General features: G+C 39.1%; 3 protein-coding genes, 2 long non-coding RNA genes and 1 other non-coding gene across 6 annotated transcripts in view; 3 read left to right on the top strand and 3 right to left on the bottom strand.

Moving 5' to 3' along the window:
• The window catches only part of LOC110864701, a 5,679-nt gene extending 3,321 nt beyond the window's left edge, over positions 1–2,358 (bottom strand). Inside the window, exon 1 of the long non-coding RNA XR_004860054.1 lies at positions 2,093–2,358. This is a non-coding gene — a long non-coding RNA (uncharacterized LOC110864701). The remainder of the gene's footprint in view (positions 1–2,092) is intronic.
• A 1,907-nt stretch (positions 2,359–4,265) lies between these two features.
• Positions 4,266–8,144, bottom strand: LOC110864699 (vesicle-associated protein 1-2-like). Its single transcript, XM_022113822.2, has 8 exons — positions 7,919–8,144; positions 7,733–7,803; positions 7,426–7,507; positions 5,828–5,943; positions 5,574–5,738; positions 5,456–5,497; positions 5,294–5,371; positions 4,266–4,683 (listed from the first exon to the last, which is right to left on the bottom strand). Exons 1-8 carry the CDS (start codon positions 7,968–7,970, stop codon positions 4,579–4,581), a joined length of 711 nt encoding a protein of 236 aa, XP_021969514.1. The 5' UTR covers positions 7,971–8,144; the 3' UTR covers positions 4,266–4,578.
• A 17,833-nt stretch (positions 8,145–25,977) lies between these two features.
• LOC110863753 lies at positions 25,978–26,293 on the top strand. The gene is made up of 3 exons (XR_004860053.1): positions 25,978–26,031; positions 26,146–26,169; positions 26,251–26,293. It is a non-coding gene; the product is annotated as an uncharacterized LOC110863753 (transcript).
• A 3,328-nt stretch (positions 26,294–29,621) lies between these two features.
• LOC110863751 lies at positions 29,622–30,316 on the top strand. The gene is made up of 2 exons (XM_022113073.1): positions 29,622–29,653; positions 29,743–30,316. The coding sequence occupies exon 2, from the start codon at positions 29,782–29,784 to the stop codon at positions 30,304–30,306; it is 525 nt and encodes a 174-aa protein (XP_021968765.1). The 5' UTR covers positions 29,622–29,653; positions 29,743–29,781; the 3' UTR covers positions 30,307–30,316.
• Positions 30,317–32,023: 1,707 nt separating this feature from the next.
• On the top strand, positions 32,024–35,468 carry LOC118479686. Its single transcript, XR_004860052.1, has 3 exons — positions 32,024–32,377; positions 33,400–33,483; positions 35,358–35,468. It is a non-coding gene; the product is annotated as an uncharacterized LOC118479686 (long non-coding RNA).
• Positions 35,469–56,368: 20,900 nt separating this feature from the next.
• Positions 56,369–61,937, bottom strand: LOC110864698 (methyl-CpG-binding domain protein 2). The gene is made up of 2 exons (XM_022113821.2): positions 61,201–61,937; positions 56,369–57,733 (listed from the first exon to the last, which is right to left on the bottom strand). Exons 1-2 carry the CDS (start codon positions 61,759–61,761, stop codon positions 56,561–56,563), a joined length of 1,734 nt encoding a protein of 577 aa, XP_021969513.1. The 5' UTR covers positions 61,762–61,937; the 3' UTR covers positions 56,369–56,560.
• Positions 61,938–72,089: the final 10,152 nt, after the last annotated feature.

Genomic DNA, 72,089 nt, shown 5'->3' with positions numbered 1-72,089 from the left:
CCCGGTCGACTAACTAGGGAGCGCCTAGCGACTTTTGCAACCATGCTTGAGACAGAAAAACGCTTGCTTATTACTTTCACATAATCTCTAGATTGCTGAGTCAAATATGAAGTGTAGGTATATAGTTGCTGAGTTCACTATTTTTATCAACTAATTTCCAGTGGACCAGAAAAATAAACCAACCATTTCATCCCATGAGATGTTCAAAAGAAGTCGATCAAGAAGGGCCTACAAAAGTTAAATCTCAATCCAGCTAATCCCACAAGTTTTCTTCTTTCTCACATCATCTAAATCATCCCTCAAGTTTTCCACAACATCCCACCTCCCATTTCCAGCATGGAAATTAGAAACCATAATCTTATACTTGCTTCCGTCTCGTTCTTTATCAAACACTCGACTTGCTACAATTTCCGCAAGCTTCGAATCATTATGTACATCACAACAAGAAAGAAGCGCACCCCATATCCCCGAATCCACGTCATTTCCCAAAGAACAAATAAGATCATAAGCCTCTTCCAACTCTCCCACCATCCCAAGCAGTTTCACAAAGTGAACATAATGCTCAGTTTTCGCTTCGACGCCAAATTCAACATCCATTCGTTTGAAAATATCACGGCCTTCGTTAACAAGACCACCATGGGAGCAAGCGGATAACAGAGCACAAAAAGTAGACTCATCAGGTTTTAAACCTTGTTCAACAGCCTCGCGAAACACGTTATACGCCTCGGATGCAAGACCGTACAAACCAAGACTTGCTATTACTGAATTGTAAGAAACCATGTTTCTCTTCGGCATATGATCCAACACCTTGAGTCCCATTTCCAAGAAACCGCACTTAGAATACATGTCTATCAAAGCGGAAGACACCATGGTATCCGAATCTAGGTTATCGCGGATCGCGTAACCGTGTATCTCAATCCCCGGTGCTAGAACCGCCATTTGTGCGGTAGCAGCAAGTAACGTAGCAACTAATACTGTATCAGATTTTCTACCTTCATAATTCATTTTCTTGTAAAATATCAAGGCTTTATTATACTCTCCGGATTGCGAAAAACCAGATATTAAAGCAGACCATGTTACTAAATCGGGATGTGACAAACTATTAAATACTTTGTAGGCCGAATTCATACATCCACACCTTGAATACATACTTACGAGCACACTATTTATATGCGCATTAGAATCAAACCCGTTTCTTAAACAGTAACCATGAATTCCCTGACCGATTTCCAGCAAGTTAGACCGCGTAAAACCTGATAACAACCCCACCACCGTATACCCATCAGGCCGGTTTCCCATTCTCCTCATCACAACAAACAAACGCAACCCTGTGTCCCAATCTCCACAACTTCCATAACCCGCGATCATCGCATTATACAAAACCAAATCATGTCTATCTAACCCATCAAACACCATTCTAGCATCATCAACAAGACCCAGTTTCGAGTAACCCGACACAAGCGCACTACCAGAAACAGAATCCAGTCCCAGACCAAAAACAACCACTTGTCCATGCACAAACTTAACACCTTTCACATCATGGTTTTCAGCACAAGCGCGTAAAACGCAAGCGAATGTGAAACTATCAGGCTGTGTTTCTGAGGTGAGCATGTCTTTGAACAGCGTAAATGCATCGCGAAAACGATGGGTTTGCGCATAGGCTCTTATTATGGAGTTCCAGAGATAAACGGTTCGGTTAGGCATTTCGTCGAACAGGTTGCGTGCAGAGTAAAGATCGTCATTGGTTGCGTATAATTTGATGGTTTTTGTTGCGTAAAATGGGTCATGGTATAGACAGGTCTTGATCAGTAAAGCGTGGAGTGATTTTGTTCTTGTTAGGGGTTGAGTAAGTTTGGAGAGTTCGAAGATAAGTGACTTGAAATGAACGAACATTAAGTTAATTCAACGCAAACAATGCTGCATCTGGGTTCGAATGAAATTGGGGAAATTGATCCTTTTTCGGTGGTTTGAGAGGTGGCGTGGCAGAGGGGAGGCGGCGGTTGTTTTTGTCGGGTAAAGGTAACAGATCCAAAATCAGAACAGAAAACATGAAGTAAAGTAATATAAGCAGTAGTTTAATCGGAATTCTTACAAGCAAACTGAAGCTCCTGTGGCTCGATGCTGAGAAGGTCTCCGGTACTCATGTCGGTTGTGTTTAATCGTACGAGATCGCTAACTGAAACGTCGCTGGATACCTAGAGTTGAAAGATGATTGTGACCGGAAGGTTGCCGGAAAAGGTATATTCCGGTAGAGAATCTAGATAGAGAGTAGAGAGAGAGAGAGAGAGAGATCTGGTTTTTGAAACGGAAGAAAGTACGCGAGAGAATGACGATGTGTTGCTGTGTCATGTGATTAAGCAATTATTCTGTTTTTTTTAGAGTAAACCGCAACCTTTTGAATCTGGGTCCCCGTGGTTTTAATTTGTTGTTATTTTCATCCAAAGATAAAGTCTGGTCAGATTTTTCAGTTAACATCCAGTTTTTTTTTTGTTTTTTTCCTCCCTTTTAATGAAACGTCTAAAGACCATTTTGCCATTCATTAAAGGGAGATAAAAGACAAAAAAAAAACAAGATGTTAACTGAAAAACCTGACAAGATTTTGATTTTGAATGAAAATGACAACAAAATTGAAAACACAGAGGCGCAAATTCAAAATGTTTGAGTTTTGGAATAAAGTGTTAAAAGTGACCAAACCTTAGGGACCATTTTGGCGGTTTACTTTTTTTTTAATTTAATTCAAATCTTACATTTTTTTACCCTTTTTATCTTTTATTTGTTAATCTTGAATCGTGTCAAGCATGATGTAACTAAACAATATCAACAGAAAGAAGCTAAGAAAATAAGGAAGTGCGGTTGATATTATGGTTCTACTATGCATCTCCTGTTCAAGATGAAACTCCACCTTCAAATTTGAGAAAGGAAACAATAGTCTCACAATCGAGCGTTTCATTCTTTTTAATTCGATCCAAACGACAGATTATCTCTTAGTCAAACTATCCCAATAAACCCTATGATGCAAGGAGTAACTTAATAACAATTGATAAGACACGAACTAGCAAGGATACTAGGAAATCTAGGGAAACTGCCTCTAAGAGGCTTTACACCTAAACACCTAATAAAAAAAAAGACTACCCGAGTGTTTATCACCTCTTAGCTATCTAGATAAGTAGAATACTTAGCTCTAACAAATCACCAATCAATGTTCTTATGGATTACTACGTCTAGAAAAACCATAAAATAATCACAAACAAACAGTAAGCGACCTAAATATCTAACTAGAACCGAAAGACATTTAACAAGAAGCATATAGAACAAAGATTAATCATAAATCAAAACTAAATATGCATATACATCAGATCAATTGTAAAATGGTTCTTTGCATTAACGTTAATCCATCAATAATAACTAAAATTCAACAGTTATTCATCCAAAACCTAGGTAGCTACAAAAGTGTAGCCAAATATCATGTTTAACATCAGATAACAAGTCTTATGAATAAGAAACATGAGGTCTAGAAATATGGAAAAACAAAGAAGTTCAAAAAAACATAAACCAAATTAAGGTAACCGGACTGATTTATTGGTATAACATGTTTCACGTTGTAATTGACCAGCATATTCTTTTAATGAATTATCGAATTTATGGATTTTAAACATATTAACTTAGTTTTTTTCAATCACAATACAAAGCTTTGGACTACCTTCGATTGTAAAGTTTTAAAACAAGTCATTATCAACTTATACTCCACCTCAAAACAAAACTAGCTTATTTGCCTTGTAAGACTATATGGTGTGGAATAAAACCCCTATGGGTCTTTATCACACCACGTAAGCGACACATAAGCATGATACTTTATTGTTAAATTACACGGTATAGAATAAAACTCTTTTAAGCCCCCATTAATTATATATAAAAAAAGGAAAAGAAAAAAAGAAGAAATCTGGTTGGTTGATTCCTACTCTCTCCTCTCTCACACCCACCAGGACATTGGCGGAGGAATGCCATAGCGCCTCCTCCTTTGGCTATGGCGGGATGGTGTTGAAAGGTGAGTTCGCGCTCTTCATATTTAACTGAGTTCACACTCTACTCATATTTAACAAAAGTGAGGTTGTGACACGAGAAATGAAATTAGCTTCTTCATCCAGATCTCACTCAAATAACAAGTAACAAAAATCTCAAATCATACAAGTTTCAACAAGTATACAAGCCAAATCAACTCATCTCAAATTATAAACGACCGCGAGTTAGTCAAACAACCCTTTATATAAACAAACTACCAGCAATAAAATTAATTTTAACCATAGATCAATAAGACTGATGCTTATGATGTAATATTTTACAGGTCAATACTACATATAAAAGAACAATTAGAAAAAAACAGAAGGCTAAAAGCACCATGAAAACCATCTACCAATTCACCAACCCAATCAAACATAAAAAGAAAAGCTACTTAAATAACACAAACTGAAGAACCCCACCATTTGAGCATGTCTTCACACCATTTTGAGCTCTATCATGAAACTAGATTCGACACAAGAAGGGTTAAAACACAAAACTGACGAAGAAGAGAGTTGATCACTATTTGAACATATATCCCAAGAGCAGCCCGACCAAACCAATCAGAAGAACATATATCAACGGGATGCCACCACTGCTTTTGTTTCCTTGACGCCTCAAAAGTTCCTGTGTTACATCAGATTGGGAGATATGATAAGACAATGTATTTGAATTCATTTCTTTATTAAAAGCTGTAATTTCAACGCATTCACTTATGAATGGGTCGATTCGGATTACGTTTTACCTAACGGGTCAAACATGTAAGCTTTTAATAAATGGTGGGTCAAACAGGTAGAAAGTCACCAAAGTGTATTTTTATTTTTATAGTTTTATTGCATTACACCTCCTAAAGAAAGTCATTTTGTTTAAGAAAGCTATTATCACGGGAAAAGTTAGACGAAAAGTGTTTTGGATCGACACTTCCAAAATGCCGGCTTGACCTGTTACGCAACCCGCCCCTTTTTCCACCTTCACCTTATATGGCTATTGACCATGCTTTTGTAATACGCCTAGAAAGCAACTTGCTTTATAAGTTACAAAGCAAGTTGCTTGGTCAAGCAACTTACATGTTCTCAAAAGGTAGAAGCGCACAACGATCTAAAACCTTTTGAGAATGTGTAAGTTGACTAACCAAACAAAAATCAACTTGTAACACTCCTAGACTAATGAAAATGAAGATTTCCTAGCAGTAGTAAGTTAAAAAAAAACACCAGTAAGCAAAAATAAAGATATGTACCAGTTCTTGATGGAGCCTTTTACTTTGCTGAATGGCAGAATTTTTCTCTTCAGTCAGCTTAGAAATAAGGGTCATCGCCTGAATACGAAATGATATAGTTATAAAGATGCATTGATATTTTAAGATGAAAGCAAAACGACAGTGTCTTATTCAGAAAATAACCTCGGACGATATATCTTGAGATTCAGCAAATGATCTTGGAGCCTGCAAAGATTAAAATGCATGCCACATTGTTAAGAATGCTCGTCACACGATACAATAAACCATTAAAAAAACTTACAGTATTAGAATCGATCAAATTTACTGCCCCGTTGTCAGATATTGAACCCCTTGGAGATGAACCCTCTTCTGACCCTTCTCGAACTGGTGACGGTGGTCGTTTTGGAGGGACATAGTTAACTTTTAATTTGCATTCCTCCACTTTATTACCTGACTCCTTGTTAAACTATTACAATTTAAAAGTATAAATTTCAATCAAAGAAGGTAGTTAACAGTTTTAGAGTTTAAACACAATCTAATGAGCTAATTAACTACCAGCTCGGGAGTGATATCTTTTGCGGAAGTTCCAGCAGGTGCAACTGCACTTTGAAGCAAAAACTTATCCTTGCATTGCATGTCGGGAGGAGCCTCCTTTTGAGCTTGCATTGTAACTATACGATAAATGCATCAGTTTTAGCCAGCAATTATGCAACATATGGCTCATACAAGATCACATTTAACGCTGATCAACATGCAACATATGGCCCATACAAAATGATCAAACAAAACGAAAAAGTAGATAACATAAATACGCATGTTGTCATGCAACAAGTTAAAAGACAGACAAGGTACAGGTAAGTAAAAGTTCTTTAAGATCTTCTGTCCTATTTCTTGTGTCCCGTACTCTGTCAACTTTTACAAAATTTAGTTTAAGAGAGTACATAATAACGCTGTGTTGTGAATGCGTGACATTAAGGTGTGAAAAGCGTAGCATTCAAATTGGGACCCAAGAGTTCTACATGTGTTAACACTTTATATGTTACATTCTCTGCTTTACGCTCCCCCATCCAAAACATAAAATCAATTTTACTTCTAACTTTTTTAACTCGCGCAACAACAAACCACAACTTGTTAATTAACTAACTTTAAGTGACTGATTGGTGAATTATATCAAGTATACAAACCCTAAAGCTCAGAAGGGGGAAATCTTATAAGCATGCATGTATGTGGAAATAAGTTATGAGGGATCCTGTAGGAGATAATGGGTATCGAGCACTGTGTTCATGAGTAAAAGCTTCAATATCAAATTCCACAAATTCCATGTATTACAATGTGCAATGGTTTAGAACCGGACCGAACCGAACGGTAACACATAGTATTATAGATACACCCTCCTCCAACCGCACCTTCCAGTACGCCTACCTTGTTACGACTTCACTCCAGTCACTAGCCCTGCCTTAATGTTTAAGAAGTGTGTTATCTTCCACGTGTCAGCCATCCATTTGCTACTTTTTTTTCTTTTCGCCGAACGTTGATATTGTTTATATGGAATTTGTGTTGGTGAACCCGCGAAGAAGCTCGGGTTAAGATACATTGGGTATGAGATTCTTCCTCGAGAGAGCTCGTTGTACGAAGAATATGAAAGTAACGACCCTGTTCTAAGAGACCTGGATAGCGTAAACGACAGAGAGAGGGAATTTACAAAAAAAAAAAAAAAAGAGGGGCATTTCCTCTACCCCTTCTTACCCTGAAAAAGCAGGTGTTCCTAAGTAAAGGAATTTGTCCATTTTCGGAGTCTCAAAGAAGCGTGGAATCAAATTTTGATCAGCAGGTTTTTAGAATGCAAGACACTGTGAAAAACTCTAAGGCAGCATACCAAATGGCCAGTTGCATAAGCATCACACTCTGCACACATATAAAACTCCTAAAACTCAACAAATTATTTCAGAAGCTCAAAAGAACAACTCATCCTTTTATCTCCACACATTCTCGAGGCATCCAAATGTAAAATCTAACAAAATAATGTCCCACAATCTACATGCATCACTAAAATCGTCAAACACAAACCAAAAACCAAAAACCAAAAACCAGCTACTCAGAAGCACAAGCAACAGGCAACAAACACACAAAAAGTAAAAGCATAAGAACCAAACCTATAATATCGCAAGTAGAGCGAGGAAACACAATCCCAGAGTTAGGCCTAACACAATACTTCTTCGGATTCGTAGTTTTCACCTGAAATTCCACAAAAATTTTAAAAACTCACACCACGAATTCGCATAGTTCATTACTACTTTATAACTAAGACTTAATTCTGTTAATCTGTTGCAACTTTTCTTAACATTATGATTAATAATCAACCAACAACATCACATGACTATAAGTCTATAATTCCTTATACTAGTGGCACTACAAAGCATAGAAACAGATAAATTCGAGTTCGAAATCGAATAAAAGTACCTTAAAAGCCACATGATCATCCGTTTTATTCTGTAACTGCATGGAACATGAGATCTGCTTCTTCAATTCAACTATACAACACACAATCGAACCACAAAATCATATGCGAAAAGGTAACTGATCCGAAATCAGAACAGAAAACATGAAGTAAAGTAATATAAGCAGTAGTTTAATCGTGATTCTTACAAGCAAACTGAAGCTCTTGTGGCTCGATGCTGAGAAGGTCTCCGGTACTCATGTCGGTTGTGTTTAATCGTACGAGATCGCTAACTGAAACGTCGCCGGATACCTAGAGTTGAAAGGTGATTGCGACCGGAAAAGGTATATTCCGGTAGAGAGTAGAGAAAGATAGAGATCTGATTTTTGAAACGGAAGAAAGTACGCGAGAGAATGACGATGTGGTGTTGTGTCATGTGATTAAGCAATTATTCGGTTTTTTTTATTTATTTAATTCCAATCTTACTTATTTTACCCTTTTTATCTTTTATTTTTTAATCTTGCTTAAATGTGTATCAATTGTGTCGAGCATGATGTTTTTTTTAACCGCAACGAATGATGTTCAATCATCGTGACATTGGATGATGTGGTCAAGGTTGACTACTCGATCGTCGTCAGCCTATTAGCTCTCTCAGATACACGGAAACTCAACCTTCACCAGCGCCACCCGTATTCGCCCTTCACCTGAATGCCGCAAAAAATAATGGGGAGAGTGGGAGTCGAACCTGGGTCACAAAAAACAACAAGTCTATCCCCAACCACTCCATCACTACCTCATTAGCATGTTGAGTATGATGTAGCTAAACAATATCAACAGAAAGAAACTAAGAAGATAAGAAGTGCGGTTGATATTATGGTTGTACTGTGCATCTAGTGTTCAAGATGAAACTCGAACATCAAATTTGAGAAACAAAACAATAGAGTCTTGTAACCGAGTTTTTTATTCTCTTTAATTCGAGCAGTCTAATGCTATAGTTTTTTTAAAAAATTATAGGATTTTGAATACCCATTAGTCCATTACGTGATTTTGAATACGCGACATATGACTACGTGATTTTGAATACCCATTATGTGATATACCTATTACGGGTGTAACCTAAAAGAAAACCTTAAGGGGCTTGTGAAACTCACCGGTTGGTCGGATTACCTCACATTCTCTCCAACAACACTAATGTACCCAAAAGACAGATTACCTCTCAGTCTCACTATCTCAATACACCCTAACACTGGCGGAGCGTCTTTGGGGTCGGGGGTGCTCCGGCCCCCGCCGGTTTTTCGTCCGTAATGTTAAATTTACCGAAAATTTTCGAAAAAATATTGTTTGTAGTGTAAAATAATGGATTTTTAAGAGCCCACCCCCACCGATTTAGATTTTAAGAATCCGGCCCCCGCCGAGTTTTCGTTCAAGCTCCGGCACTACACCTTAAGATGCAAGGAGTCACCTACTGTAACGCCCTGCTTTTTCATACTTTCCATAATTAGAAAGCTCGCCTTGTAATGCTATTTTTGGAAATCTTGTATTATTGTAGTCGTCTTTCCGTTGTAAAATCCGAGACTTGGATCATAAATAAAATTCGTATTTCTTTAAATTCACCATCTACATATTCATACATGTTCATACGTTCGAATTCATTGTACATCGAATCCTTATTTGTAATTCATACTTATACGATACTTATTCACGATGCATGTCCATGCTTGTCCTTAAATTGTTGATACCTAAAAACCCCTAATAATATGCTTATTCATACAACGGTTAATCATCTAACATGTGACATATACTTGTCACTTACAAACATGTTACATACTTGTACATTACACTTTTTACCTAGTTAAATCATGTTTTATTTCATATTTTACCTTGTTACAAGTTAGGGGAAACATTGTTGTATATTATTACACAACTTAATTAACAAAATTACTCATTATAATGTTTTAAAAAAATAAAAAAATAAAGAAATATGGCAGCCCCAATTCAACAAAATTCAGCCCCATATAGTTGGGTTTTGTGGGCTAGTTTCAAGGTTTAACCCCTTCTAAACACTTCCAAAACCCAACCCATTGAAACCCTAATCCTTCCCCCTATAAATACCACTTATAATCAGCCTCCCTACCACTTTTGCAACACTAAAAACTCTCAAAAGTTCCTCCAAACCGTAGCTGAAAGCAAGGGTTCGAGCAGATTGACACCCCTTCACGAAAATGAGCATAACTCACTCAATTCTTATCCGATTCACTCGATTCTTTTTCCTACTACTTTGTATTGACCTTATCTACGTTTCCATGGGTTTTTCACAGTAAATAAGTCCCTGGAACTCCGGCAAAAAGGCTCCAAAGTCCACTGATTGTTTTTGTTTTCATGAAATCCTTGTTATTTCTTACCAAACTTGAGTCTATCTCATCTCAAACCTATGTCCTAATGCTTACAACACTTTAGTGGTTGGTTAGGCTTAAAAACAAGGTTGAGACACTTAAAAATCAGAGGATTTAACCTCATAAACTTGGTGTTTTGTTTAGGGTTTTTAACCCACAAGTCATGTCAAACTTTGTCTTTGATACATGAGTGATTATGGAACAACTTGGGTTGTCCAAACATACAATCCTCACATGATTTGATGATTTCTCTTAGTTAGTGTGTATATTTCTTATTCTTTATTGTATGTTCATGACCCTCCTTGGTTGTTTTTTTTACATCAAGTGTAGTGGTGAACACATAGAGGTGCCTAAATGGAAGACTTGATCTTCCTACCTCCTACATGATTTCTATGACATTTAGAGGTACCAAAATGAAGATTTTAATCTTCTACCTCATGCTTGAACTATTGGACATATATTATATAACCTAAATATATTATTCGAATAATCGAATCTTTGATGATGAACTAGTGTTCATATGTCGGGGTACTAGATTACATCATCATAGACTATGATAACTTGTCACGATTCTAATGGAACCTTGTTCCATGAAAACATCTAAACTCCTTCGAGTTTCCTAGTGTCAAGAACAAGCATCATATGTACTAATTGATTATTTTCCATGTTATTCTCATACCTTATTTTTATGTTGTTTTAAACACCGAATCTCGACTCTAAACATACTTGAACTTTAACCCTTATACATTCGGACTCTAAATCTCTACTCGTCAACAATTGGATAATCGGAAAGCATATGCAAGCCTTGTGAGTATAATCGTATTTCCCCCTTTTTACTTTTACCACTTTTGGGGTGTAACATGTTTACTTATCAAAAACTTACACATGAACATTTTGCTTAAACACATGAACATTCCTATGACATGCTTGTATACGTGATGGCTTGATACTTTAAACTTGGGTGATTCTTATGTGTTGAACTTATCATTAACTTCGTACGAGCCTAACCGTGACATATGTAGCACTATAGGATTGATGACCCGCCCGTAGACTTGAGGTTATGTCATGAGCATGTTGCGTCTCTTTTGGTTTGATATGTTAGACACATGCCATATTTAAATGTTTATCTTGAATCACATGCTTGTTATGAGGAATTGTTTAAAACTTATCTTTTGTTATGTACGTACCAAACTTGTATACTCGCCTTTGCTTTTGCATTGACTTTATTTTAACATGTTACAGGTGGATGTTGACAATGCATGGAATATAGTAGGATGCTTAGATACACACTTAAAAAGAATTGTATTCATATTGTGTTATTTTATTAATCATGTTGTTGTATTTTGTTTCAAAACCTTGTAATTGATTCTTTAGAAATGGAATGAAATGATTATTTAAATACTTGTCACAATTATTAGCGTTATGATGTCTCGAGCAATCTTCACATTTCGTCTCATCCCGATGTTTCCGCCATTGGTTGGGGTATGACACCTAGTAACAACTGTTAAGAGTTAAGACACGAACTAAAAAGGATACTAGGAAATCTAGGAAAACCTTCTCTGAGAGGCTTTACACCTAAACACCTAGTAACATCCACCCGCGGAGTACCACCGCTTGGGAGCGTGACTGACCATGGATCAAGCCATCAATCATATCAAACATAGCATTTAATAATAAAAGTAATTAATGTAAGTCATCATAACATGATCGACGTTTCAAAACCAAACATCGTTTAAGTAGCGGAAGCATAGTATGTAATCTCAAGATAGTTATAAGTTCAGATAAAGTTCATGATCCGTATCCCACAACGACCTGCTCCTCCCTGTGCAAGCTCCATAATGTACCTAAGGTCCTGCAAGGCATGCAGCAAATAATCAACAAACTAGTTGAGCGAGTTCACAGAAAGTAAGTTCATAACGTAGTGTATAAGTATAGCTAGTGGGGGCTTCCCATACTAGTGTGTACTAAAGGTGGGGGCTTCCCAAACCTTGTGTTCATATTACTGGTGGGGGCTTCCCATGTTTATCCTGGCCAATGAGGGCTTCTCATTAACGGTACTTACTAGACTAACTTCCGACCATGTGTTCTTCTTTACCGAGAACAGGAAAACGTACAGGGTCACGTAGGCTTTACGTGACGTGCCCTTCCCCGAGGACATGGTACGCGTGGGGGCTACGTAGGCTTTACGCAGCGTGGCCTTCCGACCTGGAAGCCAGTAGGTGGTATTGGGTTACGTAGGCTTTACGTAACGTGTCCTCCCGACCCGGGAGACAAATGGCAAATACTGGGTTACGTAGGCTTTACGTAACGTGTCCTGACTATCCTGAGGACGATGGTCTATAGTCTAGAGAATGCGTAAGTACGAGTAATCTTTCCATATTCAACATATCCAACCCAATTCCCAACCCGGGAATCCCATGCCTTGGCTGTGTGAACTCACCTTGGTTTGCTCGGCAGATACACAAAGAGTACAGTTAAGCTAGTAAATGGTCAACCACGTCCTATCATGGTTATTGTACAAGTCAGGTTCGTATATAGCACGTTTGTATCACGTATGGTATCGAGTATGATCATGGCAATTCACATAAACGTATCAGCAGTTCTAATCACGTAACGAGTCCAAGTAATCGGCCCAATTAACATAAGCAGTCCAATAAGCAACTATGTAAACAAGTCCAATAACATAACAGTCATAGGATTGGGCCCGTAACAGTGTAGGCCCAAAACAGTGTACGTGCAAAGAAGGTCTCGAGTCGCAACCAGCGATCTCGAGTCGCAATAGGTGGTCTCGGTTCATCATGGCCGGTTACGAGTCACAGCCGGAGATTACGAGTCGCAACAGGAGATTGCGAGTCGCAACTGGTGATCTCGACTCATCATGATCTGGTTACGAGTCGCAACGGGACTCGCAACCGTGGTCTCGGCTTGTGCTGTTTGTGGTCTCGAGTGGGGTTCCGACTCGCAAATCTGAGTCGCAACCGTGTGTAACAGTTTTCCTGATTTCAAGCAGATCGGTTACATCATTCAATTGTTACCAGAATTATCATTCAATCAATTAACACAATTTCTATTATTCAACTAGCAAATCATCGATTAAACAGGATTTCTAACACTAAATCCGTATGAACCCTAATTCATAACATCATGAACAATGACAATATTCGTACCACTTAAACATATGATCATCATAATCAAACCGAAGAACATCATACATGAACCCTAACCAAACATATGAGCCGATTTATGAACATCAACAACAAGCATATCCGATTACAGCAATCCGAAACATATCACAGCCGAACATAACAATGGATTAATATTATCATAACCGTACATGTTAACCGATTTAACAAACATTCAGTTTCATATATCAACAATCCGATTATTATTGTAAAAGCACATATAAGTCGACTAGCTATAACACCTCAACAAACAACAACAGCAACAACACTTAATCATACTAACCGAATTGGTGGAGGAACAAGGATGATCCGGATGAGAATGATCTTCGGTTGTAAGGGTGTGTGTGTCGTCGGGTTCCAAGCAAACGAGAGAGAGCAAAAGCTTCTAGGGTTTGTGTGTGTGTGATGTTTTTTTGCAAAACAATCAAAATCAAACCCTCACATGTGGTTTTGTGTTTGCGAGTGGGGAGTGGGCCGAGCCCATCCGGTTACTTCTAAGGGTCCGTGAACAAGGTGTGGCCCGAAATGGGCTTGTGTGACCGGTTTAATGTGCAATCGGGTTTGGCTCGATTAACATGCAAACACGTAAAACACTAAGCACATAACGACATTCAATAAATCACATAACATTCATTAGTTCAAAATGTCACATAAGCACGTAACGTTACATCACAGTAAGTCTAAAGTTCGAGTTGTCACATTATCCCCAACTAATTGGAAATTTCGTCCCGAAATTTGGTATGCACTCACTGAGGAAGCTGTATTGTTCACTGATTTTCCTGGGGTGTCACATCCTCCCCTCGTTGATCTGGAATTTCGTCCCGAAATTCCGAAGTAGTAGCTTCAGACTCAGTAGTGGCAGCATTGGTTTCGAATAACTGGGGGTACTTTTCTGTCATCCTGTCTTCGCGTTCCCAGGTGTACTCTGGACCACGTTTGGAGTTCCAACGAACCCGTACAAGAGGGATTCTCTTGTGTTTGAGGACCTTCACATCCCGGTCCGTGATTTCTACTGGTTCCTCGACGAACTGCAACCGCTCGTCGATAGTGAGTTCCTTGAAAGGAATGATGAGGTTTTCATCAGATAGGCACTTCTTTAAGTTCGATACATGAAAGACATTGTGAACTGCCCCGAGTTCAGCTGGTAGGTTCAACTTGTAGGCTACCTTGCCAATCTTTTCTATGATTTCAAATGGTCCGACATACCGCGGATTTAGTTTGCCCCGTTTGCCAAAACGAACCACACCCTTCCAGGGTGAAACTTTCAATAAAACCCGGTCCCCGACCTCAAATTCCAATGGCTTTCTACGCTTGTCCGCGTAGGCTTTCTAACGGTCGCGTGCTGCCGCCATGCGTTGTCGTATCTGTGCGATCTTTTCTGTGGCGTCCACTACTATCTCTGGACCCGTGATCTGACTATCCCCCACCTCTGCCCAACAGAGAGGTGACCGGCATTTACGCCCGTACAATGCCTCGAATGGAGCGGCTTGAATGCTGGTGTGACAACTATTATTATACGAGAACTCCACCAAAGGGAGATGCTTTTCCCAGCCGTTGCCGAAATCGATAACGCATGCCCGAAGCATGTCTTCTAGAGTTTGAATCGTTCGCTCAGACTGCCCATCCGTCTGAGGATGATATGCTGTGCTCATGTCTAATCGTGAGCCGAAAGATTTATGCATTGCTTGCCAAAGTTCTGACGTGAATCGTGCATCGCGATCCGAAATGATGGATGTGGGCACCCCGTGCCTCGAAACAACTTCTTTAAGATAGACGTCTGCGAGAGTGGAGAACTTATCCGTTTCCCTTATAGGTAGGAAGTGTGCAGACTTGGTGAGTCGATCCACGATCACCCATATGCTATCATTCCCACGCTGGGATCTGGGTAGGCCTGTAACGAAATCCATGGAAATTTCTTCCCATTTCCATTGCGGTATCTTAGGCTGTTGAAGTAGGCCAGCTGGTTTCTGATATTCAACCTTGACTCTCGCACAGGTCAAACATTTTCCAACGTATGTAGCGATGTGGGCCTTCATGCTAGGCCACCAATAAGTAGTGCTGATGTCGTGGTACATTTTATCCGACCCTGGATGTACCGAATAGCGAGACTTGTGTGCTTCGTCCATCACAAGTTCGCGTAGACCGCCATAAAGTGGGACCCAAATGCGCCCCGTTACATAGTAGGCGCCGTCTGCCTTCTGTTCCATTTGTTGTCGTGAGCCGCGTAAGACTTCAGCCTTGACGTTTTCGGGCTTCAGTGCTTCTGCCTGAGCATTTCGTATTTGTGCTGGAAGGTTAGACTGAATCGTAAGCTGTAGTGCTCGCACGCGCCGAGGTAAAGTGTCCTTTCGACTAAGGGCATCAGCCACAACATTGGCTTTGCCTGGATGGTACTTGATAGCGCATTCGTAATCGTTCAGTAGTTCAACCCATCGTCGTTGACGCATGTTCAAATCCTTCTGCTTAAGGATATGCTCGAGACTCCTGTGATCGGTGTAAATCGTGCACCTGGTACCGTACAGGTAGTGTCGCCATATCTTAAGCGCGAAAACAACAGCTCCCAGCTCTAAATCGTGCGTCGTGTAGTTGCATTCGTGAACCTTGAGTTGACGAGAGGCGTAAGCAATAACCTTGTTGCGCTGCATTAACACACATCCAAGTCCCCGAATGGATGCATCACAATATACCACGAAGTCATCTGTGCCCTCTGGCAATGAGAGGATAGGTGCACTGCAAATTCTATCCTTTAGGTGCTGAAAAGCAGTCTCCTGGGGCTCTCCCCAGCGATAGGTAACACCCTTCTGTGTCAGTAGCGTAAGCGGCTGAGCAATCTTCGAAAAGTCTCTAATAAACCGTCTGTAATAACCTGCCAGACCCAAGAATTGGCGTATTTCTGTCGGCGTACGCGGTGCAGGCCAGTTTCTGATCGAATCTACCTTGGATGGATCGACATGAATCCCATCCTTGTTTACCACGTGGCCTAAGAAGTGGACTTCACGAAGCCAGAAGTCGCATTTTGAAAGCTTAGCGTACAACTGTTCCTTTCGAAGGAGTTCCAAAATAAGGCGAAGATGCTGCTCGTGTTCCTCCTGACTCTTGGAGTAAATCAGGATGTCGTCGATGAATACTATGACAAACTTGTCAAGATAGGGTTTGCATACCCTGTTCATAAGATCCATAAATACAGCAGGCGCGTTCGTTAACCCGAACGGCATGACAAGAAACTCGTAGTGGCCATAACGAGTTCTGAAAGCTGTCTTGGAGATGTCCTCATCCCGGACTCTCAGCTGATGGTACCCCGACCTCAAATCTATCTTCGAATAGTAGCACGACCCTTGCAACTGGTCGAATAAGTCGTCGATGCGCGGAAGGGGATAACGGTTCTTCACCGTCACCTTGTTGAGTTCACGGTAGTCTATGCACATCCTGAACGTACCGTCTTTCTTTTTCACGAAAAGCACTGGAGCTCCCCAAGGCGAAGAGCTTGGACGAATGAAGCCCTTTTCCAAGAGCTCTTGTAGCTGCTTTGACAATTCCTCCAATTCTGATGGAGCTAGACGATATGGTGCGCGAGCTATGGGTGCTGCTCCTGAAGCGAGCTCGATCTGAAATTCAACCTGACGATGAGGCGGTAAGCCAGGTAAGTCTTCAGGAAACACCTGAGGGTAATCACGTACAATTGGAATATCCTCCAATTTCTTTTCCTTCGTCGATGCATCTGTAACGAGTGCCAGAATGGCAATGTGCCCCTTACGTAAGCATTTCTGAGCCTTCAAGAAAGAGATGATGCCGACCACTGCACCACTCTTGTCACCTTGAACTTCGAGAGGTTCCTGACCAGAACGAGGAATGCGAATGATCTTCTCACTGCATAAGATTTCTGCCTGGTGTTGGGATAACCAATCCATTCCAATCACGACGTCGAAACTACCCAAAACTATGGGAATGAGATCAATAGAGAAGGCTTGACCAACTAGGATAAGATTACAACCCTGAACTACGTGCTTGGCTTCTAGACTTTTACCGTTAGCTAACTCTACTACATGTTTGGTGGGTAAAAGTGTTGGTGCACGTTTTAGCAGTTGACACATTTTCACAGACATATAGCTTGTATCCGCACCCGAATCAAACAAAACAGTAACGTAAATATTGTCGAGGAGAAACTTACCCATAACAACGTTGGGATCGTTCACTGCGTCTCCTCTTCCCAAAACGAAAGCTCGACCTCTTGCCTCGTTGCCATTATTGTTGTTGTTCCCGCCGTTGTTGTTCCCGTTGCCCTGGTTATTGTTGCGATTCTGGTTCAACTGAGGGCAATCGCGTTTGAAGTGACCTTCAGCCCCACACTGGAAACACCCCCGGTTTCCATGCTGTGGCTGCTGTTGCTGCTGCTGGTTCTGCGGAGCTGGTTGCTGAGGCTGCTGATTCTGATTCGCAGGGCGAGGGCTCCTACAGTCTTTGGCCTCGTGGCCCATCTTAAGACACCTTTGACAGCGACCCTTGTTACACGGGCCGTGGTGATGCCTGTTGCAGTTGTGGCACCTAGGTTGACTACCCTGATATCTCCTCTGTCTGTGACTACCAGAGGATTGCTGACTAGGACTCTGGTAATGGTCAGTCTTCTGTTGCTGAGCTTGAGACTGAACGGATGCTGAGCCTCTGCTGGAATCTCCATCCCACTTTCTTTAACTGTCACCGGATGTGGCAGGAGTAACTGAGGCGGTGACGTTAGCAGTAGCACTAACACGCTTGGGCAGTTTATTCTGATCCACTGCCTGATCGGTGATGCGATGAGCGAGGCGCTGAATTTCCTGGATGTTATCGAGATTAGCCGACGTCACGTGGCTCTGAATTTCTGGCGCCAAACCCTTGAGATACATCTCAATGCGCTTGTAGGGAGGGTCCACCATAGTAGGACACAGAACGGCCAGCTCATTCGACCGTTTAGTATACGCTTCAATCTCCGATCCAACCATTTTCAGGTTATATAGCTCGTCTTCCAGCTTGTGAATATCTTCACGAGTACAATACTCACGCTTGATGAGTTCCTTGAAATCGTTCCATGGGGTGGCGTTAGCAGCTGCCAACCCTAGGATCTGGACTTGGGCGTTCCACCAAGTCAGTGCTATCCCTTCCAAAGTGCCAGTAGCAAACTTGACCTTGCGAGCCTCAGGGCACTCGCACATTTCGAATACCGATTCTAGCTTTTCAAACCAATGGAGGAGTCCCACTGCCCCCTCTGTGCCGCTGAAGGAATTTGGACGACAGTCCATGAAGTTCTTGAAAGTGCAGACAGGCTGCTGCGCGTGTTGACCTATTGTGTACGAATAGGACGAAGTTAAATACGAGTGTTAATGTAGGATCTAAAGATCCTAGTGTGTGCCTATGCTGCAGGATATACTACCTGCTTGAGCTGCTGCAACTGCCGCAGCAACTTGCGCTTGAACGAGGGCCTCTAGCTGGGCTTGTGTCATGTTGATTCGTCCAGACATGATCTTCATAGTAAAAGTAACGTAAATGAGAGTGGTTCGCGAGTAGGGCGATGACAGAAAAGCGTAAGCACGTAGGGTTTCTCATGCTATAGTATCATGTGTATCTAAGCGTAATGCGAGCAAAGTTCTAAGCAGTTCTAGCAAACAGGCAATAAACGTAAACCTTATTACCTAGGGTGTCGAGTCTTGCACGTGGAGCGAGGCGTCGTTGTGGATCGTTGAGAGCACTGTTCTGGTTATAGTCCGGTTTTAATAAAAACGTTTTCCCATATTAAAACCAAGTTCTCTATAACCAATGGCTTTGATACCAATCTGTCACACCCCCAACATCCACCCGCGGAGTACCACCGCTTGGGAGCGTGACTGACCATGGATCAAGCCATCAATCATATCAAACATAGCATTTAATAATAAAAGTAATTAATGTAAGTCATCATAACATGATCGACGTTTCAAAACCAAACATCGTTTACGTAGCGGAAGCATAGTATGTAATCTCAAGATAGTTATAAGTTCAGATAAAGTTCATGATCCGTATCCCACAACGACCTGCTCCTCCCTGTGCAAGCTCCATAATGTACCTAAGGTCCTGCAAGGCATGCAGCAAATAATCAACAAACTAGTTGAGCGAGTTCACAGAAAGTAAGTTCATAACGTAGTGTATAAGTATAGCTAGTGGGGGCTTCCCATACTAGTGTGTACTAAAGGTGGGGGCTTCCCAAACCTTGTGTTCATATTACTGGTGGGGGCTTCCCATGTTTATCCTGGCCAATGAGGGCTTCTCATTAACGGTACTTACTAGACTAACTTCCGACCATGTGTTCTTCTTTACCGAGAACAGGAAAACGTACAGGGTCACGTAGGCTTTACGTGACGTGCCCTTCCCCGAGGACATGGTACGCGTGGGGGCTACGTAGGCTTTACGCAGCGTGGCCTTCCGACCTGGAAGCCAGTAGGCGGTATTGGGTTACGTAGGCTTTACGTAACGTGTCCTCCCGACCCGGGAGACAAATGGCAAATACTGGGTTACGTAGGCTTTACGTAACGTGTCCTGACTATCCTGAGGACGATGGTCTATAGTCTAGAGAATGCGTAAGTACGAGTAATCTTTCCATATTCAACATATCCAACCCAATTCCCAACCCGGGAATCCCATGCCTTGGCTGTGTAAACTCACCTTGGTTTGCTCGGCAGATACACAAAGAGTACAGTTAAGCTAGTAAATGGTCAACCACGTCCTATCATGGTTATTGTACAAGTCAGGTTCGTATATAGCACGTTTGTATCACGTATGGTATCGAGTATGATCATGGCAATTCACATAAACGTATCAGCAGTTCTAATCACGTAACGAGTCCAAGTAATCGGCCCAATTAACATAAGCAGTCCAATAAGCAACTATGTAAACAAGTCCAATAACATAACAGTCATAGGATTGGGCCCGTAACAGTGTAGGCCCAAAACAGTGTACGTGCAAAGAAGGTCTCGAGTCGCAACCAGCGATCTCGAGTCGCAATAGGTGGTCTCGGTTCATCATGGCCCGGTTACGAGTCACAGCCGGAGATTACGAGTCGCAACAGGAGATTGCGAGTCGCAACTGGTGATCTCGACTCATCATGATCTGGTTACGAGTCGCAACGGGACTCGCAACCGTGGTCTCGGCTTGTGCTGTTTGTGGTCTCGAGTGGGGTTCCGACTCGCAAATCTGAGTCGCAACCGTGTGTAACAGTTTTCCTGATTTCAAGCAGATCGGTTACATCATTCAATTGTTACCAGAATTATCATTCAATCAATTAACACAATTTCTATTATTCAACTAGCAAATCATCGATTAAACAGGATTTCTAACACTAAATCCGTATGAACCCTAATTCATAACATCATGAACAATGACAATATTCGTACCACTTAAACATATGATCATCATAATCAAACCGAAGAACATCATACATGAACCCTAACCAAACATATGAGCCGATTTATGAACATCAACAACAAGCATATCCGATTACAGCAATCCGAAACATATCACAGCCGAACATAACAATGGATTAATATTATCATAACCGTACATGTTAACCGACTTAACAAACATTCAGTTTCATATATCAACAATCCGATTATTATTGTAAAAGCACATATAAGTCGACTAGCTATAACACCTCAACAAACAACAACAGCAACAACACTTAATCATACTAACCGAATTGGTGGAGGAACAAGGATGATCCGGATGAGAATGATCTTCGGTTGTAAGGGTGTGTGTGTCGTCGGGTTCCAAGCAAACGAGAGAGAGCAAAAGCTTCTAGGGTTTGTGTGTGTGTGATGTTTTTTTGCAAAACAATCAAAATCAAACCCTCACATGTGGTTTTGTGTTTGCGAGTGGGGAGTGGGCCGAGCCCATCCGGTTACTTCTAAGGGTCCGTGAACAAGGTGTGGCCCGAAATGGGCTTGTGTGACCGGTTTAATGTGCAATCGGGTTTGGCTCGATTAACATGCAAACACGTAAAACACTAAGCACATAACGACATTCAATAAATCACATAACATTCATTAGTTCAAAATGTCACATAAGCACGTAACGTTACATCACAGTAAGTCTAAAGTTCGAGTTGTCACATGTCTTAGCTCTGACAAATCACCAATCAATGTTCCTATGAATTACTATGTCTAGAAAAACCATAAAATAATTTAAACAAACACTAAGCGACCTAAATATGAAACTAGAACTGAAAGAAATTCAACAAGAAAGATTAATCATAAATCAGAACTAAATATGCATATACATTAGATCTATTGTAAAATGGTTCTTTACGTTAACGTTAATCCATCAATAATAACCAAAAACCAAAATATCACCAAAACTCAACAATTATTCATTCAAAACCTAGGTAGCTATAGAATTGTAGCCAAAAATCATGTTTAACATCAGATAACAAGTCTTACGAATAAAAAATGAGGTATAGAAGAAAAACAAAGAAGTTCAGAAACCATAAACCAAACTAACGTAACCGAACTGATTCGCGACTCCTTGCTTCAATTCTTGATCAAATCCAGCTTCTCCACTCCAAAATCGCCCAGAGCTCTCAGTTTTCACGGTTGTAAGTCAGTTATGTCGAGGAGATTGGGCAAGAGTGATAATAATATAATTGACTAAGGCTTTTTTCCGAATTTTGAAAGCCTTCACATGTAGCGAAGGCCTAATCATAGTTCTTCGCGTATCGCTAAAGACAAAACAATCGAACCCTTAATTTCTTCTTGGTCGACTTCTTGGTGTGTCGCAAGGCATTTTCATGGGTTCTTTGCGTGGTGCGAAGAATCAAAATTCCAAATTTTCTATTTTCTTTTCAAAGGTTTTTCCCACGTGTGTGTTTCTTCCTTGATTTAGCCTTAATTTTCACTTTTTCTACGCATGGATATCTGTAAAAACATAAGTAACTAAATTTGGAAAGTGAGGAAGAAGGAGAAACCGCCTAATATTTATACCCATCGCATTTAATGCGATGGGTAGTGGGCCGTCAGAATCCAGAAAGGCACCCAATAGGGAAAGGACACGTCAGAAGAAAGAGAAACACCCGTCTCTTTTTTCGGGAGCGTGGGTAACAGACGTGACAGAAAGTAACTGACGCAACTGAAAAGGCGTCTGTTCACCTCCGATAAGACAGGGACAGCAGACAGTCACATCAGTGTTCTCCCCCAAGACAAACAAAGACTTCCCTTAGAAGGAAACAACAAATACTATACGCCATGCGCCGTGCGTCCATTTGGCTCAACTTTTATAAGTTACCAAAACCCATGCGCCATGCATCCATTTGGCTTAACTTTTATAAGTTACCAAAACTCATGCGCCATGCGTCCATTTGGCTCAACTTTTATAAGTTAACCAAAATCCATGCGCCATGCGTCCAGTTGAATCAACTCCGCATACGAACAACAAGCTGCGCGCCATACAACAAACACCACAAAAACCACTACTTTTATAAGTCCAGAATCCCTCCTAGATGATCAACTCAACTAGAAGGCACACTGGACTGGGGGGACTTGAAGAGGTATGGTCCCAATTCCCTGCATACATGGCAGGGACCATACCACTTTTTCATCATACATGGCGCCTACATCAGCAACATAATTCAGAAGCTTCTAGAAGCTTCCAGAAGACATCAAGGTGACACCAAAGATGCTCCATCCGACAAAAAGGACAACACGTGTCACCAGTCACAGAACGCCATATAGGCCTGCGACAAATCAAGGAGCAGAACTAACGACGCCAGTACAATGTTTCCAACATGGGCAAATGTAAGCGCGCCACGTGTACCACTACACAGGTCATGGCAGAGGAGACCAAGAGGATATTCCCTTTGGTCGGACAGCTGGCATGCAAACACAGCTGGCACAGCTGCTCATCCCTCCTTCACCTTCCGGCTATAAATAGGATCCTTCATCATTCAGGTTGATCATCTTGCTCTCTATACTCACACACTAAACACACACTATTTATTCCTCCTCGGAACAGTACTTATTCTCACGTCGGAGCCTGGTTAAGAGGGAAACCCCCATATTCCCCTCTTAACGAGACTAACGGTGTTGCTGTTTTGCAGGATACAGGCCATTTCTGCGAGTAAGAAAGGAGACTGAACCCACAGAGAAACAACCCCACAGAATAACCTCAGTGTTATTCTGTGTTTCATCAAAGCTAAAAACAACTATTTACATAACTAAAAACAATAGAAATCGTTAGGAAAAATAGACGTGTTTTACCACACACCAACAGCCAAAGAATGGAATTGGTCGTTCAAATCAACTACGAAGTTGGTAAGGGCACGTCTCCATTACAGAGGATCTTAACCGACTGAGATTAGGGAGGCGTGTCGTCAGTTCACTAGAAGTTAACCCTCCTCCAACGGGTGAGACCTGAGACCACGTGCTCCCCCGGCCCACTACCAACTCAGCTTGCTCGTTCGTCCTGACATCCCCATGTTTTGCAACGGACGCCAAAGCTATGGCCAATATCCCCCTATAACAATCACAATTCCTCTCATCTACGTGCGTACCCTTAGCTACGTGCGAGGAGTTGTCTCTTTCATCAAAGTTCAAACTCATTATACCACGTCGGAATGAGCGGCCAAATGGCCCAAATTGAAGGTAGTTTAAGTGATGTAAAATTACTAGTTTTACTTGTTTCTCTTATATAGTTGTTTAGCCTTTTATATGAAGTTATGCATACGTATAATACTTATAAACCATTTGACAATTTTTAAAAACTAATGATACTAAAAAAAAAAATCGACCTAAACAATTTTTGAACAACTTAGATGTATCAACTCGACCCTTCTCAACCAACCCAACATATGTGGCTTTCTAATATTCAAATTAGTGTGCTTAGGGCTATAAAGGAATTGAACAAACGCGAACAAGACCAAGGCCTTGTTCATGTTCGGTTCGTTAAGTAAACAAATGTGTTTACGAACAGTTTATAAACACTTATTAAACGAGACTTTCTATTCATTTCCGTACATTACGAAAATGAACATGTTCACGAAGATAAACGAACACAAATAAAATCATCGAAGGAAGCAGCGCTAGAACTTGAACCCTAAACATGGAACAAAGGTCAATAGTATATGCCGTCTCGTCGATGTGAATAATGAGGAAGGGAAGGGATCGGTGACACATAAACAATGTGAGAATATGGTTAATAGTAAGGATAATAAAATAAATACAAGTTAAAGGGTATAAAAAGTTACAAAATAAATAAATCTACAAATATCTTTAATGAACGACATAAGCAAACAAACGTAAATGAACAAACGTTTGGGAACACATTATTCACGAACACAATTGAACCAACAAAAAATATGTTCATGTTTGTTCATTTAATTAATCGATAAACTTTTTATGCTCATTATGTTCATTTATTAAGCAAACAAATGTAAACAAACTTTTCGTCAAACGATTCACGAAATGTTCGTTGAAGGTTCAATTCATCTGCATCCCTGAGTGTGCTAGATAACAAGACCAAAACAAACTTTAACATCACTACTCATCACAAATATTATTTTACTCAATTAGTCAAAAAAGAGTGTATTTTATATGCTGATTATAAAACCTAAATATAAAACAAGGGGAAAATTAATAATCATCAAAACTTAGGTATAATTTATGTAATTAAGCATAACCACAAAATTCTTATATTATATTAACAGGAAAACTGTTGGCACTATAACCGAATTAACTACCAAAAATAGCAAGTTCAAAGTAGATTGTTTCCTTCTTTTTTCATCACCTATGGCACAATTGGTGTGTAACAATATTATGTCAATCACATCGTTTGTTTTCTGAGAGGAATGAGCCACATAGCGCTCAATTGATTCAAATTCACCACAAAAATATGGTATGCACTCAACCATTCTTTCCGAATTATGCTTCTTTCATGACGATTTTTGTGATTATCTATCGTATTTCGCATTAACTTGATCATCGCTAATATTAAATAAATCCGAAATTTCGTTCGACTCACAAGAAATTTCTAACGCAATCATGAGTTTTTATACATTTCAATGTCAACATTAATAGTAGAATGTCGTAACGGTTATTATTTTTTGATTATTAGTAGGATTGTGTGATAATAGAGTTAATATGCACAAATCATATGAACATTGTTGCTTCCGTTGAGATTGAGATAAGATGTTACAGATCTGCAGCAGTGGCGGACCCAGAATTATTTGTTGGGGGTGCGGATGAGACGTTCAGCCATATTTTCAAGGGGTGCGGTCGGGGTTTTTTCCCTAAAATATACACTAAATATTTTTTTCAACAGGTGCGGCCGCCCACCTTGGCCAAAGGGTGGGTCCGCCCCTGATCTGCAGTGGAATAAAGGATATTTCTTTGTTTTTGGATCTGAAGTGCGTTTTGTTGTAGGCTTGTAACGTAAGAACAAATTTATTTTCCTTTAATTTATGACGATTAATTAGGTTTCGAAATTGAAGGCGTGATAATGTTCTATTGGCAATCGTTTTTGGTTTCGTTGAAGTTTATAATTTACTCTCCCATTGGTCTTACAAGGAAATAGTATAATGTATGTGAGGAATTTTTAGAAGTTTGATATTTGTGGATATTCATAAATTGTATATATTTGTTTTGCACATTTGGATTTGAAACAATTTGCTTACAATAGAAAGGATTGGACTACTTTTGTTCACAGGATGGGAAAGATTCAGGAGATGGCAAACAAAACACCGCCGACATGACACAGTTTGTAAGTTCCTCGGACTATAGTATTTCAATTTTGCAAGGTTAGAGTCGTGTTTAACATGTAACGCCTTAAGAAAATCTCATATTGGTTACTATAGTAACACCGTTGTTTTGGCAGGTTCAAACTCTTCTCCAGCAAATGGTAAGCTTGAAAATGCTAGTGTGCTTTAATTTACATGACAATTACGCTTCAGATTCGTACTAATCTAGTTTATCTTTGTAGCAAAACAGATTCCAAACAATGTCAGACTCCATTGTTTCAAAGAATATCCTTTTTGCATACATGTTTATTAGAATTGTATAGTCAAAATATTGTGAAAAGTGAGACCAACTAATCCGAGAAACTGAGCCGAGACCATCCAGTTTTACGGCCACATTCCAACCTTGGTGTGGTCGTCAGCTTCTAGTTTTATTGATTTTGGTTTTTGACCCGCCTGACTCAGTTTTTGATAAGTATCATTATGATTTTTTCTCTTGGGTTCCATAAATCTCAATTATTATTATTATTATTATTACACATTTTTGTGAAGTTACCTTAACAACAGCAATGCACTCGATGAAATGGGAGAAAGGATTAGCGAGTTGGAGCAAAGCATTAATGATCTTAGAGCGGAAATGGGAGCCGAGGGCACTCCACCTCCTGCAGCACCATAGAACGTACGTTGTTGATGAATGAGATCGGGTTTTGGTGTAACTTTGGTTTCCTTTATGCGTTTAAAAATTCAAAATGATGATGATAATTGTTTATTTATTTTTCCCCATGTTTTCCTAGTCAGCAGTCTCTCTTGCTCGATATTCTTGTTGTCATGTTGTTGTTTTCAACTTTGAACATGAATACCCCTTTTTCATAATAAAAGAATCTAACAAGTTGTTCAATTTCGTGTTTTTGTTTTCGATCAAGGTCATGATCCCCAACAATTGTCAACAAACTCAATGCCCAAATTACCTAGTACACCTACTAATACTTGATTTTTTCAAAATTTGAAGCCAAGGAGCGCTAGGGAATTAAGAGCCCAAAGCCTTTCCTTAGAGCATCCACATTGCATAATGCAAACGATTAAACGAAATCGTAACTCGCACAAGGACTAACATCATCAAACTCTTTATATGATAATGCACACGGGGTGTCATTCACTACATGAACGAGTGGAGATAACAAGATGGACAGAGGGATTACCTCAAGATGAAAAAGGATGATGTCTAAGCAGCCATGATCATGGTTCTGCTTTGGAATAGAATGAAGTCGGCAGAATAGTTATAGGGTTTTTTTTGGGTGTACCTATTGGCACACTTATTTGCCTATCTACACACCTTAAAAGGTGTTTTTTGTCCTTATATGCACACCCTGCAGTGTCGAACTGTGGCCAAAATGCGGCGTTTTGGTCCGGTTAACCAGAAAAAGACTGACGGGATTCTGACGGGTCTGTTGACCGGACCAAAACGCCGAGCTTTGGCCGCGTTTTGGTCCTGTCAACCAGACAAAAGACTGACACCCGGTCTGGTTGCAGGACCAAAACGCGGCCAAAGCTCGGCGTTTTGGTCCGGTCAACAGACCCCTCAGACACCCGTCAGTCTTTATCTGGTTAACCGGATCAAAACGCCACGTTTTGACCACAGTTCGACACTGTAGGGTATGCATATAAGGATAAAAACCATCTTTTTAGGATTACTATCTACAAAGTGTGTAAACAGTTTGTGCCTTTTTTTTTAGAATGATAACGATGTGAAAAGTTACAATCACACCAACATATAAAAGTCACATCACAACTTTCAACTTTGCATAAGTGCCCTCAAAGATCCACCATAGCGAAATAGTTCCCCAAAGTTTTTTTTGGGCTCAACCATAATACAAAATATACCAACTATAAAAAATACCGCGGATGGGAATTCAGGGTGTTACAACTATTTAGTTTTGAAAAAAAAGATATTTTGTTTTATTTAGGTGTGTACAAAATCATTAACTTAATAGCAAACCACTAGTAATTCACAGTAATAGTTCATGATAAAAATTCGAGTAATAATTTTTACGAAAAGTTCTCTAGTTTTTCCGATTTCTCTAGCTTTTTGAGTTGGGGGCAATTGCATATATACCCCTCTAAATCTTTTTAATTGCAAATTTACCCAACCTAAAAACAAAATTGCATATATCCCCTTACTTAATAAAAATAATTGCATATTTACCCGTTATGATTTATTTTATTAGATTTAAATTAGAGAATGACCATCTTACCTTTATTTTTACTAAAACCTTAAAATTTTCCAAATTGTCATGTTTACCCATTCTTGAGTAGTTGTTTTTAGTTATTTACCATTCTTTTTGTTTTCTTGTTTTACATTTCTCTTGGGCGGTAAACGAATCGATTTGAACAAAACTTTGTTCATGTTCATTCATTTAACTTTTTTCGAACAAAAGAACAATTAGCAAACATATATCCAACAGATAAACTTATATTAATTTGAGAATAAAAGTTTGCATTTTCAATCCAACATTACACATAATAATAATAAACATAAATATCCCATTTTGATCTCTAAAATCCATAGTTCCTCCAATGACGATTGATCAAATCACCGTCAATAATTATCTGCTCACCATCCCTATCCCATTCTGAGATAACTAATGAACAAATATAAAAGTTCGATAAACATTTAAATAATTATATTAACAAACCAAATATGCTTATCATGATCGTTGAACCAAATAGGAATATAACCATGAATCGTTGTCTTCGAAACAAACAAACAACCTGATGGAATCACCGCTAATGGAACCTCTGATGAACATGGAATAACCATCGGAGAGAGAGAGAGAGGAGGTGTGGACTATGGAGGGTTTGAAAGGGCAATTTTGTCCATCAAATGAAATTTTAATGATAGAGGGGATATATGCAATTTTACTTTTAGATCAGGTAAATATGCAATTAAGTATGTTTAAGGAGGGGATATATGCAATTCTCCCTTTTGAGTTCTCTAGTTTTTGAGTTCTCTAGATTATGATGAATTCTCGAGTTTCTTATGAGATCTCGAGTTTTCTTGAGTTCTCGAGTTCTTATGAAATTTCGAGTTTGATGATTTTTCTAGAAAATAATATTGTTAATCAATTTTGAAAGTACTGATTGTCTCTTATTGAACTTATGATAATTATGGATTATTTATAATAGGTTATCTAGTTTCCAAAATTTGTGCTTTTTTTTAAAGGTGTGAGTTATTCGCGAATGTCGGGAGGTCTAGCATACGTTGTCTTAACCGGGTCCGCGCTAGAGAGACCCCTCGCTTAATAGATCTCCAATTTAAAACCCTCAATAAGAAACTCCTATCACCCAGACTCGAACTTGAGACCTGAAGAGGAAAACTCACCCGGACCCACTATAGGTGGAACTTAGGGTATCTGGGGCACTCTCGGGGAGAGGGTGCGGTGACCCCAAACCCCGATCGGGAACACCGCCGCCATCACCGCGGGGACCCGATTCGGGGAGGGGATTCGGCATGAATTCACCGCGTTGAATGGCACGAGGTTTGAGGAACGGTCAAATTTTAAACGATCAAATTTAAAAAAAAAATCACTTTTTAAATGGGGTCCGATGATAACGAAAATAAACTTTTTCAACGGCCTATACCAACAAGCGGTAAAAATTATATTTTTAACATTGTATATTTTTTAATTTTCTTTACTAAGTTCATATTTTTTTAACACTTGTTATTTTATAATATCTAGGATCGCACACGAGGAAGCGGGTGTAAGGATCTCGACGTGATGAAAGTCGCTTTAAAGGAATTTAAAGAGAGATTTCCGAACGGTTTTCAACATGTCGAGGCGTGGGAGGTCGTTCGAAAACACGACAAATGGGCCCAAGTCCCATTGTTGGGTAAGGAAGGGGAAGGTTCGGCACAAAAAAGAAAGCCCGTTGACGTGGACCCTTCGATACCCGATATGAACGAAGACCCCTCGCCACAAAGAACACAACGGCGAGACAAGCGTCAAGCGACATCGTCCGAGGGAAGCTCGGCCGAGTTGGCGGCACAATTCAAAGAGTACACCGCCATGAAAGAAGCGAAGCACGCGATGGAATTGGAGGCGATTGAATTGAGGAAGAAAAGAGAGTCGGAGGCTCACGAGCTCATATCGGAACAACGCGAGACGATGAAAAACTACAATTACGATCGAGATATGAAAACATTCCTCAAGCCGCAGGACGATGCTCCGCCAAATATGTTGCCGTTCATCCTCGCCCGAAAGCGCGACATCGCTAACAAGTACGGGTGGCCGTGCGATTTCTAAAATTTCTATTTTCTAGTTTTAATGTAATTTTTATTTTCTAGTTTGAATGTAATTTTAATTTTCTAATTTGAATTTAATTTTTATTTTTATTTTCTACTTTGAAATGTCTTTTGTTAAATTTTATTTAATTTTTATTAATATTTTTTATAAACATGCATAATTACAACAAATAAAAAACAAAAAAAAATAAAAAACCAAGTCCCCTAAGAGGGGAGTGCCGCCATCAATTTATGGTGTTAGGGGAGTTTAAGAGGGGAGTTGATGTGGCACACGAGGATTGGTTATGCGTAAGAGAGGGGACTCTCATTTTAGGGGAGTGCCCCTCTCACTCTTAAATACCCATGGATACCACTTTGATAATGATTCTCCTTGATTTTGAAATCTTGTTACTGATAGACAATATCATTATTTCGAAAAACTTATGCATAAAAAATAATAAAAGCTTGAAAAAAAAAACACAATCTTTTCTTATCAATTCATCCATAACTTTTAACAATTCTTCGAATTTTATGTTTAACACCTCCGAAGAATTTTACGATTTTTTCATTTGGAATCGAAACCTTAAACGTATTTATGGGTATAGATTTCGATTTTAACAATAATTTAGATTTTAATGAGACATAACCCGATTAAAATTCATTCTTTTCCGAATTTCTTGCTGAAAAACGTGAACATCATATTTTATAAACGTTTTTCATCAAAACTCTAGTTTTCCACTTTTAATTCCAAATTTAGGGAAAACTAACAGAACTGATTTGAGCAACATATGCTCTGATACCACATGTTCATCAGTTCTGTGAGTACATAATGGAAAACATAATATCTGTTACAACATTCAGGCCAACATATAATCCAGAAACTGATGCAACCATCGATGTAGATATGATAGTCAGCTTGATATGATTTCCGTTTACGGTGTATATGATTGATGGTGATTACGAGTTCAAGCGACGAAGAACTCGAGATTATAGAGAGAGAGGAGGTCGAGATTATGTGATGTTATTGTGAGTGTCTAACCTTTAATCCTCTCTAGTTATCTCCTTAAATACACCTAAGGGGAAACCTTTATTAATTAATAAGGGTACTATGATCCATTAATAATTACCAACCAATATTAATAACGTATATAATTATTAAGTAAATAAACAAACTAATTGTTATAGATCATATATCATATAACATAAGTAAACAAACAATTCAGTACATACAAAAGAAATAACCCGGCTAAAAGTGTAAGATTTTTCTTAATCATTCTTAATTGTTTTCCAACGGGTCTTATATTATGGATTAGGATCAAATACAGAGGATCCTAATTGTAAGAAGTGTAAAAAGGATTTATATAGTGACAAGTGTCCAATAACATTAAAAAACCCCCCTACACAAAAAAAAACTCTATTACAAAAAAAAAAAAAAAAAAAAAAAAAAACCTTAAAACTCTCAAGCATATTCCAAATCGAAAGCCGAACACGCGCAACATCTACGTTTGGTTCTCGAGTTACTCCAGGGGAACTAACTCTATGCCAAGTTCTCCAAGTGCGAATTCTGGTTGGAGGAGGTTTAGTTTCTGGGTCACATAGTGAATAGTCGGGGTATCCATTTCGATCCTGCGAAGATTGAAGCGGTCAAAAGTTGGATTACGCCTAAGAACCCGTCAGAAGTTCGTTCTTTTCTCGGACTAGCGGGCTATTATCGACGATTCATCGAAGGATTCTGTAACGCCCCAAAACCCAAATGTTTATATCGTCGTATGTTCCTATAGGACATAACATGAGATAAATAACTAGGCTATTGAACCTAGTTAAAAGGTGTAGCTAAGATTAATAAAGGTAGTGTCAGTTATGTTTTAAAAGGCAAACCCGAGGGACTAGAGTGGAACAAATGAAAGTTGACTACTAATTAAAAGGTCAATACACACACAAACACACACATACGTGCGTGTTCTTGAAGCTTCAGGAGCTCTCAAGAGCTCCAAACCCTAGTTCCACTAAATCATCAAATTAAAGGGGTGAATCGAAGCCCAAATTCAAGAAGGAGCACGGATTAACGATCACCTTCATGAGGGGATCATAAGGTATGCCTTAAATCTAAGATTTGTGATCATGTGTAAAGCGGGTTATGTTCTAATCCATGAGTTTAAGTGAAATTGAGCATGAGTATGTGTTACAATTAACATATAGAACATGAATTATGAATGGTTTGTGTTAATTTGAAGTCTAGATGTGAAACCCGTTTGTTTTGGTGAGGATGATGACTTGAATCACCATTTATGTTTAATTCTTGTTGAAAGAATGATGTATTATGTGGGTGTGACGAATTATTGTTAGATGTAAGTATAGGAATATGATGATGTTATGTTTAATGTTCATTTGGTATGATACATGATGATAAGTAGTTGGTTTTGATGGGTTATGTATGAGTTTAGAAGAACTGTGCATAAATTAGTTGTACATTGTGCTAAGATAGTGGTACGCACACCAAGTGTTCGATGAAATGCTTAAGTGAACTTGGCAAGTGAGATTGTAGGAAAAGGGCTTGACATATTTGAATGGAATATGATAATGATATGACTAGTAGTCTACTAACTTGAAGAATGTGCTCTAGATAGAACTCGTATAAGAATTCGGGTTGAACATATGCGTGAGTCAAGTTTATGCATTTGGAACTTGTATGTCGAGTATGTGACTAGGCGATCATGTAGTTGTATGTGTCATACAACATTGTGTATGAAATGAATATCATGTCATTAATATGGTCTAATATATCAACATGAATGCGTGTTCAAAAGTTAGAAGTTATATGCTAGAAGGTTGACTTTCTGAAAGTCAACCGAGAAATTATAACATGGTTAGCCTTTCGGACAAAATTATAATAGTGGAGAAGTAATGTGTTATGTACTAGATGATCTACATGTCGTATGCGATGATAATTGAGTTGCGTGAATGTGGAACAAGACGCCTTTTTGGTCTATGCCTTATGTATGTGGTATATGGTTAATAAAAAATGCAAGTAATGTGTGAATGGAAGGAAATGAAAGTTAGTATGAATGAGCACGTATGCTAACCTTGATGTGATTGTGATGACATGAAAGGATAGGAATCACATTAGCATGGATTCAAGCATGAAAGGCTAACGAGTCAAGAGGAGACAAGGAAGCGGCTACGAACACGGATGCACAAGGTAAGTGACTCCGCGATCACTTCTTAGTTGTTATGTAATGTTATATGCAATCTAATTATATGTGATAATTGAGGTCAAATAGGAATGAGTTGTATGATGTCAATAAAGTATTAAAACGGATCTTAGTTTGATCCAAGCTAGGCAGGTGTGATTAAGAAATTGTAGCTAAGTAGTGAGATTGGTTACTCATGCAAGAAATTCCTTTGTTATTAAGGATATAGCATAATTGACTAAAATGCCCTTGATAGGTATATCGGGCAAACGACCTTAGAAGTCGTTTGGAATCAAGATATTCGATTAGTATAATATTTTGGTCAAGCATGAAAATGTGGAGTATGTTTTTGTATGTCATAAACTACTTAATGCATAAATACCCATAACGGGTCAAGGTAAGCTTCTGACCAAAAATATGTTAAAAATAGGTAAGACATCCAAGAATTTAATCCTCTATGATAAATGACGTTGATATTAAAAGGTTCATGAGGAGTCGAGGTTAAGTAATCAGATTATGTTGATAAATGCACGAACGGGTCAAATAGTTAGAAAAGGGTAATATGTCGAATGCACGTAAGTTAAGAAATTCCTTAATCCGGAGGTAGGATTTTAAGTTGATATGATAGAATGTGAATTTACAAGCATGTAGGAAGAAACGGGAGGTTAAACGGGTAAACGGTTCAAAAGTTATGCGCGTTTTAGTGCGTACGGACGACGAAACGGAACTGCAGAAAACTGCAGTTTCTAGAGGGCGTCGCCGACGGGTATGGGGGCGTCGCCGACGGGCTCCAGAAAGTGAATTTTTGTGCTGACGGGTTAATCTCCTGTCTACGGGTTTTTGGGCTACGGGTAAATGCAAGGCCCGTCGCCGACGGCCCTAGGGGCGTCGGCGACGACCTCCCCAAGTTCCAAAAGCTGAAATCTTGTTATTTAAGTTATTTAATGTATCGTAGGCTTCGGTTTGTCATCCGTGGTCTACGGCGGACCTTCCAAACATGATTTTGATGGTTCCTTAGATGTTTATGAGCTATAAAGCTAAGTCTAAGACCCATGTAAATAATGTATGATTATGTAAGAGGTACGCGTGATCTAGCACGTGTACATAAAGGTATGCATGTATGTAATGACGTAGGAAGGGTATGAACAAATGTAGATGTGTATGTATGTATGTATAAAGATATGTACGAGTGTATGCATGTATGTAATGATGTAGGAAAGGTTTGTACGTATATAGATGTGCATGTATGTATGTATAAAGATATGTACGAGTGTATGCATGTATGTAATGATGTAGGAAAGGTTTGTACGTATATAGATGTGCATGTATGTATGTATAAAGATATGTACGAGTGTATGCATGTATGTAATGATGTAGGAAAGGTTTGTACGTATATAGATGTGCATGTATGTATGTATAAAGATATGTACGAGTGTATGCATGTATGTAATGATGTAGGAAAGGTTTGTACGTATATAGATGTGCATGTATGTATGTATAAAGATATGTACGAGCGTATGTATGTATGTAAAGATGTAGGAAAGGTACGTACGTATGTAGAAGTATATGTATGTGTGTAATAAGACATGTATGAGAGTATACACGTATGTAAAATTGTAGGGAAGATATGTACGTATGTAGATGTGTATGTATGTATGTAATTACGCATGTATGCATAATTTAGTCACGTTGAGGGCTAACGTTATTAATGGTGCACCTTGAGAATGAAAAGTAATGCAGGTACATTATTGAAGCCTCACCAGGAAATGGATACGCATATGAAATGCTTAAAGTTTGAAAGATGACGAAATGTGAAGTGTACGCGAATGAATCTTGTTTATATAATGTGTACTAATGTTATGAATGTATGTGGTGAGTGCAGGTTATACGGATAACGGGCGGATTATCACAAGAATTAGAGATCGAAGACCGAGTCACGAGATAGATTGTACGGGAATAATTAAGTATGTACTATTAGTAAACATGACTTATATTTTATCTTTGTAAAAGATACATTTTAAAACGAACTTTCAAGTAAGTCAAGACGTTTGTAATGAAAGAAATTTTATGGCACGAATTTCCGCTGCGACTTTTGACAAATACGAATTAGGGCGTAACAGATTCTCCAAGATCGCTGTGCCGCTTACCGCTCTTACTCATAAAGACAAACCTTTTGTGTGGGGAAACGCACAAGAGACTGCCTTTCAAACTCTCAAGCATATGCTGTGCAACGCTCCAATTCTTACGCTGCCCGACGGAAGCGACAACTTCATTGTCTACGCCGATAAAAGACGCAAGCCCCTTGAATTTGAAGTTGGTGACTATGTACTCTTAAAGGTATCACCTTGGAAGGGTGTAGTCCGATTCGGCAAGAAAGGGAAACTCGCGCCTCGATATGTTGGACCTTTTAGGATTCTGGAAAGAATCGGAAAAGTCGCCTACAGACTCGAATTACCGGAGGAACTCAGTAACGTCCACCCGACTTTCCACGTCTCTAACCTCCGGAAATGCCTTGCTGATCATGATCTAATCGTACCGCTCGACGATCTTCAGGTCAACGAAACATTACACTTCGTGGAAAAGCCTGTCGAAATCATGGATTGCCAAACCAAGCAACTCAGGCGCTCTCGCATCCCGATTGTGAAGGTCCGATGGGAAGGCAAACGAGGCGCGGAGTTCACTTGGGAACTCGAAAGCGACATGAAGGCCAAGTACCCGCAGCTGTTTAAATAAATAGATCTGAAGCATCAAATTGGTAAATCACGGTGTTGTGTAGCCTTCGAGCCTAATTTCGGAACGAAATTCCCTAAACAAGGAGAGGCTGTAACACCCCGTGTTTTCAAATGTCAAAGTCAAAGTCCAAGTCAACTTTGACTTTCTTTGACTGTTGATAGTCGATTTTATATTTTAGTTGTATTATGTGGAGTAAGTGTTGTAATCAGCAAGAATCGAAGTAATCGAATGTGTTTTAAAGCGAACCGATCTACGACTGTGAATGATAGGAAGTAGCAATGCGATAAAGATAACTAATCAGTAATCAAACCGATCTAACAATCAATCGAACTCGAGACTCGAATTATGCGAATTTTGGTATTGTTATACGTGTGTGTGTGCCTTATGTGTTACTTGTGCGTGTTTACTTTATGTTTGGTGTGGTATTCAAGCAAATCAATCGAAAATCGAATCGAAACTCGGAAAGCAATCGAACTTAATCGAAACCGACATCGAAACGTGACTTATAGAAGATTGTATGTTAGATATAGTGGTTGGGATTAAAAGTAATTTGACTAGGAACTCTATCGTATTCGTATCATCGTCCACCGAAACCGAAACGTCGAAAATCGTCGCAAAATACTCGAAGTGTGTGGCGGATCGAACAGGAAGCATCCTGGTCGAGCAGGCCAGCCGATCGGCTAGCATCTTGCCAGCCGATCGAGCAGCCCACTCGATCGGAGCTCCCAGCCGATCGGCTGCCACTTTCCTCTTTTGGAAGCCTATAGATAGGGCTGTCATTGTCATACTTTCCATTTTTGGAAAGCTCTGACCGAACCAGCTATCTTCTTCACCTTTTCTCAGATTTCTCTCAATCCCGGTAAGTTTTCACTCTAATTCATGTACGTTTTTTTATCATTACTTGATTCTACACCTTTCTATCTTTCAAAACTTGGATTCTAACCGTGAAATCACCAAGATCTAAGTGTTCTTGGGTGATGTCAACATGGTGTTCTTGAAGAACATCATGTTTTGGCCTCATTCGACTATGATTAGCTCGGATCTAACCGATTTCCACATAAACAAATTAAGATCTATCAAAGACCTAACATCTACAAGTTGTGAAGGATTGAAAGAAGGAATCCCAACTTTCTTTCAACTCTTTTACACTCAATGCCTCCAAATCAATAGAAACGGAGCTTGAACCGGCTAACTAATCATTCAACTAGTTAAAAGGTTCAAGATTCGGGTTCTATGAACAAGGTTCACCGATTTCGGGTTAAACTCTAAACCGACATTCCGAACCGTTCACCGGCCGGACTTGGGTGATTCGTGTTCGAGCCAAAGAAACAAGTAGGAACGGAGGTTACCATAGTTCAACACATTGTCAACATACCTTGAAAGAATGACAAATAAACAAACAGCCAAGTGTTAGACGAAAGGCTGATCAGGTCAGGAATGCTGGCCGAACGGCTAGGCTGTTCGAACAGCCCAGCCGATCGGACATGCCAGCCGATCGACCGGGCCAGCCGATCGGCTAGCACATGGTACCACACTTTCAAAATTTCATGAGATATAGTGTAACAACTGTCACTAAAATCCATAATTAGGATGGTAATTAGCTATTAAGAAAACCCTAATTGAGACACCCAAGTGATTCTACGCAAACCCTAAAATTTCCAGAACAATCAGAATCAGGATCAGGGCCCCTAAAACTCAAGGGGGGCAAAACCCTAGTTACGATTATCTAAATAACTTGTTGGCCGTTTTGAATTTCACAATTTTATCAACTCAGCTAAGCTACTTAGACACGAAGCTACCTATAGAAAATAGGTTACCACTCGCGTAGTGCGACGCCCATGGGGGTACCCCTCGCGCTACGCGACAAGGACAAATTTCGCGTAACATAGGTTACCACTCGCGTAGCGCGACGCCTATAGTGATACCCCTCGCGCTACGCGACAGGGTCAAATTTTGGGTATAAATAGAGGGGTCTGGCACTTGCATTTTGGTGTTAATTCGACGAAGAAATTCACTTCATAGACGAAGTTATACACTATTTACTACAAAAACACACACGATTCACGAAGTGCTGCCACAATCAGGGTAATAACTCGATCGCTATTACGATTCAACGTCCGATCGATTATAACTATCCAACGATAGTCCAGGTGCTGCTCAATTGAGCTTGTACTTTGATTATTCGTCGTGATTTCGACTTGAATATTTGAGTGCTGTTCGAATTCGGACTATGCTCTGTTATTCGTTGTGAATCCGATTGAATTATTAAGTATTGCACTGATTAATCGTTGTGAGGGTTTGATCTCGTGAATTGACGTAACTGCTGAATTAGTTACTAACCTATTGTGTGTGTGCATTATTATTAAATTAGGTTAAATCAAGGCTAATCAGTAGGCTTATACCTTGCCCGTTAAATCTGCAATGTGAGTCATTCTTCTTTTTAACTGTTTTCTCACAGTTTGTGAGTAAGTATTACAATACCTCAAATTATTTTCAAAGTGTTATAATTACAGGGATTAAGTCGTGGTTATCTTAACCGCTGGTTAGTGGGGTATTGTGCACATTACTAATTTCTCACAGTTAGGCAATAAGCCCTAACACAGGTTAGGCTAATAAGACCTAACAGTGACAAAACGTCACTAATTGGGTGACTGGACCCAATAGTGGTATGACCATCGTCACACGGGTGGCAAGACCAGATATTAATTAAGATACTGCCATAGTAATCGCTCTTATGCTGTAACTTATAACTATGTGTCATTTTATCAAAAGGAATGATTCACTCAGTATTTCCCCGCTGACAAAACCTTTTTACAACATGTTTCAGGTGACCTATTGAATTAAGTACACGTGCTACGGAGCACTATCAAGCTTGAAGTGGTGGCTCAAATAAAATAAATAAACATGTTTGTAAAATAATGAAATTATGATATTTACGGGATTATCCCGAAATGTAAATAAATAATACTCGGGCAAATTTTCTAAGTTTAAAACGATCCTGTTAAGACTTCCGCTATAAAAATAAATACCACGGGATTTTCTGTCCCGCGGCTCCCGAAACGGGTCAAACCGGGTAGGGGGCCGTGACAGAAAAAGGTGGTATCAGAGCCACTGATCAAGCCACTGATTTAAGCCTATTAAGTATTTAGAAAATACTTAATTTTATTAAATTGCTATTTTGTGATTATGTGCTTTATTATCTGATTAATTGCATATAGTATGGAACAGATTTTATATGTTTAGCAATTTAGACTAAAATTTTAGTGCCTTTACAAGTCTAGAAGTCTTATTCAGTATATATATAAACTTAGAAATAAAACTTAGGGTACTTTAAAATTCTAATTGTTCTGGTAGTTAAATACATATTTCTATCAAAATTTGTTATAAATTCTGACATAATAATTGTATGTATTATGCAAAAACAGCATGAATGATTTGTCTGATACCCTTCAGAATTTAAATCTCTATCCAGTAAGAGTAGAAGTTTCCAGAGATTTTAATAGATATATACCAGACATAGAGGAACCTATAGAATTTAACGCTTTACCTTTCAAGCAACCCAAGTCTAAGGGAATAGAAATTGAGGAAAGCTCTAGGCAAATTGAGGGGTTACCATCTCAAGAAGAGTTAGATTTTACAATAACAGACTATAGTATTATCAAGACTATTAATGAAACACAACTATCAATGAACTTAGAACCAGCTATTCCAAACCTTTCAGTACACTCGCAACCTTTCAAAATAGACGAATGGTTGACTCAGGAAATACAGCTACAGAACAATCCCTATAAACTTTTTCCTCAGTTCAATCCAGAACCAAAATCCACCAATAAGTAACAAGAATATAGCTAGACTCCGCCACTTTGACTAAGAATTAATGTATACTGGGAATAAGATCTAAGAAATTGAGGAATAGATCTCCTAAGAGGAAACACTGTTATTAGAATATCATTTACCAAAGAATAGGAGACTTATGGAACAAGGATTGTGTAATAATAATAGTCAAAATCAGTCTGTAAAATTTTTACAAATAAAATTTTGTAAGGCATATTATTTTTTCGAGAAATCAATAGTTTGGCTATATAAAACTATATAATAATTTTGTGTATACTTGTTATTTAGTTGATACTAATACAATTATATATATATATACAATTAGTTATCCGATGGAAAATACTAATAATGAACCAGTTAATGAGGATAATCAATCCGAGCAACAATCAGGGGGTCAATATATGACTAGGCAAGATATAGAAAATATCGTTGCTCAAGGGATAGCCAATACTATTCCAACAATGATTGCTCAGGGGATAGCCAACGCTATTCCAGCAATTGTCACTGCTGTTAAAAATCCCGTAGAACCACAGCAAATCATTCCTAGCAAACGTATTTCTGAAGATAATTTCAGTAATAGCGTAAACGGAGGCAATGATCATGTTAATCATGATAAAGAACCACGACAAGCTCCGCTCCCTAAGAAAAGGAAAACTGCAACACCTGGTTGCACTTATAAGGAGTTTCTTGCCTGTAAACCCGTAGAGTTCGCAGGCAATGAAGGGGCAACTGCGGCACTGCGCTGGTTAGAGAAAACCGAGGCAGTAATCAGAATAAGTAAATGTGTTGAGGAAGATAAGGTTATGTACGCTTCACACCTTTTCAAGGAAGAAGCGTTAGAATGGTGGAATACAGTATTACAAGCCAAAGGAAGTGACGTAGCCTATGCCATGGGGTGGGAAGAATTTAAGCGATTAATAGAAAGGAAATTCTGTCCCGAATATGAAAAAGAACAAATGGCAAATAAGTTTTTAAGTCACCGAATGGTAGATGTAGATTGCCGAGGGTATACTTCAAAATTCTTTGAGTATGCCAGAATTGTACCTACTCTGGCTTCGCCGGAACCGGTACTTATCTCTCGCTATATCTGGGGTTTGATTAGTGAGATTCGTGACATTGTCAAAGCTGCGAGACCCCGCACAATTGACGATGCGGTAGAATTAGCTAACACTCTAACTGACGGAGTGGTACGCACACGGGAAGAAAATAGAAGGAAGGATTTAGCCCAGAAAATTTCCCAAGAATTTCATATAGGTAATAGTAACAATTTTAAGAAAAGAGAAAACGGGCGATTTTCCACTATTCCATTTTGCGATATCTGCAAAGGAAAGCATTTTGGAAAATGCAAAGGATGCTGCAATTTTTGCAAAATTCCAGGACATCGAGAAGAGGATTATAGGAAAAAGAAGGCAATCACTTGCTACAATTGCGGAGAACCCGGACACTTCAGAACAAGCTGCCCGAAATTAGGCAATTCAGCAAACGAAAAGACGAAACCTGCAGAAGGGACTACCAAGAAAAACGCAAGAGCTTTTCAATTAACTACTCAGGAAGCTGAACTCATTCCTGACATCATAGTGGGTACGAGTATTATTTGACTCTGGTACAAACCAAGGTTTTATAAATACTTCATTCTGTCAAACTCCTAACCTATCATTAATCAAACTTAGGCAAATCTTTACAGTCAAAATAGGCAAAAAGGAAAATATAGAACTCTCAGGTCATAGAATTTTTCAATCTAATTCCTTTAAAATTAGCTGAGTTTGATGTGTGTTAGAAATAGATTGAGTAGTAACCAACCCTGCTCAAATTCTCCGTAATAAGAACTTTATAGAAAATCCAGGCACCCGCCGGAGAAGTATTTATGATTACAGGAAATAAATTACGTAAGGTCACATGATGAATCATGAAGGTATTCACTTAGATCCTGCTAAGATAGCAGCAAATCACTAAAATGGAAGATTTCGCAATCCTTAAATGGAAATTAGGAATCTTGTAAATTTAGCCAGATACTATAGGCAGTTTATTAAGGAATTCTCTTAGATAGATATATCCTTAACTAAGCTAAAACAGTTAATTCTAAATAAAAACTTAAACAAAAAGAAGCCTCTAGCATAAATTAACAAAAATTCTAATTCTAGCCTTACCAGAAGGAACAGAAGATTTTAAAGGTATACGGTGATGCTTCAAAACTAGAAATTGGGTGTATGGTAATGCAACACAAAAAGGTAATTGTGTATGCATCAAGGCAATTGCAAAAGCACGAAGAAAGCCTTACCCCTTGTAAGCTTAAAAAATTAGAAACCACAAGTTATCCTTAAGATTAGGAAACATTATCTAAGTAAGTTTACTATCCATATGGATCATAAGAATTTAAGATATAAATTGGAGCAACAAAAATTAAACATAAGGAAAAGGAAATCCTCAGTAACTACACCTGTGATATTCAGTATCACGAAGAAAAGACTGAAGACGGTTAGAAGAATTATACAAATAATAAACAAGAGCCGTCGAAGTTCAAGTTGGAGACAAAATGCTATTGAAAGTATTTTCTTGGAAAGGAATTTATAAATTCGGTAAGAAAGGAAGTTAAGTCCAAAATACATAGGACCATTTCCAGTAGTCCAACAGATAGGACCAGTTGCTTATCACCCATAACTACCAGAAGACCTAGTTGGAGTACATAATGTGTTCCATATATTCAATCTCAAGAAAAGTTTAGTAAAACAAATCCCTGCTCGTACCTCTTCAAGATGTAGAGGTAAATAAAAAGCTGAATCTGTAGAGAAACCACTACAAATTGAATATAGAAAGATCAAGTTTCTCAAAAAACACAAACGACTAGTGCTAGTAAAAGTCAAATAGAAATCCAGGAGAGGACCAGAATACACTTGGGAACTGGAATCAAAGATGAAGAGAAAGCACCCTCATCTATTTCAGTAAATCTCGAGGACGAGATTTTTCTTAAGGTGGGGAGGATGTAACAACTGTCACTAAAATCCATAATTAGGATGGTAATTAGCTATTAAGAAAACCCTAATTGAGACACCCAAGTGATTCTACGCAAACCCTAAAATTTCCAGAACAATCAGAATCAGGATCAGGGCCCCTAAAACTCAAGGGGGGCAAAACCCTAGTTACGATTATCTAAATAACTTGTTGGACGTTTTGAATTTCACAATTTTATCAACTCAGCTAAGCTACTTAGACACGAAGCTACCTATAGAAAATAGGTTACCACTCGCGTAGCGCGACGCCCATGGGGGTACCCCTCGCGCTACGCGACAGGGACAAATTTCGCGTAACATAGGTTACCACTCGCGTAGCGCGACGCCTATAGTGATACCCCTCGCGCTACGCGACAGGGTCAAATTTTGGGTATAAATAGAGGGGTCTGGCACTTGCATTTTGGTGTTAATTCGACGAAGAAATTCACTTCATAGACGAAGTTATACACTATTTACTACAAAAACACACACGATTCACGAAGTGCTGCCACAATCAGGGTAATAACTCGATCGCTATTACGATTCAACGTCCGATCGATTATAACTATCCAACGATAGTCCAGGTGCTGCTCAATTGAGCTTGTACTTTGATTATTCGTCGTGATTTCGACTTGAATATTTGAGTGCTGTTCGAATTCGGACTATGCTCTGTTATTCGTTGTGAATCCGATTGAATTATTAAGTATTGCACTGATTAATCGTTGTGAGGGTTTGATCTCGTGAATTGACGTAACTGCTGAATTAGTTACTAACCTATTGTGTGTGTGCATTATTATTAAATTAGGTTAAATCAAGGCTAATCAGTAGGCTTATACCTTGCCCGTTAAATCTGCAATGTGAGTCATTCTTCTTTTTAACTGTTTTCTCACAGTTTGTGAGTAAGTATTACAATACCTCAAATTATTTTCAAAGTGTTATAATTACAGGGATTAAGTCGTGGTTATCTTAACCGCTGGTTAGTGGGGTATTGTGCACATTACTAATTTCTCACAGTTAGGCAATAAGCCCTAACACAGGTTAGGCTAATAAGACCTAACAGTGACAAAACGTCACTAATTGGGTGACTGGACCCAATAGTGGTATGACCATCGTCACACGGGTGGCAAGACCAGATATTAATTAAGATACTGCCATAGTAATCGCTCTTATGCTGTAACTTATAACTATGTGTCATTTTATCAAAAGGAATGATTCACTCAGTATTTCCCCGCTGACAAAACCTTTTTACAACATGTTTCAGGTGACCTATTGAATTAAGTACACGTGCTACGGAGCACTATCAAGCTTGAAGTGGTGGCTCAAATAAAATAAATAAACATGTTTGTAAAATAATGAAATTATGATATTTACGGGATTATCCCGAAATGTAAATAAATAATACTCGGGCAAATTTTCTAAGTTTAAAACGATCCTGTTAAGACTTCCGCTATAAAAATAAATACCACGGGATTTTCTGTCCCGCGGCTCCCGAAACGGGTCAAACCGGGTAGGGGGCCGTGACAGAAAAAGGTGGTATCAGAGCCACTGATCAAGCCACTGATTTAAGCCTATTAAGTATTTAGAAAATACTTAATTTTATTAAATTGCTATTTTGTGATTATGTGCTTTATTATCTGATTAATTGCATATAGTATGGAACAGATTTTATATGTTTAGCAATTTAGACTAAAATTTTAGTGCCTTTACAAGTCTAGAAGTCTTATTCAGTATATATATAAACTTAGAAATAAAACTTAGGGTACTTTAAAATTCTAATTGTTCTGGTAGTTAAATACATATTTCTATCAAAATTTGTTATAAATTCTGACATAATAATTGTATGTATTATGCAAAAACAGCATGAATGATTTGTCTGATACCCTTCAGAATTTAAATCTCTATCCAGTAAGAGTAGAAGTTTCCAGAGATTTTAATAGATATATACCAGACATAGAGGAACCTATAGAATTTAACGCTTTACCTTTCAAGCAACCCAAGTCTAAGGGAATAGAAATTGAGGAAAGCTCTAGGCAAATTGAGGGGTTACCATCTCAAGAAGAGTTAGATTTTACAATAACAGACTATAGTATTATCAAGACTATTAATGAAACACAACTATCAATGAACTTAGAACCAGCTATTCCAAACCTTTCAGTACACTCGCAACCTTTCAAAATAGACGAATGGTTGACTCAGGAAATACAGCTACAGAACAATCCCTATAAACTTTTTCCTCAGTTCAATCCAGAACCAAAATCCACCAATAAGTAACAAGAATATAGCTAGACTCCGCCACTTTGACTAAGAATTAATGTATACTGGGAATAAGATCTAAGAAATTGAGGAATAGATCTCCTAAGAGGAAACACTGTTATTAGAATATCATTTACCAAAGAATAGGAGACTTATGGAACAAGGATTGTGTAATAATAATAGTCAAAATCAGTCTGTAAAATTTTTACAAATAAAATTTTGTAAGGCATATTATTTTTTCGAGAAATCAATAGTTTGGCTATATAAAACTATATAATAATTTTGTGTATACTTGTTATTTAGTTGATACTAATACAATTATATATATATATACAATTAGTTATCCGATGGAAAATACTAATAATGAACCAGTTAATGAGGATAATCAATCCGAGCAACAATCAGGGGGTCAATATATGACTAGGCAAGATATAGAAAATATCGTTGCTCAAGGGATAGCCAATACTATTCCAACAATGATTGCTCAGGGGATAGCCAACGCTATTCCAGCAATTGTCACTGCTGTTAAAAATCCCGTAGAACCACAGCAAATCATTCCTAGCAAACGTATTTCTGAAGATAATTTCAGTAATAGCGTAAACGGAGGCAATGATCATGTTAATCATGATAAAGAACCACGACAAGCTCCGCTCCCTAAGAAAAGGAAAACTGCAACACCTGGTTGCACTTATAAGGAGTTTCTTGCCTGTAAACCCGTAGAGTTCGCAGGCAATGAAGGGGCAACTGCGGCACTGCGCTGGTTAGAGAAAACCGAGGCAGTAATCAGAATAAGTAAATGTGTTGAGGAAGATAAGGTTATGTACGCTTCACACCTTTTCAAGGAAGAAGCGTTAGAATGGTGGAATACAGTATTACAAGCCAAAGGAAGTGACGTAGCCTATGCCATGGGGTGGGAAGAATTTAAGCGATTAATAGAAAGGAAATTCTGTCCCGAATATGAAAAAGAACAAATGGCAAATAAGTTTTTAAGTCACCGAATGGTAGATGTAGATTGCCGAGGGTATACTTCAAAATTCTTTGAGTATGCCAGAATTGTACCTACTCTGGCTTCGCCGGAACCGGTACTTATCTCTCGCTATATCTGGGGTTTGATTAGTGAGATTCGTGACATTGTCAAAGCTGCGAGACCCCGCACAATTGACGATGCGGTAGAATTAGCTAACACTCTAACTGACGGAGTGGTACGCACACGGGAAGAAAATAGAAGGAAGGATTTAGCCCAGAAAATTTCCCAAGAATTTCATATAGGTAATAGTAACAATTTTAAGAAAAGAGAAAACGGGCGATTTTCCACTATTCCATTTTGCGATATCTGCAAAGGAAAGCATTTTGGAAAATGCAAAGGATGCTGCAATTTTTGCAAAATTCCAGGACATCGAGAAGAGGATTGCAGGAAAAAGAAGGCAATCACTTGCTACAATTGCGGAGAACCCGGACACTTCAGAACAAGCTGCCCGAAATTAGGCAATTCAGCAAACGAAAAGACGAAACCTGCAGAAGGGACTACCAAGAAAAACGCAAGAGCTTTTCAATTAACTACTCAGGAAGCTGAACTCATTCCTGACATCATAGTGGGTACGAGTATTATTTGACTCTGGTACAAACCAAGGTTTTATAAATACTTCATTCTGTCAAACTCCTAACCTATCATTAATCAAACTTAGGCAAATCTTTACAGTCAAAATAGGCAAAAAGGAAAATATAGAACTCTCAGGTCATAGAATTTTTCAATCTAATTCCTTTAAAATTAGCTGAGTTTGATGTGTGTTAGAAATAGATTGAGTAGTAACCAACCCTGCTCAAATTCTCCGTAATAAGAACTTTATAGAAAATCCAGGCACCCGCCGGAGAAGTATTTATGATTACAGGAAATAAATTACGTAAGGTCACATGATGAATCATGAAGGTATTCACTTAGATCCTGCTAAGATAGCAGCAAATCACTAAAATGGAAGATTTCGCAATCCTTAAATGGAAATTAGGAATCTTGTAAATTTAGCCAGATACTATAGGCAGTTTATTAAGGAATTCTCTTAGATAGATATATCCTTAACTAAGCTAAAACAGTTAATTCTAAATAAAAACTTAAACAAAAAGAAGCCTCTAGCATAAATTAACAAAAATTCTAATTCTAGCCTTACCAGAAGGAACAGAAGATTTTAAAGGTATACGGTGATGCTTCAAAACTAGAAATTGGGTGTATGGTAATGCAACACAAAAAGGTAATTGTGTATGCATCAAGGCAATTGCAAAAGCACGAAGAAAGCCTTACCCCTTGTAAGCTTAAAAAATTAGAAACCACAAGTTATCCTTAAGATTAGGAAACATTATCTAAGTAAGTTTACTATCCATATGGATCATAAGAATTTAAGATATAAATTGGAGCAACAAAAATTAAACATAAGGAAAAGGAAATCCTCAGTAACTACACCTGTGATATTCAGTATCACGAAGAAAAGACTGAAGACGGTTAGAAGAATTATACAAATAATAAACAAGAGCCGTCGAAGTTCAAGTTGGAGACAAAATGCTATTGAAAGTATTTTCTTGGAAAGGAATTTATAAATTCGGTAAGAAAGGAAGTTAAGTCCAAAATACATAGGACCATTTCCAGTAGTCCAACAGATAGGACCAGTTGCTTATCACCCATAACTACCAGAAGACCTAGTTGGAGTACATAATGTGTTCCATATATTCAATCTCAAGAAAAGTTTAGTAAAACAAATCCCTGCTCGTACCTCTTCAAGATGTAGAGGTAAATAAAAAGCTGAATCTGTAGAGAAACCACTACAAATTGAATATAGAAAGATCAAGTTTCTCAAAAAACACAAACGACTAGTGCTAGTAAAAGTCAAATAGAAATCCAGGAGAGGACCAGAATACACTTGGGAACTGGAATCAAAGATGAAGAGAAAGCACCCTCATCTATTTCAGTAAATCTCGAGGACGAGATTTTTCTTAAGGTGGGGAGGATGTAACAACTGTCACTAAAATCCATAATTAGGATGGTAATTAGCTATTAAGAAAACCCTAATTGAGACACCCAAGTGATTCTACGCAAACCCTAAAATTTCCAGAACAATCAGAATCAGGATCAGGGCCCCTAAAACTCAAGGGGGGCAAAACCCTAGTTACGATTATCTAAATAACTTGTTGGACGTTTTGAATTTCACAATTTTATCAACTCAGCTAAGCTACTTAGACACGAAGCTACCTATAGAAAATAGGTTACCACTCGCGTAGCGCGACGCCCATGGGGGTACCCCTCGCGCTACGCGACAGGGACAAATTTCGCGTAACATAGGTTACCACTCGCGTAGCGCGACGCCTATAGTGATACCCCTCGCGCTACGCGACAGGGTCAAATTTTGGGTATAAATAGAGGGGTCTGGCACTTGCATTTTGGTGTTAATTCGACGAAGAAATTCACTTCATAGACGAAGTTATACACTATTTACTACAAAAACACACACGATTCACGAAGTGCTGCCACAATCAGGGTAATAACTCGATCGCTATTACGATTCAACGTCCGATCGATTATAACTATCCAACGATAGTCCAGGTGCTGCTCAATTGAGCTTGTACTTTGATTATTCGTCGTGATTTCGACTTGAATATTTGAGTGCTGTTCGAATTCGGACTATGCTCTGTTATTCGTTGTGAATCCGATTGAATTATTAAGTATTGCACTGATTAATCGTTGTGAGGGTTTGATCTCGTGAATTGACGTAACTGCTGAATTAGTTACTAACCTATTGTGTGTGTGCATTATTATTAAATTAGGTTAAATCAAGGCTAATCAGTAGGCTTATACCTTGCCCGTTAAATCTGCAATGTGAGTCATTCTTCTTTTTAACTGTTTTCTCACAGTTTGTGAGTAAGTATTACAATACCTCAAATTATTTTCAAAGTGTTATAATTACAGGGATTAAGTCGTGGTTATCTTAACCGCTGGTTAGTGGGGTATTGTGCACATTACTAATTTCTCACAGTTAGGCAATAAGCCCTAACACAGGTTAGGCTAATAAGACCTAACAGTGACAAAACGTCACTAATTGGGTGACTGGACCCAATAGTGGTATGACCATCGTCACACGGGTGGCAAGACCAGATATTAATTAAGATACTGCCATAGTAATCGCTCTTATGCTGTAACTTATAACTATGTGTCATTTTATCAAAAGGAATGATTCACTCAGTATTTCCCCGCTGACAAAACCTTTTTACAACATGTTTCAGGTGACCTATTGAATTAAGTACACGTGCTACGGAGCACTATCAAGCTTGAAGTGGTGGCTCAAATAAAATAAATAAACATGTTTGTAAAATAATGAAATTATGATATTTACGGGATTATCCCGAAATGTAAATAAATAATACTCGGGCAAATTTTCTAAGTTTAAAACGATCCTGTTAAGACTTCCGCTATAAAAATAAATACCACGGGATTTTCTGTCCCGCGGCTCCCGAAACGGGTCAAACCGGGTAGGGGGCCGTGACATTAGTATTGACGAAGTAGTGTTCGATCGAACATGTCACTCGATTGGTGAACATTACTGTTCGGATCATGAGATACTATGCTTCAACACTTAATCATTTTCACAACTCGTTCGTAGTAGAGAATGCCAGCCGATCGAACAGGTTGTTCGATCGAGTGACATTCAGATGGGGACTAACCTTGAAGCTCCTAGCCGATCGAGTGAGCTAGCTGATCGAGTGAGCTAGCCGATCGAGCGAACCGCTCGATCGATCGACTTGAAAGGTAGGAACACTTCAGTGTTCTCAAATGCTGCAACGAAAACTTCAAAAGTTCAAATCCTCAAACACAAACACACCAGAGGAAGAAACAATCCACTCGAATGGTCCAGCCGATCGAGCCTACCGGCCGATCGAACGGGACTGTCCAATCGGATATACCAGCCGATCGAACAGGCCGTCCGATCGAACCTGCCATTCGATCGACCAGCCTATTCGATCCACTCACACTTGTTTGCATTTCCACGTTACTCATTGTTGTGCTATCGAACTATTCAGGCTAACCTTACTCTCAGCGCTCCCTTCAATCCATAATCAACCACTGTGAGTATACTCGAACCCTTTTGCTTTAGCACTTTTGGGTGTAACATACGTTACTTATCAAAATCACAATCGAACACACTATTCAAACTATTTGAACGCTAACCGATCGCATGTATTACGTGATTAAATGTATGCTTGTTATTATGTTTACACGTGGAAAGCTGTCTACCTGCCTTAGCAACGTAGTACTATAGTTTGGACTCAGCACCCGTTTACCCGGGGGTTGTTAAGGACAATTAACTTGCATGATTTACGGTGGTGATCATGTATTGCGAACTGTCTCGGACAGTCAACCCGCAGTCACTGGTATTGATAGGTCCATGTCGATAATTTACATGCATCATTGCTATCTGTGTACGTGTTGGTTATGCGTAAACTATTCGAACTCTATATGCTATTATCAAACTTGTATGCTCACCTTTACATTATATGTATTGACTTTATTTTAACGTATGTGACAGGTGTTTAAGCTGCTAGGATGCTTAGGTGTATGGTGATGAACTCAAGGCTAGGGAGTCTAGAAATAATAAACATTTGTCTGTAATAATTAAATCTGAGTTGTCGGAACGGAATTACTTGTCTTGTTGCTTCTATGATAACTTGTTATTTATTTGGGACACGGTATGGGACGTGTCATTTAAACTGAATTTATATTATAGTTGTTGTGGAAACTTCTGGACAATCTGTTTCGCTCAGTGCCGCGCCCTGATGATTCCGCCATCGGTTGGGGTGTGACAGGGTGGGGTGGGGGGGGGGGTTAGGTTTTTGGGGGGTGGGGGTTAGGTTTTTTGGGGGGGTTTTTGGTGAGGTATAGTTTTTTTTTTTTGCCGGGGGGTGCGGGGTGGGGTGGGGGTGGTTTAGGTTTTTGGGTGGGTGTGGGGGGGGGGTAGGTTTTTGGGTGGTGGTGGGGTGGGGTGGGGTGGGGGTGGGTGTTTAGGTTTTTGGTGATGATGTAGTGGGTTTAGTTTTAGCTTATTGGACACTTGTCACTCTATAAATCCTTCTTACACTTCTTACAATTAGAAGCTTTTGTAGAATAACTTGACCCCTTATATTATATACATGATAGAATTCAAATATATCATATACACATTTGTACAAGACTTGACATGTATTCAAATTTCAAAATAAATACACATACCACTATTTGCATAACTATGCTTATTGTTTGAGTTTAAACCATGTCATGACCACATGTACCTATTCACAATAAATAAACATACCACCACTATTTACAATTTTACATAACTATGCTTATCTTCTCATTTTGAGCCATTTGATGACTTTTCAAGTCGTTGAGGCCCTATTGCCAAGTAACAATGTGTAGTCCATGAAATTATATGTAACGACGGTTACAAAGAGGACACACACGATTGTGTAACCAATCCAAACGAGCCTTGGAGGAACGAATAACACTAACACCAGTGAGAGGGGTGCAAGAACGGCCAAGAAGAATACAATATTTGATACCATGGTGTAATAGATCGAGGGCAGTTTTGTTGTTGTTGTATAAACGAAAAGTCTAAAAGCAAGTAATGTAGATGTAGAAAAGGCGATCACCGACATGATCATCAACATATTATGAGTTTCGAAAGGAGTCTGGTTGTTGTTTTGAAACTTAACTTGGACCACTCCAATCAAAGGTCCATACATGGAGAGAAGGATTCCACACTTAACGTAGTGTAACATTCTTGAGCAATCACTATACCTGGTATAATATATAATACAATATTTTAACCACATTTATATAAATATATATGACCAAACTATAACCAAGAAACTAGTAGCATACACTAGTAACATCAAATAAAATATAATATTATTTAGCTACTTATCAATCAACTCTAAGACTAAAACAACATGAAAACGTACTAAAACTCACCCAGCAGCATGTGTTTGAGTAGGAGGCCAATGTTGATTAAGATTTATCAACGAGTGTTGGCATCGATGATGAACTAGTTGGCAATCCACAACACGAGCCACACGTCGTGTCGCACGCTCGTCTTCATCTCTCACCAAAATCATGAACTCATGAGGTCTCATTTCTCCATCATCATCTACAACATTTTCCATGTTATGGAGTTGTATGGAGAATGAGGGTGAAGCTAGCTAGTTGGGTTACAATTACAAACTATAACAAGCTTGCAAGAGTGTTATAAAGACGCTCAATTGAATAGATTTCGTGAAATAATTTAATTATATTTGAAAAGAAAACGGCTTTTCATTATATGAATAAGTTGGTAATATACTAATAATGTAATGTAATATCATAACTTTGACCACCTGCCTTCTATTTTAACATGTGAATGCACAATAGACTTTTATATTTCAACTAACGTCTATGTTTGTTTTTTATTATTAACTAGGATTAAGCAACCCCGCATTGCGGCGGGGGCAAACACCAATGCCACACGACTGCCAATGACCACCAACACTGAAGTTGCGGCGTGTTAATACGAAGAAATTAAACCGATACGTAATATATATAAAAGAATAATTAAGTCGATCTAGGACCCGCGCGTTACGATAACCTGTCAAACGGAAAAAAATAGACAACGTAAAAACGTTTGACCACACATGTACGTTGCGCCATGTTAACTCGCAAAATTTAGAACGGAACAGAAAACGACAATTTTGCAAAAAAATAAAAAGTATAGAAGACCAAAGTTGAAAGTAAAAAAGTTGTGACGTTAAATTGCAAAAGATGAAAAGTTTGGGGTTAAAAGTAAAAAAATCAAATAGTTTTGGGTTAAAAGTAAAAAAATCATTTTTTTTTAAACTCCCAAAGCATAAAGTACCACACCTTTATGCCTAAAAATATTACAAATTATAGTATTGGGTAATGGGTAATGGTAATATAAAGCGTGGAGTGTTTGTACACCATTGTACAATACCATTAAGCATAAAAAGCAATTAAGCATGATGTACAATAGCTTAATGCATACAAGTGTTACAAATTACATCTATTAATAGGAGCCGCATGTTGGATAATACCCAAGAGAATGACTTGAAGTTCAAGTCCCACTACACATGGTCTTATGCTTGCTACAGACTCACGCATTATCATGGGGTACCCTACGTAATAATCCCGTGTACTCTCTTGTGCCTAAAAGTTGTAAACCCACATTGGGTACAACCCTAAGATGCATAATACATCTACAAAGCTTGATTTACAAACAAAAATGCAACAAAATATTACAAATTATACTATTATATAATATAATATATAATTATATAATTATACTTTATATAATATATAATATATAATGTACAATCAACAAAACATACAATACAACAAAGAAAACTAAAAACACACCTAAAGCATAAAGTACAAATCCATTATGCACAAACATGTTACAAAATAATAATATACTAGTATTAAGCACCCCCCGCGTTGCGGAGGGGGCGAACACTAATGTCACACTACCGCCAACGACCGCCGACACTGAAGTTGCAGCGTGTTAATGTGAAGAAATTAAACCAAAACGTAAAACATAGTATAAAATAACTAAGTTGATCTAGGACTCGTGCATTACGATGAACCTGCGTCTATTTTTTCCGATTTGACAGGTTCATCGTAATCTATATATAACAAGTTTAAAATCGTTGAACCATCATTCAACATTGCGTCGTGTTAATGCGAAAAAATTAAACTAAAACTTAAAACATAGAAAAAAAACCCTAAGTCGATCTAGGATCCCGGTCGTTGCGATGAACCAGTCAAACATTGAAATAAAGACGCATTGCGGCGGACCTATCAAATGGGAAAAAATAGACGAAAAAACATTGAACCCACACGCATGTTGCGGCGTATTCACTCGTAAAATTTAGAACGAAATGTAAAACGAAAAACTTGTAAAAGATAAAAGTATGGGAGATCAAAATTGAAAATAAAAAAAGCGTTAGGGTTAATTTGCAAAGTTGAAAAGGTTTGGGTGAAAGTTAAAAAAAAAAATCAAAGAACTTAAATGCAAAAAATGAAAACCTATTTGCTAGAAGTGAAATATTTTTTTTTGAAAAACTCCCTATACTTTGAGTACAAGTCCACAAAGCACCAAGATGTTAGTAATTTATAATATGAAAATAATAACACTAGCTGTGTTATAAAAATAAAAGCAATTTAAACTACAAACCCACAAATTTCCAAATCCTCTATTTGCGTTTTTAGCTCCCTTAAGGGTGGCAAGGTGATATTATACTCGATGACACACATTTCATGCATTTGAAGGGGTGGGATTGGGAAACATAGCTATATTTTAACATAAGAATTTTATTAATTTATTGTTATATGATGTAACTACCATGTCCCTCTTAATCGTCATCTCATCATGAACTCTAATCTCTTATCAAAATTTTAAGCATAATTAAGGTGTAATGTAAAATTACATCAAACCTCATGTAAAATCTTGAAATACTCTCAAAATCCTCTCAAATCAAAACCCTAAACAAGGTTTCAAGCTGAGACATAAAATTCAAATGAAAAGTTCCCATTGAAATTTGTGAACTCACAAAACCGTTGACTAAAAGACAGTGACGTGTAACCAATCAGCTTGCGCCACTCACTGTTCCATGATCTTCACTCACAACTAGTGACAGACATGACAACAAGTACATTTGACAGGCCACCTGTAACCAATCACGATGCATCAATGCCCTTTCAACTCTGCAGACACTACATGTCGTGTCAGAGGGGACCAAATGGATATTCTTTGATGGCAACGTCCGGCCCATGAGCCCATCTCCTCATTTAACCATTCGGCTAACCAAAGGTTCAAAGGATTCAATTTCTCACTCTTTCACTCTTAACACACACACAATTTTATTCCCTTAAAACGGTTACTTATTCTCACGTCGGAGCATGGTTAAAAGAAGAAACTCCATTCTCCTCTTAATGAGCTAACGGTGTTTTTAACTTTGTAGATCACACCAAGCCGTATCGATCGAAGAAAAGAACTTAGAAGATAACCCCTTGTCGAGACTACTATTATTATTCTATCCCCTGCAGATTAGAACCATTACCATGGCATGGTATTACTCGTACAATCATGTACACAAACATACCTTTGTCCAACACATGAAATGGAAGAGGGGGTCGTATAAGGAAATGTGGGAGTTGATTATGTTGGTTATGAATGGATGACAATAACAGAAAGGGTTTCCTTGGTACAAATATCATAGTAAATGTTAAAAACCATTAAATTGGTTTTAAGAACTAATGTGGCACTTTAGAGAAATGTCAGGTTAGTTTCATAAAAGATATGTTTAGTTAAATAAAGTGCATTATATTTTTACTAGAAAAAACTAGGGGTATTGGATTTTAATAATCCCAAGTTTCACTGATTGGCCGTTAATAATCCCAACTTCAAAAATTGCCTACAACAGTCCCAACTTGTAAGATTTTGGCCACCAATGATCCTTGTCTAACTGGGTTATAACCCAGTTAGTTTTTTTTGAAGTTTTAAGCGGCGGAGAAGGTCACTAGAGGTTGGAGATGACAAGTGGTGGTCTCCTTTGGTGGTTTCAGGGGTAAAGAAGGTCGTCGGAAAAAGTTGCAGGTCACCGGAGTTGCGTAGATGGTGGAAATTTTAAACTTTTGAGAAGCGGAAAAGATTACAGGAGGTCGGAGATGATTGGTGGTGGTCTCGTTTGGTGGTTTCAGGGGTAAAACGGGTCGCCGAAATAAGTTGCAGGTCACCAGCCCAACAAGGTTATAACCCAGTTAGACAAGGATCATTGGTGGCCAAAATCTTACAAGTTGGGACTGTTGTTGGCAATTTTTGAAGTTGGGATTATTACCGGCCAATCAGTGAAACTTGGGATTATTAAAATCCAATACCCCAAAAAACTAATGTATATTATTACTGCCTCTAAGTTCTTGAATTCACTGTCATAGCTGCAGCAAAAAACTATGGCAGCACATCCATGTGCAAACAAACAGCATAATTCATTATATAAGCAAATCTAGTAGTTCTGAAAGGAAAAAAGAGAGAATAAAAAGATTAAAAGTACTCGAAATCAAACTCAAGACTATAGCATCATCATCATTCAATATGTGATAAATATAGCCATAAAAACATCCGAATATTAAATCTTTAAACTACTTGGTCCAAAAACGCACAACTAAAAGAACATTCGCTCACTGGGTCAATTCTGCTGCCTTCGGGTCAACTTTCATCTAAGGCTCCACTTGATCTTCGGCCTTGCTCTCGGGCTCCACTTGATCTTCGGTCTTGCTCTCAGTCCCGTTCTCCACTTGATCTTCGGTCTTGCTCTCGGTCTCAGTCTCTAATTGACCCTCGGTCTTGCTCTCGGCCTCCACTTGATCTTCAGTCTTGCTTTCAGGCTCCACTTGATCTTCGGTCTTGCTCTTCTTGCTATCGGGCTCCACTTGTTCTTCAGTCTTTGATTCAGGCTCATTTTCAACAGTCTCTTGGGCTGCAACTGGGTTCGAACCCGGGGGTGCCAAAGCTGGAGCTAGTGCTGGTGCATGTGCAGGTCCATGTGGAAAAAACGGAGGCCCGGTTTGAGGTAAATACGGTTGCAGCAGTCGAAGAAGAGCTTGTTGATCGAGTCCTCCACCATATCCATAAGACGAGGAAGCATTGTGAGAAAGTGCTTGAACAAGTACAGGATATAACGCTGCTTCTAATGCTGGATAAAGCGCTTGTAAAGCTGCTTGTCCCATTGCCGCTTGAGCTTGTTGATCCTGAAACCGTTGAAAATTAAAAATGTGTTTTCTACCCTTCAGATGACTATCAAAAACAGGCGCCGATTCACATTTTACGTCACAAAGTTCACAAATAAAAGGTACAGGTTCCTTTTCGGGCTCAGCAGATTTCCGTTCATCCTCCCTCATTTTTCTCTTTAAACTGTTCCCTTGTTCTTCAGCCAGCATCATTTGACTTTCGACTCTGACTTCCGGTCTCTCCATGGGAACCGGCATTTGTGTTTTTCCCGCAAGCCGCTGTAATTCTTCCTGTATTTCCATATTCTTTTTATGCTTTTTCCCATTTTTATGATTTTCAAGAACCTCGTGAGTGTTGCAGTCGACTCGACAAAGTTCACACCACGCCAAAAACTGAGGCTTCGGCTCACTCTTGATCCTAGGGTTCCCGCCACGTCCCCCGCCACTACGTCCACCACCGCCACGTCCTCCGCCGCCACGTCCTCCACCGCCACGTCCAGAGAAAGATGAACCACCACCTCTACCGCCTCGACCTCCGCCTCCTCCACCGCCTCCACCTCCGCCTCGACTTCCACCCCGACCACCACCACCACGAGTTCCTCCGCGACCGCCACCTCGACTGCCGCCTCGACCAGCACCGCCGAATTGACCACCTTGAACATTCTGCAAACAACACACCATAATAATTTCAAGCATACAAACTCTTGCACATGCGAGAAAACAATAAAGTATAGATGGAATGTAACAGAACTCTTAACAAGGGTATAAAGGTAAATATTCACAGAGGAGAATCACAGTCTCAAGCACAACAATTATTAATATAATAAAGTCATGAACACAAGAGGTGTAACACCCCAAGCCCAAATATACATACAAATATACAATAACTTCCGGATTAATTTAAAAGGCATATATAACTTAAATTTAAACCTTAAGATTTTAAACTTCTCGTCTTCTATCAGTGTAATGTGACCAGTTTGTTACAGATGGTATCCTACTGTTGTAATTTGTAAATACCAGTAGAAAAAAAAAAAAAAAAAAAAAAAAAAAAAAAAAAAACTTACTATCCAATTCTAAACGGTAGATTTGGGCTTTAGAATCGAGACGTGTGCATTAATGCAGACGCCCTCTGTTAAGCTAGAGCATTGACTTTTGAGGTCAAGCAAACTACATTTCAAATGCAAAAAAGACATGGGTTCTTTAATAGGTATAACATGAAACATTTTATTAAGTTTCATGTGGTATTTGTTAGCTGTTACAAATCTTGAAGGATATCATATCAATTTTGAAGTTGAAATGTAGTATGACTACCTTGAAAGTCAAACTGTATGTCTGTATCCCTCTTGGGATAAAGCAATAGTAAATAGTAACTTCTCTCATTACCGTAACGCTATAATATTCACAATTCTATGCGCGGTTTTGAAGAACTAAGAACCAACTCGTGAAAGTTCCATGAAATTCAACAAGATCCGTCGAACATGAAATTCAAGAAGATCCGCCTCCCATCAATATAGAAACTGCTGCAAGAAGCTGTGAGAAAATCATAGTTTTCGAATGAAACCCTTTACGATAAAGATCGTTGGATATTTGGATGACAGCTGGAACAGGAATGTTGAACGCCCCTAGCTGAATGGCACATGTGACTAACAAGGCCATACAGCAGTAGAGGTGGCAAAATAGGCGGGTAGGGTAACGGGTCAAACAGGTTTTTTTAACGATTTTACCCATTTCACCCGTTTAGATAACACATATCCTAGTTCGACCCACTGATAAGTAAATGGGTCGATATTGCCACCTTTATTTAGAAGTGATGAACGCACTGAACTGGAACGGGATTCTGTTGAATTTTTTCATTACATAGTCGTTTTAAGGTTATGACGCCAAGCTTACAGAAGCATTGACGGAGCCAACTTTTTTAGTAGATAGATGTGTTTATAGATTTTATTATACAAGATGTGTTTATAAATTTTATTATACAAACATATATTATATTAGGAAAACTTACAAGTTTTGTCCTTTATCTTAATACCACTTATCAGGCGGTGTCCTTTTTAACGAATTTTGACAAGTTTTGCCCTTTACAAGGAATTTTGTTGCACGTTTTGTCCTTTAGGCTTAACTCAGTTAGATTTTCTTGTTAAATCTTGTCACCCAAGGGTATTTTAGTCTTTTTACCCATTTATTTAATATTATTTAAAAGAATAAAACAAAATATTTCAGGGTTGACTCTTGAAATAAATGGGTGAAAAGACTAAAATATCCTTGGGTGACAAGATTTAACAAGAAAATCTAACTGGGTTAGGCCTGAAGGACAAAATGTGCAACAAAATTCCTTGTAAAGGGCAAAACTTGTCAAAATTCGTTAAAAGGGACACGACCTGATAAGTGGTATTAAGACAAAGGACAAAACTTGTAATTTTTCCATTATATTATTCAATTTCACTTCTCTCAAAAGAAAATCGTAAGTTTTGACCCCAATTATAGATTGTTCTGGCTGTGCTAGTGTGTACAAAAGCCACATCTTCATTTCCCCTAAACTATTCTACAAAATGAGAAAATATGATGTACCATTTCCAAATTCCAACAGTCAAAACCTGCAAATCTTCAATAAAACCGAGATCTTGTGGCTAATCACTTCTGCAGAGGGCAAAAACAACGTTTAACCAGAAGTAAAGTTCATTCGAGCGTAAACCAAAGTCATTCCAAGGACTGGTTTTGAACTCGAGCCTGAGCTTGTGAGAATTATTTTCCGTAACGCTCGGGCTGATATGAAGGTTTACCCCTCTATAATCTTTTTAGAGAACTATTCCTTTATACATCATAGATTATAAAGGAATAGTTCTTCGATTTATACTATCCCTTTATCATCTTTGTTTAGAGGACTGTCATAACTTATGCGAAGGTTTCTTCATAAGTGATTCTTATGAACAACATTCCATTATCATGTTTGGTTGGTCCATAAAAACTAACAGAGGTCGTTTAATTTAAGCGTGTTGTTTATGCACTAATACACATTTAAATAATATTAAAGTCGTAAATCAAGACAAGAATGTCCGTTAATGTAAGTTAATTATGAATGGAGCTATATTTAAAATATTAAAACAGTCATAAACAATACAAACTTATAATATACACATTCTTTTTACAAACAAACGTCTTGCTGCAGAGCGAAAGGAGTACTTCTAACAAAACTCTTTTCTCTCGGCACGCATTCATAATTCCAGAAATCCAAATTTCCACCCTTTACTTAAAGATATGTTTGGATGTGCATCAAAAGTAATTAGTATGACGTGCGCTTTTAGTTTACAAAAAAAAAAAAAAAAAAAAAAAAAAAAACTGATTTTGATTCTTATTCTCTGACACTAAAAGAACCAATTACTGAGATAAATGTACAACTCACAAAAGATCCCTAACTTTTAAACCGATAACCTGGTTCAACTTCTTGAAGCTGCACTAATCACTTTGAAAACTCACATCAAACACCCCCTAGAATCAATCACATGCACTCATTAATGTAATACGCAAGTACGCAGCTACTCCTACCAAACTTATATAAATAACACTGTGACAGAACTGCCATTCTTACCGTCCCAACTACATAACCCACAATAAGTCCTCATTTCCACCTAAACCATAGTTGTCAATAGCGGTCGCTATAGTGAATAGCGTAGCGTATAGGTCGAAGATCGCTACAGGGTATGTAGCCATAAATAGCAGGATTTCAGTTTATTTTTTTAAATATAACTCCATTAAAAATAACTATAAAATAGCTGGATTTTAGATTTGTGTTAAATATACATCTAAAATAGCATATATACCAGGGTATTTTGATATACTATACATATAAATTTTTTTCTAATGTATCGCTACCGCTATTTATCGTATATACCTTATCTCTATTTGTCGCTATTCGCCGTTAACAGACCTAAACACAAGAACAATGTCTAACAAAAAAATTGCATACCCAACACCTAATCAAGTAAAAGAAACTCATATCAACATTCATACACGCATAAACAAATAACACAAACCAAATTCACCCAATAACAAAACCCTAACTTTAACAAAACCCTAATTCCCAAATCACAAACCATCCAATCATCAACCAACAAAAAAACATAAAAGGTTACCGGAGCCGGAGGATGAAACGGAGGAACCCCATAATCTCCAGGTTGACCCGGCTGCGGCTGCCACTGCGGATGAACCATACCCGGATCAGACCCATAACCCACATGCTGCGGCTGCTGCTGCTGCGGCTGCTGCTGATAATAATAATTCGGGTCACTCTGATAATGAGCCTGACCATACGCCTGGTACGCAGCCACTTGATTAGGATCCGTCTGCGAAACGGGTACACCCGGAGGATGAATCGGAGCCTGTTCTTGTTCAGGCTGTTGAGGAACCTGTGGTGGTTGTTGATCAGGGTACACAACATGGTGAGAGTATTGTTGAGATGGGTCGTAGGGTTGTTGGGTATAATAGGCGTAATGTTGAGATGGGTCGTATTGTTGTTGGATTTGAGAGGGGTCGTAATGTTGTTGTTGTTGGAGTTGAGATGGGTCGTAAGGTTGTGGTTGTTGTTGGGGTTGAGATGGGTCGTATTGTGGTTGTTGGGAGTAGATGTAAGGATCTTGTTGAATTTGGGAAGAAGGGTAGGATTGGGTTTGGGTTTGAGCAGCGTAGGGATCCATGGTGAGTTTGGAAAAGGGGGATTGATTGGGGATGAAGAAGAGGGAGGGTGATGATGTTTGCCGATTTATTCGTGCGGCAAGAGGGTATCATCTAGAATTCGAGAGTACTAGATTTGATGCATGATGTACTACCATGTTTGGGTTTGTAGGGGTACCCAACCTAATTCACAACGCCAAGCCCAAAAACGAGGCCGGCCAAACCCACAACTTACATAAGATCAAACTTCCACTATCAATCCCAACTCAACTACCTATGTTTGGAACAATTCCTATACCACAAGAACTCAAAAGACTTAGGGCATGTTTGGCTAAGCTTTTCAAAACAACTTATTGACTTATTGACTTATCAAAAAGTCAATAAGTTGTTTTTGTGTTTGATTAAGGCAAAAGTCCTTTTAGAAATGGCTTTTTGCAAAGAAGAACAAGGAGGTTTCAAGAAGTCACAATATTGTGACTTCTTGGTCAGCTTTTAACTTTTCAAACTACAAATTACCAATATACCCCTTCTTTACCCCTTTGTATCTAAAAGCATGCCAATTTTAGTCATTTTACATCAATAAGCTAATCCAAACACTTTTTTTAAAAACTCCTTTTCAAAAAGTTCTTTTCCCAAAAGTCCTTTTCCAAATGTCCTTTTTAACTATAATAAGCTTAGCCAAACATGCCGTTAATGTTTTAGATAATCTCTTCGGGGTTAATAATAGTGTCGGAGATTCGTTTATTATTTCAGACAAACCAAATGCACCAGCACGCCAGGAACAAAATACCTTGGAATGCCTCCTTAGCTTTGTAGAACGGGCGGGGAGGGGCGCCCGACCCCCCGAACTTTTCGCTCAGCAGTGTTATATATGTAGTTTTCGTATAGAATTTTTTTGGTGTATACGTTTTCGACCCCCCGGTTCTATAGAATTTTTTTGGTGGATACGTTTTCGACCACCCCCACCCCCCCCCCCCCGGTCATTCGGATCAAGCTTCCCCACTGGTCGCATGCAAGACAATTTCTTGATAGAAGAACTGTTACCGTTGGAATTCGATCTAAGACAACTCTCCAAATAAAAACTTTGGAATTTGGCCTACATTAGTGATTGTGTTCCTTTTAACAGTTTAATGTAAGTTAGGCATTAATGATGTATGTGCGTGAAAATCCCAAGCGCCCCCATAAAATTTTAAAATCGCCCCCTTAAACTCATTGAATTTGTGTGAGGCGAGAAAGGTCATTAATATATTTTCTCTGGCCGGAAAAACAACAGACAGAACACTAAAAGCTCTGCGTGGAAAACGGGGATGTGAGAAGAAGACGACTAGGGTTTTTTATCCATATGTTGGGTTTTATCTTATGTATGGGCCCACTACTTCTGATAACAACTCTAATGGGTTGTTTGTTTACCTCTTAATGAGACTCTTAATGGTTCATACCTCTTATTAATTAATACTTAATGATTCAGACTGTTTATTTCGTGAACAGATGTCTGAATGGTTTAGACATTTATCTCTGAATGGTTAAGCATTATACTAAGTCTGAATGGTTAAGACCTCTAATCTGAATTGTTCAGACATTTGACTCTAAACGGTTAAGCATTATACTTGCTCTTAATGGTTCAGACCTCTTACTAATTTAGCACTTAATGGTTCAGATATCTTATTGGTTCAGTACTTAACCATTCAGAAATAGCCAAACAGCCTATAAGCCTTATAATTTTATTCATTGCTATTATTTATTCTTATTGAAACTACTGTCTTTTGCGACACTTATCATTTAGAAAAGTTAAAAGTGATTTGATCTTTTTATGACTTTGTAGTAAATTTAAAAAAAAAAAATTGTAAGGCCTCGCTTATTACTTATTTTTAGTTTATAAGTTGAATGGATTATAACTTAAAAAATATCCACAATTTTCTTCTTCTTTACTTGTATTTTGGTTTATTTATCACTAGAATTATCATCCGCCGCAATGCGGCGGGGATTCATGTTAGATGAAAGACAAATATTTCTCACATGACCACGAGCCTATGTGTAAAACCGAGAAAAAAATAACTATCGAACTCTGACTCGCACGTTGCGACAGACCTATCAAACGGGAAAAATAGACGCGCGGCGACGGACATGTCAAACAGGAAAAAAAATATGGAAAAACGTTGAACCCCACACGCACGTTGCGGCGTGTTAACTCGGAAATTTAGAACAACACGTTAAACGGGGAACTTATGAAAGATGAAAACTATATATCAGACTAAAGTTGAAAGTAAAAACAAAAAGTGTTGAGATTAAATTGCGAAAGATGAAAAACTTTGGGTTGAAAGTAAAAAAAAACAAATTAAAGGGGTTAAATTGCAAAAGATGAAAACTTTTGAATTAGAAGTGAAAAATCAAATTAATCTAAGAGGTTAAAATACCAAAGATTGAAACTTTATGTCACACCCCCAAAATCCACTTGCGGGGTATCACCGCTTGGGAGCGTGACTGACCAGGATCAAGCCACCAATCATATCGAACATGTAATTAATGACAAGTATAATAAATGTAAACAAATCATTCAATACGATTGATGTTCCAACAAAACATAGTTTAAGTTGCGGAAGCGTAACAATGAGAATCCACTGTATGTAAATAGTTCAAGTGTTGTAAGTTTATCAAAACATCCACGATCCATGCACCACAACGACCTGCTCCTCTCTGTGCAAGCTCCATATGTACCTAATGTCCTGCAAGGCATGCAGCAGAGAGTCAACAACTAGTTGAGCGAGTTCACAGTTAACAGTTCAGTAATAGTATAGCGTGAGTAGTAGTATGTTCGTTCGTTATGTCACGTATCGTATTAGTTTCCATCGCGGCCTCCCAGGCAGGTATGCGAAGATATTAGGGGATGTTCATCCCGAGTATTCTAGACTAGGTTTATCCGTATCGCGGCCTACCAGGCAGGTATGCGAAGATTAGTAAATTACAGTTCGCGGCCTTCCAAAGGCAGGTGTGCGAAGTCAGTCATAATATCGCGGCCAACCCTTGGCAGGTGTGCGAAGATCAGTTCAATAAGTGTTACTAGTCTAGTAGTAGTTCCAACAGTGGAGTATCTACCTTAGTTCATCAATCACATCACTACGTTCCATTATAGAAAAGTACCAGTAAATAATCAAATCCCATTCCCACCCTGGGAACCCCATGCCTTGGCTGTGTGAACTCACCTTGGTTTGCTCGGTATGCTAAGGAATACGCACGCTCACAGTTAATCAACCACGACCTATCGTACGCACGTATGTATAATCAGTTTTCGTCCGTAACAATCTTGTACACATTTCTAACGTCACATAGTGTGTATGGCAGTCAATCATCATGTAGCATATAACAGTTATTTTGTTTTCATACAATCATGCCTCATATGACCGTGTTCTTGATTAATTCGAACCATTAATACAGTAACCCAATTAACAGGGTTGTCGCTTTTTATCGAGATCAATTTACTTAACAAGATAACAATACACTTATCATGGTTAACACATTTAACATATGAAACCGGAATAATAACTTAACCGTACCAGTTAACTAACTAACAGAGTTAACGAACAATTAGGGTTAACAGCTTAACAACTTATCAATGATTTACATGTTTAATTAAGTTACATACTTAACATGATTACATGCATACGATAACAGAGTTAACTATTTAACTGTGTTTGCTGAGTGAACAGAGTTAGGCACACATACATTAAAACATCGGGCTACATGTGTATGATAAACTCGGGCCCTTGTAACGTAAACCAAAAGTCGGACTTGATTGGCAATATATGAAACTCGGACAAGGAAACAGAGGTTACAAAGTCGACATCAACATATCACACAAACCCGGGCTCCATTTTAAATACAAACTCGGACCAACAATCCATTCAATAAAGTCGGACCAACAATCCATTCAATAAAGTCGGACCAAGGGTCCCCTTTATAAACTCGGACCAAGATAACCATTATACTCGGACATATGATGTCCATTAAACTCGGACATGCATTAGCAATTAAACTCGGACCATTGTAAATCCATTAAACTCGGTCCATTCATTGACTAACATACTCGGACCTTCAATAATCAATAAACTCGGTCCATTTCTTAAACTAACATACTCGGACCTCATCATACAAGAGGGTTTAAACCTCGGACAGGGTGTGGGGTTTGAAGCTCGGACTAATAATCATTTAGAACCTCTGACAATTACAAGTTCATTCACAAACTCAGACGGCAAACAACATACGAATGCTCAAGCTTTGACAGAATCGTATCAGTTACACTTTTCCATCCATCGGTTACGTACTCTAGTTCATACAGTCTAACCCTAATCCATACATTCACAACATCGAATCAAGTAAATCATGTATGTTTGTGACAATACAATCATATCAATCATCAACCAGTGATTACACAACAATCAACATCTATTGGAAACACAGAACTATCACATGATGAACTAGGGTTTATACATACTACAAGAATCAAAAGTTGATATCAATCAAGCAATCAATTAAGGTTTTCATGAACACATAATCAATAAACAATTACCTTGAGTAATTCTAGAGAAATAGAGAAATCGAAAGTGATGAATGCCTTGTGCCAATGATGGTGGTGATGATGATTGCTAGAGAGATGAATGTACGTGCTTTGGTTTTTGTGCCAAATGATTAGTGAAAGAGTTTAGGGTTATGTATTACTAGAATTCCACTAATTGTCCTCTACGTCCTCAAGTATTATATTTTACAATAGTGCACTATTCCAATTAATTACACAGTTTCACCACCAAGTTTACACATTTGACAAGTTTATCATAATTAACACATAGTCATGCACAATTACACAATACACTTCATTATACCAAAACGTTTATAATTCCATAGCAATTAACTGTGCAAGTAATCAACTAAACACTACAAGAACGCGCAATAAATGCGAAATAGAAATCTTGGAAATTCGAGTTGTCACATTATCCCCAACTTAAAAGAAATTTCGTCCCGAAATTTGGTACGCACTTACTGAGGAAGCTAGGTAAGTTATATCGTTCACTGGTTTTCCTGGGGTGTCACATCATCCCCCCGTTGATTTGGAATTTCGTCCCGAAATTCAGCAGTAGTAGCTTCAGCCTCAGTAGTGGATGCACTGGTTTCGAATAACTGGGGTACTTTTCTTTCATTTGGTCTTCGCGTTCCCAGGTGTACTCTGGGCCACGTTGGGAGTTCCAACGAACTCGAACAAGAGGGATTCTCTTGTGTTTGAGGACCTTAACATCCCGGTCCGTGATTTCAATTGGTTCCTCGACGAACTGTAACCGCTCGTCGATAGTGAGTTCCTTAAAAGGAACTATGAGGGTCTCATCTGACAGGCACTTCTTCAGATTTGACACGTGAAACACATTGTGAACTGCACCGAGTTCAGCTGGTAGATTCAGTCTGTAGGCTACTGGGCCTATTCTTTCAGTGATTTCGAACGGTCCAACATACCGTGGATTGAGTTTGCCTCGTTTACCAAATCGAACCACACCCTTCCAGGGTGAGACTTTTAATAAAACCCGGTCCCCGACCTGAAATTCCAAGGCTTGCTACGCTTGTCCGCGTAGGCTTTCTGACGGTCACGAGCTGCCGCCATGCGTTGTCGTATCTGTGCAATCTTTTCTGTGGCGTCCACTACAATCTCTGGACCCGTAATCTGACTATCCCCCACCTCTGCCCAACAGAGAGGTGACCGGCATTTACGTCCGTACAATGCCTCGAATGGAGCGGCTTGTATGCTGGTGTGATAACTGTTATTATACGAAAACTCCACCAAAGGGAGATGCTTTTCCCAGCCGTTGCCGAAATCAATAACACACGCCCGAAGCATGTCTTCAAGAGTTTGTATCGTGCGCTCAGACTGCCCATCCGTCTGAGGGTGATATGCTGTGCTCATGTCTAAACGAGAGCCAACGCTTTGTGCATCGCTTGCCATAGCTCTGACGTGAATCGTGCATCGCGATCCGAAATAATAGAGGTGGGCACTCCGTGCCTCGAAACAACTTCTTTAAGATAGACGTCTGCGAGAGTGGAGAACTTGTCCGTTTCCTTAATCGGCAGGAAGTGTGCAGACTTGGTGAGTCGATCAACTATGACCCATATTGTATCATTCCCACGCTGAGATCTAGGTAAACCTGTAACAAAATCCATGGAAATTTCTTCCCATTTCCATTGCGGTATCTTAGGCTGCTGAAGTAGACCAGCTGGTTTCTGATATTCAACCTTGACTCTCGCACAGGTTAAGCATTTTCCAACGTACGTAGCGATGTGGGCCTTCATACTAGGCCACCAATAAGTAGTGCTGATGTCGTGGTACATTTTATCCGACCCTGGATGTACCGAATAGCGAGACTTGTGAGCTTCATCCATTACAAGTTCGCGTAGACCGCCATAAAGTGGGACCCAAATATGCCCCGTTACATAGTAGGCGCCGTCTGCCTTCTGTTCCATTTGTTGTCGTGAGCCGCGTAAGGCTTCAGCCTTGACGTTTTCGGGCTTCAGTGCTTCTGTCTGAGCAGCTCGTATCTGTGCAGAAGGCTAGACTGAATCGTAAGCTGTAGCGCTCGCACGCGCCGAGGTAAAGTGTCCTTTCGACTGAGGGCATCAGCCACAATATTGGCTTTGCCTGGATGATACTTGATGGCGCATTCGTAGTCGTTAAGTAACTCGACCCATCGTCGTTGACGCATGTTCAAATCCTTCTGCTTAAGGATATGCTCGAGACTCCTGTGATCGGTGTAAATCGTGCACCTGGTACCGTACAGGTAGTGTCGCCATATCTTAAGCGCGAAAACAACAGCTCCCAGCTCTAGATCGTGCGTCGTGTAGTTTCGTTCGTGAACCTTGAGTTGTCGCGAGCGTAAGCAATAACCTTATCCCGTTGTATCAATACACAACTGAGACCCTGTATCGATGTGTCACCATAAGCCACGAAGTCATCTGTGCCCTCCGGCAGTGAGAGAATAGGTGCGCTGCAAAGCCTATCCTTAAGGTACTGAAAAGCGGTCTCTTGGGAATCTCCCTAACGGTAGGTGACACCTTCCTGTGTCAGCATAGCAAGTGGCTGCGCGATCTTGGAGAAGTCTTTGATAAACCGCCTATAGTATCCCGCCAAACCCAAGAATTGGCGTATTTCTGTTGGTGTACACGGTGCTGGCCAATCCCTGATCGAATCTATCTTGGATGGATCGACATAAATCCCATCCTAGTTCACCACATGTGTCACACCCCCAAAATCCACCTGCGGATAACACCCGCTTCGAGGGCGTGACTGACCAGGATCCAGCCACCAATTATACCGAGTACTTAAGTTAATAACAAAAGTAATACTTACTATTCATAAGCTTAGCAAATATTAAGTTCAGAGTTTAAAGTTTTAAGTTCCAAAACAGTATTAAGTAGCGGAAGCATAGTACGGTAGTTTAAAACAAAGTTCATGATTCAAAATAAGGTAACACCCAACACAAGGGTGAACAGACACTACACGTTCCCAAGCTGCAAGCTCCTCCGTCACTGGTTACCTGCAAAGCATGCAGTAAGGGGGTCAACAATAATGCTGAGTGAGTTCACTAGTTGTCCAGTTTTAATTACCAAAAACTTTGTTTCACCGGTTAATTTATCCGTTTATACATGCCCTGGGGAGCTACCCCAAAAGTTAGCGACTAAACTGTTTTTCCAATACCGAACACTAGGTAACCGTTGCGTATCCGCAGGATGCCCCGATGTCAATGTTCTATCATCATTGACGGATTTCTGAGTACATTAGTTCACGACCGTCCCAAACCAGGGCACGGTGTGAGGCTGGTAAACACCTAAATAGCGCTATCAACTAATAACCCGCTCGCCTAACCCGGCGACTAATCGGTATTTGTAGTAGGGACTTGAGTGATAGAGTTTCGTTTAGTGCCGTTAGTTGCAATCCGTATAAACAGTAATTAACCAAAAGGTTTCCCAATACCCGGGAAGGAAAAGTAAGTTTTGTTCCCAATAACTAGGGAAGGTATGTAAATGGTATCCCCTTTTACCAGGGGATAGGGTTGTTAGTCTCGTGTCCCAAACCACCGGGACGCATGCTTTTAAGTTGTGAACTCACCTTGGGTTGCTCGGTAGGTTTAGGTTACTTGTCAATCACGTTGGTCACCACGTCCTAACATGGTTACCGGTATAGGTCAGGTTCGGTATACAAGCATTCACGTAAAACACATACAGGTACGTAACACGCATACAAGTAAATAGTCATGGGGTTATTGGGCCGGCCCTAACAGTAACACAGTCAAACAGAACACAGCAACACATAGTCCACTTAACAGCTAGCCCAAGTTAACACAGAATGGCCCAATAACCAAAATGGACAGCCCACTCGCAACCAGCTGGTCTCGAGTCGCAACCAGGTGGTCTCGGCTTGTCACGCTGTGGTTGCGAGTCGCAACCGTGGTCTCGAGTCATCATGCTGTGGTTGCGAGTCGCAACCGACGTAGTCTCGAGTCGCAATCACGTGGTTTCGACTTGTCATGCTTTGGTTGCGAGTCGCAACGGTGCGGTTTCGAGTCGGAATGCTGTCGTTGCGAGTCGAAATCTGTCACTTTCATATACACGTGATGATGCAGATATGACAGTCCAAATTGTACCAAGAATTCAGGCCCATATTAGGAAACAACCAATAATATTTCACTAACACTTTGCCTAATCTGAATGCTAGTAAAGATAGATCAAACTTTGCCATTTTTAAAACCTTCAAACCATATTCAAACAAGTTCTTCTTATGTTCATAGTTTTCTAGGGTTTTCATGCCAACATAAACACATATTTATGAACCGAAAATCACATATTTAACAAGATCATGATGCTAAACAAGAAAACATACATTATATAGCCGAAAATCTTATGCTAAACATCATCATTCTTGCAAGAAACAAAGAAGCATAGTGTAGTTGGCTATGAACACTTGTAAACTACCAATATCATGTCATTTTAGTCATGTTAACACATATTCACAAACTTTACAAAACAACCTAATAATCATGCATAAACTACTAACCAACCATTTCTTAGTTCATACAACATACATACATCTTAAACACAAAAGGAAACACTAACCGGTTATGAAAAGGAGGAGCCGAAAACAAAGAGAAGAGAATGAGAGAAGATGAAGTGTCCGAGTGATCCGAGCTTGACCGAGTCCTTGTCCGAGATCCTTGCTTGAACCGAAAAGGGGAGAAGAGTGGTGTTGTTGTGGGTTTCTAGTTGAGAGGAAAATAGGAGAAGTGTGTTTGTGTGGTTTGTGTAAAGTGAAGGAAAGTGGGGAAGGTGGGGTATATATATACAAGGGGTGTTTCGGGTTGGGTTTGGGGTTTCGACCCAAACCGGTTACGGCCCAAAGGCCCACTCGAGACCGAGTGGCCCACTCGCAACCGCCCGGTTGCGAGTCATGGTCTCGGGTCGTGGTTTCGGCTCTCATATAAATATATATACAATACATACATACATCACATATCATGCAAAAATCACGTTTCCATTTAATAATATTTATATACACACGAAATATTACAAGGTGATCGTTCGGAAAAAAACCTCGAGTGTCACATTATCCCCAAGTTTTAAGAACTTTCGTCCCGAAAGTTGAAGCAGCCACTGCCAAGCTAGCGTGTTTCAACGGGGTGTCACATCATCCCCCCGTTAGTTTGGAATTTCGTCCCGAAATTCGGTTGTAGCTTCAGTGCTGGGGTTTTCGTTTGGGAATAACTGGGGATACTTGGACTTCATCTGGTCCTCCCGCTCCCAGGTAAACTCTGGGCCGCGTCGTGAGTTCCAACGAACTCGCACAAGGGGTATCTGGCTACGTTTGAGGGTTTTGATTTCTCGATCCGTGATCTCAATCGGTTCCTCAGTAAAGTGTAGCTGTTCATCAATCGTCAGTTCCTTAAAAGGAATCACAAGTGTTTCATCCGACAAACACTTCTTCAGGTTAGACACGTGAAAAACGTTGTGCACTGCACTCAGCTCTGCAGGCAGGTTCAATCTATAAGCAACCTTACCGATTTTCTCGGTAATTTCGAACGGTCCAACATACCGTGGATTCAGCTTGCCTCGTTTACCGAAACGAACCACACCCTTCCATGGTGAGACTTTAAGTAGAACCCGGTCCCCGACCTGGAATTCTAACGGTTTTCTACGCTTGTCAGCGTAGCTTTTCTGACGGTCACGAGCTGCCGCCATGCGTTGCCTGATCTGGGAAATCTTTTCCGTTGTATCTACTACCAGTTCTGGGCCTGTAAGTTGACTATCACCAACTTCCGCCCAGCAGAGA

The sequence above is a fragment of the Helianthus annuus genome, chromosome 6 (assembly GCF_002127325.2).
Source record: "Helianthus annuus cultivar XRQ/B chromosome 6, HanXRQr2.0-SUNRISE, whole genome shotgun sequence".
In the NCBI taxonomy this organism is placed as follows: domain Eukaryota; kingdom Viridiplantae; phylum Streptophyta; class Magnoliopsida; order Asterales; family Asteraceae; genus Helianthus; species Helianthus annuus.
The sequence above is the reverse complement of the archived record's forward strand: the minus strand, read 5'-3'. Positions and strand labels throughout refer to the sequence as shown.

Bases quoted from the DNA above. Each gene is read 5' to 3' on its own strand.
- LOC110863751 (XM_022113073.1), top strand. From the start codon at position 29,782: ATGAAAGTCGCTTTAAAGGAATTTAAAGAGAGATTTCCGAACGGTTTT.
- LOC110864699 (XM_022113822.2), bottom strand. From the start codon at position 7,970: ATGAGTACCGGAGACCTTCTCAGCATCGAGCCACAAGAGCTTCAGTTT. The intron at 7,804-7,918 runs GTAAGAATCACG...TGTGTTGTATAG, and splicing joins ACAAGAGCTTCAGTTTGCTT to TTGAATTGAAGAAGCAGATC. The intron at 7,508-7,732 runs GTACTTTTATTC...GTGGAATTTCAG, and splicing joins ATGATCATGTGGCTTTTAAG to GTGAAAACTACGAATCCGAA.
- LOC110864698 (XM_022113821.2), bottom strand. From the start codon at position 61,761: ATGGATCCCTACGCTGCTCAAACCCAAACCCAATCCTACCCTTCTTCC. The intron at 57,734-61,200 runs GTAACCTTTTAT...TGTTGTTTGCAG, and splicing joins CGTTTCATCCTCCGGCTCCG to AATGTTCAAGGTGGTCAATT.